This window comes from Bubalus kerabau, chromosome 6 (genome assembly GCF_029407905.1).
Source record: "Bubalus kerabau isolate K-KA32 ecotype Philippines breed swamp buffalo chromosome 6, PCC_UOA_SB_1v2, whole genome shotgun sequence".
Lineage (NCBI taxonomy): Eukaryota > Metazoa > Chordata > Mammalia > Artiodactyla > Bovidae > Bubalus > Bubalus kerabau.
In genome coordinates, this window is record NC_073629.1 from 38,740,805 (window position 1) to 38,812,893 (window position 72,089).

The following is a 72,089-nucleotide window of genomic DNA, read 5'->3' on the forward strand; positions in this document are numbered from 1 at the left end:
TCGGATAGATAGAGTGCCTGATGAACTATGGAATGAGGTTTGTGACACTGCACAGGAGACAGGGATCAAGACCATCCCCATAGAAAACAAATGCAAAAAAGCAAAATGGCTGTCTGGGGAGGCCTTACAAAGAGCTGTGAAAGAAGAGAAACAAAAAGCAAAGGAGAAAAGGAAAGATATAATCATCTGAATGCAGAGTTCCAAAGAATGGCAAGAAGAGATAAGAAAGCCTTCTTCAGTGATCAATGCAAAGAAATAGAGGAAAACAACAGAATGGGAATGACTAGAGATCTCTTCAAGAAAATTAGAGATACCAAGGGAACATTTCATGCAAAGATGGGCTCAATAAAGGACAGAAATGGTATGGACTAACAGAAGCAGAAGATATTAAGAAGAGATGTCAAGAATACACAGAAGAATTGTACAAAAAAGATCTTCACGACCCAGATAATCACGATGGTGTGATCACTCGCCTAGAGCCAGACATCCTGGGATGTGAAGTCAAGTGGGCCTTAGAAAGCATCACTACGAACAAAGCTAGTGGAGGTGATGGAATTTCCAGTTGAGCAAATGCACATCCTGAAAGATGATGCTGTGAAAGTGCTGCACTCAATATGCCAGCAAATTTGGAAAATTCAGCAGTGGCCACAGGACTGGAAAAGCTCAGTTTTCATTTCAATCTCAAAGAAAGGCAATGCCAAAGACTGCTCAAACGACCACACAATTGCACTCATCTCACATGCTAGTAAAGTAATGCTCAAAATTCTCCAAGCCAGGCTTCAGCAATACTTGAGCCGTGAACTTCCTTATGTTCAAGCTGGTTTTCGAAAAGGCAGAGGAACCAGAGATCAAGTTGCCAACATCCGCTGGATCCTGGAAAAAGCAAGAGAATTCCAGAAAAACATCTATTTCTGCTTTATTGACTATGCCAAAGCCTTTGACTGTGTGGATCACAATAAACTGTGGAAAATTCTGAAAGAGATGGGAATACCAGATCACTTGATCTGCCTCTTGAGAAATTTGTATGCAGGTCAGGAAGCAACAGTTAGAACTGGACATGGAACAACAGACTGGTTCCAAATAGGAGAAGGAGCACATCAAGGCTGTATATTGTCACCCTGCTTATTTAACTTCTATGCAGACTACATCATGAGAAACACTGGGCTGGAAGAAGCACAAGCTGGAATCAAGATTGCCAGGAGAAATATCAATAACCTCAGATATGCAGATGACACCACCCTTATGGCAGAAAGTGAAGAGGAACTAAAAAGCCTCTTGATGAAAGTGAAAGTGGAGAGTGAAAATGTTGGCCTAAAGCTCAACATTCATAAAACGAAGATCATGAAATCCGGTCCCATCACTTCATGGGAAATAGATTGGGAAACAGTGTCAGACTTTATTTTTGGGGGGCTCCAAAATCACTGCAGATGGTGACTGCAGCCATAAAATTAAAAGACGCTTACTCCTTGGAAGGAAAGTTATGACCAACCTAGATAGCATATTCAAAAGCAGAGATATTACTTTGCCAACAAAGGTTCGTCTAGTCAAGGTTATGGTTTTTCCTGTGGTCGTGTATGGGTGTGAGAGTCGGATTGTGAAGAAGGCTGAGTGTGGAAGAATTGATGCTTTTGAACTGTGGTGTTGGAGAAGACTCTTGAGAATCCCTTGGACTGCAAGGAGATAAAACCAGTCCATTCTGAAGATGGTCAGCCCTGGGATTTCTTCAGAAGGAATGATGCTAAAGCTGAAGCTTCAGTACTTTGGCCTCCTCATGGGAAGAGTTGACTCATTGGAAAAGACTGATGCTGGGAGGGATTGGGGGCAGGAGGAAAAGGGGACGACAGAGGATGAGATGGCTGGATGGCATCACTGACTCTATGGACATGAGTCTGGGTGAACTCCGGGAGTTGGTGATGGACAGGGAGGCCCGGCGTGCTGTGATTCATGGGGTCGCAAAGTGTCGGACACGACTAAGTGACTGAACTGAATGACATTAAAAATTTTTTAATTAATAGAGACCTGAATTCCAATGTAGAATTTATAATAAATATCAAATCAATATTTTTAAAACAAAAAATCAAATATATCCTCTTATAAACATCAAATTTTATCATTTAGACTATGATACAGATAGCATAAAAAATCATGAAAAATTCAGGAGTTATTTTCAGTTTTACATAATATTTGTTTTTGGTAGGCATTTGTTATAAAAGGAAGTTGTTACTGTCCTCAACGTTGCAGCCAATGTAACTGGAGATACAATTTTATCATGCTTTTATTCCTCTGGTAACACAGTTTTATCTCTACCACAACTACTTGCTTGTATTTCCCAAGTCAATTATTTGCTTGGCACATCATACATATACTTTCAAATCCCTCAGCATGCAATTCTACTAGGGTACCTGACACTGGTAATCCAGTACTGAAAGCTTTCTTCATCACTGGCTGAATGAGATGGATAAGGGGAGAGGAGTTGAAGTAAAACTAATCCTAAACTCATTCATCTTCCCACCTTACAAGATAGTTTTTTTCTCATGAGTGCTTTAATAAATGTGATTTTAATAGGGGTATTCTGTCCAAACAGAGATAAATAATATGCTATTGTTTTTAGTCTGGTTTAAATAAGTACAATAATTATCAAAATTATAAAGTGATTAGATAATAAAAACTTATTTACAAGCTACAAATCTATTTTTATAATATCTAACAGTAAGTCCACAATTAAGTGTTCAATGAAAGGAAAAAAAAATTAAGTGGAAATTTAGGAAGAAAGAAAAGAAAGTATGTCATATATTTAAGCTAATTTCATGAAATATTTTGTTAATTCCATATGAAAATAATCATTGCTAATTTCTTCATAATAATTGTTATGTACCAAATGTGTTTAAGAGGTACTGTAATTGTGATTAGTCGTCACTCTCACACAAATCTTTGCTTGTCTATTTGTAGTCAGGGTGGTAAAGATAGCAAAGCAATGTAAACTCTGGATATTTTTCATAGATGTCAAGTAAAATACATCTCTGCTAAGCTGCTAAGTCGCTTCAGTTGTGTCCGACTCTGTATGACCCCATAGACGGCAGCCCACCAGGCTTCCCCATCCTTGGGATTCTCCAGACAAGAACACTGGAGTGGGTTGCCATTTCCTTCTCCAATGCATGAAAGTGAAAAGTGAAAGTGAAGTCACTCAGTCGTGTCCGATTCCTAAGGACCCCATGGACTGCAGCCTACCAGCCTCCTCCATCCATGGGATTTGCCATGCAAGAGTACTGGAGTGGGTTGCCATTGCCTTCTCCACTAACATCCAAATTGTGTTTTTAAGTTTGAATAAATATTTTAAGTCATCCAAATATTATCCTTCTTACAGGAAATGTCATATGACTCAGACTAAATAATAACGTTACTACTGCATGCTTATTCACTGTTAGACACTAAAGAGTTAAGAAGACCTAATTAAAATACCTCTCAGTGTGGTATCTTCTGAAGTACTTTATTTAGGTCATAAACTTTGCACTTAACCCATAATTTAAAATCTATGTGTCATGCAATTGTGTTTGCCAAAACACCAAGCCAATTCATGGCAAGAAAATTTTAGATGGACACTAAGCTGTTTTTGGTTTTTGATTATATTTTTTGCTATTATAAACAATGTGATAAACATCCTTATGCATGTTTGCTATATCACATAACCAATAATTTCTATAAATATAAACCAAAGAGTGACATTCAATGTAAATTATATACATGTTCAACTTTATGAGGTCAAATTGTTTTCCTAAGTGTCTACACCAATTTATACTTCTATCAATGATGTAGTATACAAAATTCATGGGGATCTATAATTTCACCAACATTTAGCTTCACAAATGTATTCACTTTTTGTCAGCTGAAAAAGATTAAAATTATATCTCATTTTACAATATTGTTCTGGTTACTAGTGAGGATAAACATTTATATATTTAATCAACAAATTTTTCTACTTCATGAAATGACTGTTCTCAAGTTTTGCTCATTTTACTGTTGTATTTTGAAATTTTTATTGATACAATTTTTTAAATATTTTTGATGTAAATTCATTGTCAATTTATGGTGATTTTGAAGCACACTGTTTCTTGACTCAAATACTTCAACTTTTAATTATTTTTTTTTTAATTCAATAATAAGAAAACTGAAAATGTGTCCAATACAGGGGAGTAGGAAAACCTTGAGTTTACCTTTTTCTGTGGGCACACCACAATTACAGCTATTTCCAGAGTGCATATCTATGATAATGACCTAAAAACTAGCTGAAAAGATTCTCCACAGCTAAAGATATAAAGAAGGAACCACAATACTATGAGTAAAAGGGGCAGAGATGTGGTATAGTCAAGACCGTATCTTCAAGCTGGCAACTCACAAACAAAGGATAATCACAATTGCAGTGGTTCTTCCCAAGGAGTGAGAGATCCAAGCCCCACATTTGGCTTCTAACCCCAGGGTCCTGAACTAGGAAGCTGAGCCTTCAGAACATCTTGCCCTGAAGGCCAGCGGGGCTTTCATATGAGAGAGCTAGAGTGCTGTGCTAAACAGCAACTCCACTCTTAAAGGGCATATGCAAAATCTCCCATCCTCTGATCCTAGCACAGAGGTAGTAATTTGAAAGGAGTCTGGGTCAGAAACACCTGCTGATCTTGGAGAGTCCCCTGGAGAAGCAGGAGGCAATCAGTGCTCCTCCTGGGGACACAGACATTTATGGCAGCAATTTTGGTAGGCTCATTCTACTACAAGGACACTTGTCTAGAAAGCACCATTTTGGAGTCCTCCCTCTAGCTTATTAGTGTCAGTAACTTAACCCATCCACTAGCAGGCTAGCAGGAGCCCCAAGATGACCAAAACTGCAGCCAGCTGTTTGAGGATCAGTTCTTGCCCACCAGAGTACAGGCAGTCACTACTTGAGGTAGGGCCTGGCAACCAACGGGGCCGGGGGCAACCAGCATACAACTGTGCCCATTGTAGTCAGCCCTGTCACAACAGAAGGGTCCATGCAGCCTACATGGGGGCACACTAGAGCATATATCTATGGTGAACAGACGAGAGTGTGTTGCTGGGTCCCATTGTGCATCTCCTACATAAAACCACTCCTCCAAAATTGGGAAATGTAACTTATTACCTTATACATAAAAATGAACAGAGACTGAGGTAAAAGAAGAATATGTTCCACATTAAGAGATAAGACAATACCCTAGAAGAAAAAACAATTTGAAATGGAGATAAGCAATCCACCTGATAAACAGTTCAAGGAAATGATTTTAAAAGATGCTCAATGAACCCAGGAGAAGAATATATGAACATAACAAGATGTTTAATAAAGAAGCATAAAATATAGAAGATTGCTTTTTGGGGAGTCAAATTGCTTGTTATGTCCAACTCTTTGCAACCCCATGAACTGCAGCCCTCCAGGCACCTCTGTCCATTGGATACTCCAGGCAAGAATACTGGGATGGGTTGCCATTCCCTTCTCCAAGGGATCTCCCTGACCCAGGGATTGAATCAAGGTCTCCTGCACTGCAGATGGATTCTTCACCACTAGCTCAACAAAGATCCAAACAGAGCTAATACTTTAACTGAAATTTTAAAATATGCTAGAAGGAATCAACAGTAGATTAGAAGACAAAGATGAACAGATCAGTGATATGGAAGACAAAGTAGTGGAAATTATCTAAACTGAACTGGAGAAAAAAAAAAACTTAAAAAAAAACCATGGTCTTAAAGACCTCTGGACAACATCAAACATACTAACATTAGCATTACAGGAGTCCTGAAGGAAAAAGAGAGAGAGAGAACACTTATTTGAAGTGTTCTAAAAAAATTCCTAACCTTGGGAAGTGCCTCCAAGCCCAGGAGGCACTTAGAGAACCAAACAAGACGAAACCAAAGATCTCTACATCAAACACATAATAATTAAAATTGCAAAAATTAAAGATATAGACTCTTAAAGCAGTGGGAGAAAAGCAACTAGTAACATATATGGAAATTCCCAAAAGACTATCAGCCAACTTTTCAGCATAAACTCCATGAAAGTGATAAAAGGGAAAAACCCACAAATAAAAATACACAACCCAGAAAGGCTATAGAGTATTATGAATTCAGAATTCAATTCAGAATTCATTGAAAATGGAAGGAGAAATGCTTTTATAGACAAGTAAAAGCTAAGAGTTCAGCACCATTAAACCAGCTTTACAAGAAATGTTATAGTGGCTTCTCTAAGCAGAAAAAAAAATACTACAACTAGATAAACAAAATTATTAAAGAAAAAAGTCTCACTGTTAAAGACAAAATACAGTAGAACAGCTATTTATAAAGCCAATAGTAATATAAATATTTACAAAGACAAAAGTAGTAATACCATCTTTATTTACAATAAGTAGTAAATGGATACACAGAAATTGTAAAATATGATGCCAAAAACATTACATATATGGGCAAAGTAAAATTTAAGATTATCTATCTATCTATATATCATGGTAACAACAAACCAAAAATATATGGTAGATACAAAGGAAAGAGTAAAGAATCCAAACACCACTAAGAATAACTATGAAAACACAATGGAAGACAGTGGGGAAAAAAAAAAAAAACAGAAAACTATAAAACCAGTCACAAAACATTTAACAAAAGTACAGTACCTATCAATAATTACTTTAAGTGTAAATGGTTGAAATTCTCCAATCAGAAGACAAAGTGGTTGATTGGATTAAAAAAACAAGACACATAAATATGCTTTCTACAAGACATTCACTTTGGATCTAAAGATACACATATTGAAACTAGGGAATGGGAAACATTATACAAGATGGAAATGAAAGAAAAATAGGGTAGTAATAGTTAAAAGACAAAATAGACTATAGAACGATAGCAAAAGACAAAGCAAGACATGGCATAATGATAAAGGGATCAATCCAACAGGAAGATACAGCAATTGTAAAAATATACAAACCCCAAAAAGTATACCTATATACTAAGCAAATATTAACAAACATTGAGAAATTGACAGTAACACAATAATAGCTAAGAATTTTAATACCCCACTTATGTCAAGGAACAGATCATCCAGACAGAAAGTGAATACAACCTACTTTCAATGACACATTACATCAGGAAAAATTAATAGATGTATATAAAACATTCCATCCAAACACAGCAGAATATGCAGTCTTTTCAAGTGTACATGGATACCTCTATGACAGATGAATGCTGGCCACAAAACAAGTCTCACTAAATTTAAACTTATCAACAATGTGACATTAGAATTCAACTATAAGGGGGGAAAATGCAAAAAACACAAACATGCAGAGGCTGATAAACAACTGATAAGGTACTGAAGAAATCGAAGACAGAATTAAAATCAAAAGAAAACATGGAGGCAAGTGAAAAAGACATCAAAAGGGTCCAAAATCTATGAGACAAAAAGTGAAAGCAGTTCCAAGAGAGATGTTTATAGCAATAAAAGTCTACATCAGGAAACAAAAAAAAATGTAAATAGTCTAACCTTAAACTTAAAGGAACTAGAAAAAGAAGAAGAAACTCAAAATTAGTACATGGAAAAACAAAAGATCAGAGAAGAAGTAAATAAATTTACCTAGAAGAAATAGATAAGTTCCATGAAATGTACAGTTTCCTAAGATTTAATCAGGACAAACAGAAAATATAAACAGGTCAAAAAACAGTTTGAAATTTGAATCAATAATGAAAACTTCCCAACAAAGAAAACTCCAGGACTAGAAAGCCTACATAAGGGATGAGAAACAGCATAGATTTTACATTAATTAAAGGATAATAAGTAAATGTTACAAACAACTTTAAAGAATATGTTCTATCATTTAGATAAGATGGGGAAACTCCTTGAAAGATCCAAACTACCTATGGACTTACTAAGAAAAAAACATATAGCATGAGTAGCCTCATATCTACTATAGAAATTGAAATTTTAACAAAATCCTTCATACTGAAAACTTCACACCTAGATGTTGCCACCAGTTGATACTGCCAAGTATTTGAGGGGTAAATAGTATGAAATCCATGCAAATTTTTCCAGAGATGACAAGGAAGGAATACTCGGTAGTTATCCCAAAATGTCAGAATTACCCAGATACCAAACAAGAAAAGTGGACTACAAACCAATATCTTCATAACACTTGTGCAAAATTTCTAAAGATGTTCTTAACATCTTGAATGAACCAATGTATAAAAGGGAAATATATTTGGAACTGGGATTTCTCAGAGAATTGGTATGTTTGTTTAACATTTAAAATCAAGAAATAAAAATTGACCAAAGAAAAATACAATTGACCATGTTGAAAATTTACCAAGAAAAACCATATGCTCCTCACAAAATAGGTAGAAAAGACATTTTTCAAAATCCAACATTCATTCCTGATAAAAGATCTCAGCGCACTAGAATTTGAAGTGATCTTCTTTTACATGACCAAAAAAAAAAAAAAATCTGTGAGTTAAGATCAGACAAAACGATAAATGACTGAATGTTTTTCTGCTAAAATCACAATACAAAAAGGGTGCCTGCTCTCACCACATCTATTCATCAATGTACTGAATTTTAGCCAGTGCAGTAAAGCAAGAAAAAGAAAACAAGCATCTGATTTGAAAGAAAAGCATTAAAATGTGTCAAGATACCTATATCATTATCTGTGTAGACAATCCAATGGAAAGTACAAAAAATCTACTAGAACAAGTAATTATATTTGGTGATGTTGTATAATATAAAGTTAGTTTATTAAAGTAATTTTCATTCTATTTACTACCAACAAACATTTGGTCATTGGAATTAAAAAAAAAAATAATACCACCAAAATAACCTCAAAATATAAAATACTTACAGATCAACCTGAAATACTTAATGATCAATTGATTAGAACTGAAAAGATAAGTATGTAAAATACAACAACCATTCCTGATCAAAGATTTATACAAACTAGAAAGGAACTTCCTAAACAAGATAAAAAGCCATATGAGAAATCCACAGCTGCCACTTTAATTTATTTATATAATTTATTTAATTTATTTAAATAATTAAATTTATTTAATGGTAAAAAACAGAATGATACTACCCTAGTAGCAAATAAGGATATCAACTCTCATGATGTCCATTGATCTTGTTATATGTGTATACACATATGCACATAAATTATGTTACCCACATTGCCGGGATCCAGCTCCAGTAGGATCCAAGTGTACCCTCAGGATGAACGGCGTCAGCGAATGAATGACACAGGGAGGCCAAGCTTCTGTGAGTGAGGCCCGTAACTTTATTTTCAAAAGGAGCTTTTATACCCTGACTTGTACACAGAGGGAAATATAAGATGCAAGGTCATACAGAGTCAGCCCAAACACTCCAGCAGTTTTGTCCTTATCAAAACCAGGATTTTTTTCTGTATGCCTTTCCATAAACAAGGGTCTTATGCTATGTACATTATCTTCTGGCCTGGAGGCCTATTGACATTTTATGACCCTTTTTTGATAAAGGTTGATCAACCAGAAAACTTGTTTTTCCTTGAAGTGTTTTTTCTTTTTATTTCTAATCTGTGTCAGCCTCAGAAAGTACTAAACAGAGTTACATTCTCACGGAGCAAAGGTGCAGTGGGTCACAACAAAGAAAGAACTTATTAGCTCAAAGGTCTGATGTGGTTAATACCAAGGCTACTACTTGTTTTTCTTACATTCCAACTACATTAACTAACGCACTCCCAGGTGCACAATGGATAAGAGATAGGGGAACTTGGCAGCAAGCATTGGCCCAATAATGAAGCCCTTTACCAGTACTTTTCTAATAAATTTTCACCCCTTAGAGAGTTCTATGCCCATTAGGACTTTTAGATTGTTTAGGCTTCCCATGCCTTTCATGGTTGGGAAGTTGTTAACAATCATGTGCATTAGTTGTAAGAGTAAGGAAAAACCTGTCAAGCAAGCTAGAATGCCAACAGAGGGGTTAGAATAGAAATATTCCTTTGATGCCCAGGAGACTTATCAACTTAGAGCCTTAAGTTGATTTTCTCCAGAGAAAGGTGGTTGGGGATAGCCCCCTGCTAATATCAGAAGAGTGGTTGAAAGGCATAGTATAGTAAACAGTAGACAAATTTTGGTTTTGGGGTAGATGTTCAAGCAGGTCCAGGGAATCCCTCGAGTCCTGATCTGCTTTTGCCTGTCAGGTCTTTCCCGCATGACCTTTGTCATGGGTGGGATCTCCCATGGTGGCTCCCGGCACCACATCATATGTAACATGAACATAATGTATATATTATATATGCCTATATTATAGAAAATGTTTCTCTGGTGGCTCAGATGATAAAGGATCTGCCTGCAATGCAGAAGACCCAGGTTTAATCCCTGGGCTGGGAAGATCCCCTGGACAAGAAATGGCAATCCACTCCAGTATTCTTGCCTAGAGAATCCATGGACAGAGGAACTAGCAGGCTCCATGGGGTCACAAAAAGTCAGACACAATTGAGTAACTAACACTTTATGACACAAAATTTATAACTGATCTTTGATCAATAAGTATAATCTAAGAAATATAAGAATTTATTTTCCACTAATAAAGTAATAATAACTATAGATAGTAAGTAGATACATGGACTTAGAAAAAAGTAACCATGCTACAAAATATTCTTTCTGTATACAGTGTTTGGGGCTTCCTGGGTGGCTCAGTGGTAAAGAATTGACTGTCAAGTGGGAGAGACAGGTTCCATCCCTAGGTCAGGAAGATGCCCTGGAGGAGGAAATAGGAAGTTACTCCAGTATTCTTCCCTGGAAAATCCCATGTAACAGAGGAGCCAGGCATGCTACAATCCCTGGGGTTTCAAAGGGTTGGACATGACTGAGCTCACACAGATACAATGTTTAATTATTATGATACTTGGAGTCAAAATACTGAGGCAAATTGATAGCAAAAATAAAAGAAACACATAAAAATATGTCTTTCTTTATAAATATATTAAATTATTTTGCATAAATAGCAGAATGATTCAAAGGATAAATTGTATAAAAAATTTCCTTTAATGATCAACCTATCTCATTTAATGGATTATTTATACAAAATCTAATTTATAAGGAATTAAGCACAGTATAGAGAAATGCACAGAAAATAAAGATGATGGTATGTGTGCAATATTGTGACCAGTTTTTCAGCATTCAGATATTTAATTTCCTGATTTACAAGATTACCTGGCAATTTATTACATGAGTTTTATTTTCTACATATAATTTTGGGTTTTGTTTATAGGTATTACATGGCACAAATAATGACAAAATTGCATAATTGAGTACACAACTTCAAGTTATAAAAATTCGAGAAAATATTCAGTATGCTTAAATATATGTAATTTATTGGTATATTACAAGAAACAAACTCTATTCTTTGATAACAAAAATTGAACATTTTAGTTCAGTTCTGTTGCTCAGTTGTATCTGACTCCTTGCAAACCCATGGACTGCAGCATGCCAGGCTTCCCTGTCCATCAACAACTCCTGGAGCTTACTCAAACTAACGTCCATCAAGTCAGTGATGCCATCCAACCATCTCATCCTCTGTCGTCCCCTTCTCCTGCCTTCAATCTTTCCCAGCACCAGGGTCTTTTCTAATGAGTCAGTTCTTTGCATCAGTTGGGCAAAGTATTGGAGTTTCAGCTTTGGCATTAGTCCTTCCAATGAATATTTGGGACTAATTTCCTTTAAGATTGACTGGTTGGATCTCCTTGCAGTCCAAGGGACTCTCAAGAGTCTTTTCCAACACCACAATTCAAAAGCATCAATTCTTCTGTGCTCAGCTATCTTTACAGTCCAACTTTCACATCCATACATGACGACTTTGGTTAGTAAATATTTTTAAATTACTGTAGGAATTTCTCACAAAGTTTCAGTAGCCTAAAAATTAATCTGCTTGGATATTTGACTGAGTAAGTAAAGGTAAATTCATCTGATGACATTACTTAAATTAGCTATTAAAATTTTTGTTGAAGTAAATTGTAAATATTTATTGTTTTGATAATCCTGATATTTATGTTTAAGCATGTTGTTTCTGTAAAAAAAAAAACCCAACCAGTACTAGGATTATTTGGCAGAAAGACTAGGCCAATCTGAAGAACTAATGTAATGTTGTTGGGAAAATGACAGATAAAGAAACAGATTGGAGCTGTCAGCATGGTGGTAATAATGCAACTGCAAACTCAAATGGAAAAGGTCAGGTAAGACTAGCAAATAAGGGCACAGAATAAATCTTATTCAGATTTAGATACATTAAAGTGTCACTTAGAACAGCTGGAAACATGCTTTGATGTAAGGCTACAAATACTACAAAAAGACAAGTGATAAAAAACTTACTTGGTCATTGGTGGAAAAACCGAAGCACTTTTTTTTTAAAACTAGAATTTTGCTTCGGATCATCTGTAGCTTTGCTCTTCACAGTTTTAAATAGTCAAGGACCTTCAAAGAATGAGAAGTATAATAGATTATAAAGCCAGGAATAAAATTACTTAGTAATACCTAAAGCTATAGGTATTGCTATAATTATGTTGGTGGTAGAGCAATGCTTTTTGTTGTTTTGTGTGTGTGTGTGTGTGTGTGTGTGTGTGTGTGTGTGTGTTTCTAAGTGATCCATGTGAAACCTAAAAAGTAATTGCCAGGAGTAGAAGTAAAAAGCCAGAAAGAATCAGTGTTCACGTTAGTAAATATAACATTTAAAACCTTTGAAGGTATTCTCCAGATTATGCCTTTTCTTTTTGTCAAAGTGATAACTTTTAAATAAGTACTGTTATTCTCTGTATTAATGGTTAGATTAATAGTTGTCTTTTTGGTTAGATAAGGAAGAAAAGAATATGAAAACAAAGATGAAAAAAGCCATTTTACTTTATCATGATGTAATAACTTTCTTAATTTTTAAAATTGAAAAAAGTAATGTATTAATTCAAATTATTAAGACATTGGTTTGTTGGTTTGTATTGCCTTTTTCAGTTACTCCAAAAATGTTATAATCACCCACAAGAAAGATGCTAGGAAAACCTTTGATAGTAAATGTTAGTAATAAAGGTAGAATAGATACTACTTTTTGAAAAATTAAAGTGCTTCTAGAGAAAATATAATAAATTTAGGAAAAATAATTGAAAAAGACTTTGTAATGCAAAAGATAACTAAGAATGTAAAGACAAAATCTGCAAATTAAAATGCAATTTCCTTAAATATTTTCCTATTAATTTTTAACCAATCAAAGTTTAAGAGTTGCTTCAGTTGTGTAAGAACCATCTTATTCCTATTAAGGATTTCCTATAAAGGCTCAGTTAAGATGCTACATTCAATATGTCAGCAAATATGGAAAATGTAGCAATAGTCACAGGACTGGAAAAGGTCAGTTTTCATTCCAACTCCCAAAGAAAGGTAATGCCAAAGAATGTTCAAACTACCACATAATAGAGCTCATTTCACATGCCAGCAAGATAATGCTCAAAATCCTTCAAGCTAGGCTTCAGCAGCACATGAACCAAGAATATCCAAGTGTACAACACGGATTTAAAAAAGACAGAGGAATCAGAGATCAAATTGCCAACATCCTCTGGATGAAAAAAAAATCAAGGGAATTCCAGAAAAAAACAAACAAACATTTGCTTCATTGACTACTCGAAAGCCTTTGTGTGAATCACAACAAACTGTGGAAAATTATTGAAGAGATGGAAATACTGGACCACCTCACCTGTCTTTTAAGACACCTGTACGCAGATCAAGAAGCAACAGTTAGAATCTTACATGGAACAGCAGACTGGTTCAAAATTGGGAAAGGAGTACATCAAGGCTGTATACTGTCACCCTGCTTGTTTAACTTATATGCAGAGTACATCATGTGAAACGCAAGGATGGATGAATCATAAGCTGGAATCAAGATTGCCTGGAGAAATATCAATGACATCAGATATGCAGATGATATCAGTCTAATGACAGAAAGCAAAGAGGAACTAAAGAGCCTTTTGATGAAGATGAAAAAGGAGAGTGAAGAAGCTGGCTTAAAACTCAAGATCCGAAGGAGAACAAGATGACAGAGTAGGTGGACATGGAGTGCATCGCTTTCCAGGGATACATCAGAAATACACGTTCAGACACAGAAGTGCATGCAGAACACCAACTGAGAGCAGACAGGGGGACCTGACCAGTGGAAAAGAATATATAGACTGATAAAAAAAACTCTGTAGGACAAAGGAACTAAGATGAAAAGCAGGAGTATTAGTAGGACTGGACCTACCCTCGGTGGATGGGGGAACTGAAGCAGGGGTCTGATCCCCACAGCAGGGCAATTGTCTGTGTAAGAGGAGAAACATTTAAGGCTGAGAGTGAAACAGCTGACCTGTGGCAGCCTAAATGGAATGACAGATAGTCCTTGCTGCAGCCACACATATGCCAGGCAGGAACATGGGCCTCCTGGAAGGGGCGGCAGCTGGGAGCTGGAGTTTAGGGATTGTGGAGCAATCGCAGTGCCAGGGCTGATGTTGACTGTGGAGAGACGGATTGAGGGGATGCGAGGAAGGACATCATGGTGGGAAAGGCCTGTGGAGGAAAGCTAAGCAGCCATGGAAGCAAGGTGATACTACTGAGTCTTGCATAGGGGGTGGAGCCATCACCACAGCCTCTCTCTCTCCACACACCAGCATCGGCAGCTGAACAACAGAAAGAGTGGCCCATCAAAGGCCTGATGCACTGAACTGCAGAGTAGGACCCCAGGGTCCTACTTACTCTGTAGACTCTTGGATTTTATTTCCTTTTTTTCCCCCTCTGTTGTAGTTGTCAATTTATTGGCACTAAGAAATCCAATTAAGCTTTAAAGCATTTTTTTTTCCTCAGTCACATTTTTTATTGTTGTCATAAATTTCTGCCTCTACTTTGAGCTTTTGGAGTTCTGTGGAGTTTTCCTCTGGGTTTTTTTTTTTTTTTTTTTTTTTCCCCTTTCTCTTTTTTTTCAAATTTTAATTTTTAAAACCTATTATTATTTTTTCTACATTCATTCGTCTGTTTTTCCTACTGTTCTTTCCACCTTGCAGTTAATCTTTAACATATATAAATCTCCTTTATCTATCTCTATTTAACTTTGCATATCTATTCTTTCTTTCTCTCCTTTCCTCTCAACATAATTGCTACTTTTCTTTTCATTGCTTTATTCCTCAATTGGCACCTTGCTTTAGTTTTTTTTTCCAGTTTGTCCTGTAGTTAGTTTTATTCTGGTAGATATAATTTTTGGTTTCCTTTGTTTGCCGGGTCAATCAATTGTACTTAACTTTTGTTGGACTGTTTTGGTGTCGCTTATGGGTGTATATCACATGAGTATACTCAGTCACACATTCTATTGCTGTTATAAACCTCAGCCTCTACATTGGGGTTTTGCAGTTCTGTAGAGTTTTCCTTTTTTTCTCCTTTTTTCTTTCCTCTTCCATTTTTTTTACTCTTTTTTTAAATTTTTTAATTTTGTAAACCTATTATATTTTCTACATTTATTCCTTCATTTATCTTTCCTACTGCTCTTTTTCCCTTGAAGTTAATCTTTAATGTATAAATGATTTTCATCTACCTCTACTTAAGTTTGCATATGTATTCTTTCTTTCTTTCTTTCCTTTTCTCTCAACATATTTGTTAGTTTTGTTTTCATTGCTTTATTCCCCACTTGGCACCTTGCTTTAATTTTTTTCTTCCAGTTTCAGTTTAAGTTAGTTTTGTTCTTAACTGGTAAATATAATTTTTTATTTCCATTGTTCGCCAGATCAATCTACTGTACTTAATTTTTGGTGGACTGTTTTCACTTTGCTCATGGGTGTATATGTGTATATTCCATTATTTTACTTATTATTTGCCTGATTTTGTAACTGCCATTGGTGTGGGGTTCATCTTTGGTTTCTCATTTTTGGATATTTGTTTTACTCTCACTTAATGCCATAACAAATCACTTATGGAAACTTTGTTCCTGATCAGAGATCTAGCCCTGAACCTTTGGAGTGGAAGCACTGACTCCAAGACCCTAGACCACCAGAGAACTAACCCCAGCAAATCTGGAAAACTCAGCAGTGGCCACAGGACTGGAAAAGGTCAGTTTTCATTCCAATCCCAAAGAAAGGCAATGCCAAAGAATGCTCAAACCACCACATAATTGCACTCATCTCACATGCTAGTAAAGTAATCCTCAAAATTCTCCAAGCCAGGCTACAGCAATACATGAACCGTGAACTTCCAGATGTTCAAGCTGATTTTACAAAAGGCAGAGGAGCCAGAGATCAAATTGCCAACATCCACTGGATCATCGAAAAAGCAAGACAGTTCCAGAAAAACATCTATTTCTGCTTTATTGACTATGCCAAAGTCTTTGACTGTGGGATAACAATAAACTGTGGAAAATTGTGAAAGAGATGAGAATACCAGACCACCTGACCTGCCTCTTCAGAAACCTGTATGCAGGTCAGGAAGCAACAGTTAGAACTGGACATGGAACAACAGACTGGGTCCAAATAGGAAAATGAGTATGTCAGGGCTGTATATTGTCACCTTGCTTATTTAACTTCTATGCAGAGTACATCATGAAAAACGCTGGGCTGGAAGAACCACAAGCTGGAATCCAGATTGTCGGGAGAAACCTGAATAACCTCAGATATGCAGATGACACCACCCTTATGGCAGAAAGTGAAGAGGGATGAAAGAGCTTCTTGTTGAAAATGAAAGAGGACAGTGAAAAATTTGGCTTAAAGCTCAACATTCAGAAAACGAAGATCATGGCATCCAGTCCCATCACTTCATGACAAATAGATGGGGAAACAGTGGAAACAGTGTCAGACTTTATTTTGGGGGGCTCCAAAATCACTGCAGATGGTGACTGCAGCCATGAAATTAAAAGATACTTTCTCCTTGGAAGGAAAGTTATGACCAACCTAGATAGCATATTCAAAAGCAGAGACATTACTTTGCCAACAAAGGTCCGTCTAGTCAAGGCTATGGTTTTTCCTGTGGTCATGTATGGATGTGAGAGTTGGACTGTGAGGAAAGCTGAATGCCAAAGAATTGATGCTTTTGAATTGTGGTGTTGGAAAAGACTCTTGAGAGTCCTTTGGACTACAAGGAGATCCAACTAGTCCATTCTAAAGGAGATCAGTCCTGGGTGTTCATTGGAAGGACTGATGCGAAAGCTGAAGCTTCAGTACTTTGGCCACCTCATGCGAAGAGTTGACTCATTGGAAAAGACCCTGATGCTGAGAGGGATTGGGTGCAGGAGGAGAAGGGGACAACAGAGGATGATATGGCTGGATGGCATCACTGACTCGATGGACATGAGTTGCAGAGAGTTGGACATGACTGAATGACTGAACTGAACTGAACTGAACTCTAGGGAATATCAAATAGTGAGAACTAAGTCAAAGGAAACCACTTGAATAAAAGACCCCACAACACCCAACCACCAGGAGTACCCTGTGCAGGATGCCTCACCTAAATACAAACAAAACAAAAATACAAAGCCAATCATCAGCAGACAGGTGTACTACCTCACTCAGCCTTGCCCATAAGAGGAAAAACAAACAAAAACTCCGCACAAATCTCAACCCATATGACGCTCACATAAACCATTGGATCAACTTTTCAGTTCAGTTCAGTTCAGTCACTCAGTCGTGTCCGACTCTTTGCGACCCCATGAATTGTAGCACTCCAGGCCTTCCTGCCCATCACCAACTCCTGGAGTTCACTGAGACTCACGTCCATGGAGTCAGTGAGGCCATCCAGCCATCTCATCCTCTGTCGTCCCCTTCTCCCCCTGCCCCCAATCCCTCCCAGCATCAGAGTCTTTTCCAATGAGTCAACTCTTCGCATGACCAAAGTACTGGAGTTTCAGCTTCAGCATCATTCCCTCCAAAGAAACCCCACGGCTGATTTCTTTCAGAATGGACTGGTTGGATCTCCTTGCAGTCCAAGGGACTCTCAAGAGTCTTCTCCAACACCACAGTTAAAAACAATCAATTCTTCAGCATTCAGCCTTCTTCACAGTCCAACTCTCACATCCATACATGACCACAGGAAAAACATAGCCTTGACTAGACGGACCTTTGTTGACAAAGTAATGTCTCTGCTTTTGAATATGTTATCTAGGTTGGTCATAATTTTCCTTCCAAGGAGTAAGCGTCTTTTAATATCATGGCTGCAGCCACCATCTGCAGTGATTTTGGAGCCCCCTCCCCCCCCACAAAAAAAAAGTCTGACACTGTTTCCAATGTTTCCCCATCTATTTGTCATGAAGTGATAGGACTGGATGCCATGATTTTAGTTTTCTGAATGTTGAGCTTTAAGCCAAATTTTTCACTTTCCACTTTCACTTTCATCAAGATGATTTTTAGTTCCTCTTCACTTTCTGCCATAAGGGTGGTGTCATCTGCACATCTGACGTTAGTGATATTTCTCCCAGCAATCTTGATTCCAGCTTGTGTTTCTTCCAGTCCAGCGTTTCTCATGATGTACTCTGCATATAAGTTAAATAAGTAGGGTGATAATATACAGCCTTGACATACTCCTTTTCCTATTTGGAACCAGTCTGTTGATCCATGTCCAGTTCTAACTGTTGCTTCCTGACCTGCATACAGGTTTCTCAAGAGGCAGGTCAGGTGGTCTGGTATTCCCATCTCTTGAAGAATTTTCCACAGTTTATTGTGATCCACACAGTCAAAGGCTTTTTCATAGTCAATAAAGCAGAAATAGATGTTTTTCTGGAACTCTCTTGCTTTTTCCATAATCCAGCAGATGTTTGCAATTTGATCTCTGGTTCCTCTACCTTTTCTAAAACCAACCTTAGGAGGGCAGAAACCAAAAGGAAAAAAGAATTCAACATTCTTCAAGGAAAGAATTCAACTTTCCTTGAAGCCCGGGAAAACGAGACATCAAAAAAAATAACTTTAAAAAACTGAAAAGGCAGAAACACTGCACAAATGAAGGAACAACTAGAAAGCCAGAAGTCCAAAGAAATGAAGAGGAAATAGGAAAATTACCTGAAAAAGAATACAGAATAATGATAGAAAAATGATCCAAAACCTTGAAAACAAAATGGAGAAAATGCAAGAATCAATTAGTAAAATGCCAGAAGAATTAAAGAATAAGCATACGGAGACAAACAACACAATTACTGAAATTAAAAACACTCTGGAAGGAATCAATACCACAATATCTGAAGCAGAAGAATGAATCAGTGAGCTGGAAGATAAAATGTTGGTAATAACTTCTGAAGGGAAAAATAAAGTAAAAAGAATGATCCTGTACATAGAAAACCCTAAAGACTCCACCAGAAAATTACTAGAACTAATCAATGACTATACTAAAGTTGCAGGATATAAAATCAACACACAGAAATCCCTTGCATTCCTATACACTAATAATGAGAAAACAGAAAGAGAAATTAAGAAAACAATTCCATTCACCATTGCAATGGAAAGAATAAAATACTTAGGAATATATCTACCTAAAGAAACTAAAGACCTATATATAGAAAACTATAAAACACTGGTGAAAGAAATCAAAGAGGACACTAATAGATGGAGAAATATACCATGTTCATGGATTGGAAGAATCAATATAGTGAAAATGAGTATACTACCCAAAGCAATTTATAGATTCAATGCAATCCCTATCAAGCTACCAACGGTATTCTTCACAGAGCTAGAACAAATAATTTCACAATTTGATTGGAAATACAAAAAAAAAAAAACTCGAATAGCCAAAGCTATCTTGAGAAAGAAGAATGGAACTGGAGGAATCAACCTACCTGACTTCAGGCTCTACTACAAAGCCACAGTTATCAAGACAGTATGGTACTGGCACAAAGACAGAAATATAGATTAATGGAACAAACTAGAAAGCCCAGAGATAAATCCATGCACATATGGACACCTTATCTTTGAAAAAGGAGGCAAGAATATACAATGGATTAAAGATAATCTCTTTAACAAGTGGTGCTGGGAAATCTGGTCAACCACTTGTAAAAGAATGAAACTAGAACACTTTCTAACACCATACACAAAAATAAACTCAAAATGGATTAAAGATCTCAACGTAAGACCAGAAACTATAAAACTCCTAGAGGAAAACATAGGCAAAACACTCTCTGACATACATCACAGCAGGATCCTCTATGACCCACCTCCCAGAATATTGGAAATAAAAGCAAAAATAAACAAATGGGACCTAATTAACCTTAAAAGCTTCTGCACATCAAAGGAAACTATTAGCAAGGTGAAAAGACAGCCTTCAGAATGGGAGAAGATAATAGCAAATGAAGCAACTGACAAACAACTAATCTCAAAAATATACAAGCAACTCCTACAGCTCAACTCCAGAAAAATAAATGACCCAATCAAAAAATGGGCCAAAGACCTAAATAGACATTTCTCCAAAGAAGACATACAGATGGCTAACAAACACATGAAAAGATGCTCAACATCACTCATTATCAGAGAAATGCAAATCAAAACCACTATGAGATACCATTTCACGCCAGTCAGAATGGCTGGGATCCAAAAGTCTACAAGCAATAAATGCTGGAGAGGGTGCAGAGAAAAAGGAACCCTCTTACACTGTTGGTGGGAATGCAAACTAGTACAGCCACTATGGAGAACAGTGTGGAGATTCCTTAAAAAGCTGGAAATAGAACTGCCTTATGATCCAGCAATCCCACTGCTGGGCATACACACTGAGGAAACCAGAAGGGAAAGAGACACGTGTACCCCAGTGTTCATCACAGCACTGTTTATAATAGCCAGGACATGGAAGCAACCTAGATGTCCATCAGCAGATGAATGGATAAGAAAGCTGTGGTACATATACACAATGGAGTACTACTCAGCCATTAAAAAGAATACATTTGAATCAGTTCTAATGAGGTGGATGAAACTGGAGCCTATTATACAGAGTGAAGTAAGCCAGAAAGAAAAACACCAATACAGTATACTAACGCATATATATGGAATTTAGAAAGATGGTAACAATAACCCTGTGTATGAGACAGCAAAAGAGATACTGATGTATATAACAGTCTTTTGGACTCTGTTGGAGAGGGAGAGGGTGGGAAGATTTGGGAGAATGGCATTGAAACATGTGTAATATCATGTATGAAACGAGTTGCCAGTCCAGGTTCAATGCATGATACTGGATGCTTGGGGCTGGTGCACTGGGATGACCCAGAGGGATGGTGTGGGGAGGGAGGAGGGAGGACGGTTCAGGATGGGGAGCACATGTATACCTGTGGCAGATTCGTTTTGATATTTGGCAAAACTAATACAGTGTTTCAGGTTTAAAAATAAAATAAAATTTAAAAAAAAAAGAAAAAAAAAGAAAAGAGCTGAGGACAGTCTCAGAGACCTCTGGGACCATATCAAATGCATTAGCATTCAAATTATAGGGGTTTAAAAAGAAGAGAAAAAGAAATGGTATGAGAAACTTTTTGAAGAGAGTATAGTTTAAAATTTCCCCAACATGGAAAATGAAATAGCCTGTCAAGTCCAAGAGGCACAAGGAGTCAGATACAGGATAAACCCAAGGAGAAAACATACACATACTAATCAAACTAACAAAGACTAAACACAAAGAAAGAATATTAAAAGCATCAAGGGAGAAACAACAAATAACATACAAGGGAAACTCCATATGCTTAACAGCTGATCTTTCAGCAGAAACTCTGCAGGACAGAAGGGAATGGCAGGATATATTTAAAATACTGAAAGGGAAAATTCTACAACCAAGATTACTGTATCCAGCAAAGATCTCATTCAAAATTGATGGAGAAATAAAAAGCTTTTTAGACAAGCAAAAGTTAAGTGAATTCAGGACCACCAAACCAGCTTTACAACAAACGTTAAATGCACTTATATAGTCAAGAAATAAAACAGAAGAAAAAAAAATCTACAAAATCAACCATGAACTATTAGAAAATGGCAATAGGAACACATATATCAATAATTGCTTTAAGTATAAATGGGTTAAATGCTCCAGCCAAAAGACACAGACTAGCTGAATGGATACAAAAACAAGACCCATATGTATGCTGTCTACAAGAAACTCACTTCAGACCTAAAGACACATGTAGACTGAAAGTGAGAGGATGGAAAAATATATTCCATGCAAAAAGAAGCAAAATAAAGCTGGAGTAGTAATCCTCATACCAGACAAAATAGACCTTAAAATAAAAAAGATTACAAGAGATAAGGAAAGACACTACATAATGACCAAGGGATCAATCCAAGAGGAAAACATGAAAATTGTAAATATCTATGCACCCAACATAGTAGCACCTCAATACATAAGACAAACACTAACAGACATAAAAGGAGAAATTGACAGTAACACAATAATAATAGGAGACTTTAACAACCCACTCACACCAATGGACAGATCATCAAAAGAGAAAATTAATAAGGAAACACAAGTCTTAAATGACGCATTAGATGAAATGGACCTCATGGATATCTTCAGGACATTCCATCCAAATGCAGAAGAATACACCTTCTTCTCAAATGCACATGGGAATTTATCCAGGACTGACCACATCTTGTGTCACAAATCAAACCTCAGTAAATTTCAGTTCAGTCCAGTCACTCAGTTGTGTCGGATTCTTTGTGACCCCATGAACTACAGCACTCCAGGACTCCCTATCCATCACCAACCGCTAGAGATTATTCAAACTCATGCCCATTGAATTAGTGTTATCATCCAACCATCTCATCCTCTGCCGTCCCCTTCTCCTTCAACCTTCAATCTTTCCCAACATCAGAGTCTTTTCAAATGAGTCAGCTCTTTGCATCAGGTGGCCAAAGTATTGGAGCTTCAGCTTCAACATCAGCCCTTCCAATGAATATACAGGACTGATTTTCTTCAGGTGGACTGGTTGGATCTCCTTGCAGTCCAAGTGACTCTCAAGAGTCTTCTCCAACACCAGAGTTCAAGAGCATCAATTCTTAGCTGCTCACCTTTCTTTATAGTCCAACTCTCACATCATGTAATGAATACTGGAAAAACCATACCCTTGACTAGATGGACATTTGTTGGCAAAGTAATGTCTCTGCATTTTAATATGCTGTCTAGGTTGGTCATAACTTTTCTTCCAAGGAGTAAGCATCATTTAATTTCATGGCTTCAATCACCATCTGCAGTGATTTGGAGCCACTCCCCCCCAAAAAAAAATAAATTCCGCCACTGTTTCCCCATCTATTTGCCATGAAGGGATGGGACCAGATGCCACGATCTTAGTGTTCAGAATGTTGAGCTTTAAGCCAACATTTTCACTCTCCTCTTTCACTTTCATCAAGAAGCTTTTTAGTTCTTCTTCACTTTCTGCCATAAAGGTGGTGTCATCTGCATATCTGAGGTTATTGATATTTCTCCTGGCAATCTTGACTCCATCTTGTGCTCCCTCCAGCCCAGCATTTCTCATGATGTACTCTGCATATAAGTTAAATAAGCAGGGTGACAATATACAGCCTTGATGTTCTTCTTTTCTTATTTGGAACCAGTTTGTTGTTCCATGTACAGTTCTAACTGTTGCTTCCTGACCTGCATACAGATTTCTCAAGAGGCAGGTCAGGTGGTCTGGTATTCCTATCTCTTTAAGAATTTTTCACAGTTTGTTGTGGTCCACGCAGTCAAAGGCTTTGGCATAGTCAATAAAGCAGAAATAGATGTTTTTCTGGAATTCTCTTGCTTTTTCCATGATCCAGCAGATGTTGGCAATTTGATTTCTGGTTCCTCTGCCTTTTCTAAAACCAGCTTGAAAATCTGAAAGTTCATGGTTCAGGTATTGTTGATGCCTGACTTAGAGAATTTTGAGCACTACTTTACTAGTTTGTGAGAGGGGTGCAATTGTGCAGTAGTTTGAGTAAGCCTAGAGCAAATATTATTCTGAATGGTGAAAAACTGAACGCATTGCCCCTAAGATCAGAAACAAAACAAGGATGTCCATTTTCACCACTATTATTCAATACATTCTGGAAGGTCTAGCTACAGCAATCAGAGAAGATAAAGAAATAAAAGAATCCAGACCAGAAAAGATGTAAATCTCACACTGTTTGCCGATGACATGATACTCTACACAGAAAATCCTAAAGATAGTTTCAGAAAATTACTAGAGCTGATCACTGAATTTAGCAAAGTTGCAGGATACAAAATCAATACATAGAAATTACATGCATTTCTATATATGAACAATGAAAATCATAAAAAGAGCTTAAGCAATCAATCCCATTCACCATTGCAACAAAAAGAATTAAATATCTAGGAATGAACTTACCTAAGGAGAAAAAAGAACTGTACAGAGCTTATTCCTTGGAAGGAAAGTTATGACCAACCTAGATAGCATATTCAAAAGCAGAGACATTACTTTGCCAACAGCGGTTCGTCTAGTTAAGGCTATGGTTTTTCCTGTGGTCATGTATGGATGTGAGAGTTGGACTGTGAAGAAGGATGAGTGCCGAAGAATTGATGCTTTTGAACTGTGGTGTTGGAGAAGACTCTTGAGAGTCCCTTGGACTGCAAGGAGATCCAACCAGTCCATTCTGAAGGAGATCAGCCTGGGATTTCTTTGGAGGGAATGATGCTAAAGCTGAAACGCCAGTACTTTGGCCACCTCATGCGAAGAGTTGACTCATTGGAAAAGACTCTGATGCTGGGAGGGATTGGGGGCAGGAGGAGAAGGGGGACGACAGAGGATGAGATGGCTGGATGGCATCACTGACTTGATGGACATGAGTCTGAGTGAACTCCGGGAGTTCCTGATAGACAAGGAGGCCTGGTGCACTGCGATTCATGGGGTCGCAAAGAGTCAGACACGACTGAGCGACTGAACTGACTGAATGAAAGAAATCAAAGATGACATAAACAGATGGACAGATATTCCATGTTCCATGGTAGGAAAAATCAATATTGTGAAAATGACTATACTACCAAATGCAATCTACAGGTTTAATACACTCCCTATCAAATTACCAATGGGATTTTTCACAGAACTAGAACAAAATATTTCACAATTAATATGGAAACACAAAAATCCCAAATAGCCAAAGCAGTCTTGAGAAAGAAGAATGGAGCTGCAGGAATCAACCTTCCTTACTTCAGATTATACTACAAAGCTACAGTCATAAAGACAGTATGGTACTGGCACAAAAACAGAAATATAGACCAATGTCAGTCATGTCGGACTCTGTGCAACCCCATAGACGGCAGCCCACCAGGCTCCCCCATCCCTGGGATTTTCCAGACAAGAGTACTGGAGTGGGTTGTCATTGCCTTCTCCAATGGAATAAGATAGAAAGCCCAAAAATCAACCCATGAACTGTGGACACCTTATTTTTCACAAAGGAGGCAAAAATATACAATGGGAAAAAAACAGCCTCTTCAATAAATGGTTCTGGGAAAACTGGATAGCTACATGTAAAAGAATGAAATTAGAACACTTTCTAAGACCATACACAAAGATAAACTTGAAATGGACTAAAGAACTAAATGTAAGACCAGAAATTATAAAACTCTTAGAGGAAAACATAGGCAGAACACTCGATGACATAAAGCAAGATCCTCTATGACCCACCTCCTAAAGTAACGGAAATAAAAACAAAACTAAAGAAGTGGGACCTGTTTAAACTTAAAAGCTTTTGCACAGCAGAGGAAACTATAAGCAAGGTGAAAAGACAACCCTCAGAATGGCAGAAAATAATAGCAAATGAAACAACTGACAAAGGATTAATTTCTAAAATATACAAGCAGCTCATACAAGTCAATACCAGAAAAACAAACAACCCAATAAAAAAAGTGGGGAAAAAAAAACCCAAAAAGACATTTCTCCAAAGAAGACTTACAAACAGCTAACAAACACATGAAAAGATACTCAACATCGCTCATTGTTAGAGAAATGCAAATCAAAACTACAATAAGATATCACCTCACGCTGGTATGAATGGCCCTTATCAAAAAGTCTACAAACAATCAATGCTGGAGGGGAGTAAAGGGAACACTCTTGCTCTGTTGGTAGGAATGCAAATTGATACAGCCACTATGGAAGATGGTATGGCGATTTCTTGAAAAACTAGGAAATAACACCACCATATGACCCAGAAATCCCTCCTGGGCATATACCCTGAAGAAATCAAAATTGAAGACGACAAATGTATCCCATTGTTCATTGCAGCACTATTTATAATAGCTAGAACATGGAAGCAACCTAGATGGCCATCGGCAGATGAATGGATAAAGAAGTTGTGATACACACACACACACACACACACACACACACACTGGAATATTATTCAACCATATAAAAGAACACATTTGAGTCAGTTCTAATGAGGTGGATGAACCTAGAACCTATTATACAGGTTGAAGTGAATCAGAAAGAGAAAGATAAATTCTGTATTCTAATACATATATACAGAATCTATAAAAATGATACTGAAGAATTTATTTACAGGGCAACCATGGAGAAACAGACATAGAGAATAGACTTATGGACATGCGCAGAGGGGAGGAGAGGGTGAGATGTATGGAAAGAGTAACATGGAAACTTGCAATACCATATGTAAAATAGATAGCCAACAGGAATTTGCTATATGGCTCAGAAAACTCAAACAGGGGCTCTGTATCAACCTAGAGGAGTGGAGAGGGGAGGGAGATGATAAGGAGTTTCAAAAGGGAGGGAATAATATATGTATACCTATGGTTGATTCGTGTTTGTTGAGGTTTGACAGAAAACGGCAAAATTCTGTAAAACAATTATCCTTCAATAAAAAATAAATTAATTTTAAAAAAACTGAAGGCTAAAAAAAAAAAAGACAAAGAAAAAAAAAAGAAAACCTCAACATCCAAAAAACTAAGATCAGGGCATCTGGTCCCCTCACTTGATGGCAAATGGGTGGGGAAACAGTGATAATTGTGCCAGACTTCATTATCTTGGGCTCCAAAATCAATGTGGACACTGAATGCAGCCACAGAAGAAAAGCTATGACAAACTTAGACACCGTATTAAAAATCAGAGACTTCACATGGCCAACAAATGTTAGTAAGCCAAAGCTATGGTTTTTCCAGTAGTCACATATAGATTTGAGATCTGGAACATAAAGTAGGCTCAGAGCTGAAGAACATTGATGCTTTCAAATTGTGGTGCTGGAAAAGATTCTTGAGAGCCCCTTGGACAGCAAAGAGATCAAATCTGTTAATCTTAAAGGAAATCAACCTTCATTCTTTGGAAGGACTGATGCTAAAGCCCAAATACTTTGGCCACCTGATGGGGAAAACTGACTCATTAGAAACGATGCTGGGAAAGATTGAGGGCAGGCAAAGAAGGAGCTGAAAGGGACTGAGATGGTTAGATGGCATCACTGAATCAGTGGACTTGAGTTTGGGCAAACTCTGGGAGATAGTGAAGGATAGGGAAGTCTAACATGCTGCAGTTCATGGGTTTGCAAAGGCTCAGACATGATTTAGTGACTGAACAAGAACAAGTTAAGGATCAAAATGATGTTCTCTCTTAGTAAGATGCCATTGGTTTATTGAGCTATTCTTCTGATCCATGTGGTTGTTGGCTGGGATAATAGAGCAACTGCAGTCTTAGACTCAACTGTGGGTTCAATTACTGGTGTTGACCAGAGGCTTGATTCCCTTCAAAAAACCTCGTGGTTGCTTGGAATGCTTTATGACATAATGGCTGGCTTCCAATAAGATGCATTTAAGGAGGAAGCATTCAAAGAGAAAAAACTGAAATTGGCCAAGACAAATAAGGAAATACATGTGGGAGAAAACTTCCCAAGAGCCTAAGACACAGAAAACCCTGTCAAGTTTTCTTAACCCTGTTAAATATTTTAAGCTTAACACTTAATTGGATGTGAAGTTTGATACATATGTTTAAAACTTGTGTTTCAGAATATATGTGGGTAGATATGATGTGTAGTGTTATATATTAAATTGAATGTAAATTTAATTTACATTAATATTGAGAACTTACAACTCTACGGATGGCCAAAGATTAAAACAATACACAGCACTATGAAAATTAAGCACTGTATGAAACACATCAAAAAATAACAGAAGGATCACATTTCCAGTTGTACCATTTATGTGGGATAATAGCCAGCATTCATGACTGAGCACATTAGAAATTTGACTTATTTAAGTAGTAAAAACGACTTACGCTATGCTATGCTAAGTCACTTCAGTTGTTTCTGATCTGTGCGACCTCATAGATGGCAGCCCACCAGGCTCCCCAGTCCCTGGGATTCTCCAGGCAAGAACACTGGAGTGGGCTGCCATTTCTTTCTCCAATGCATGAAAGTGAAAAGTGAAAGTGAAGTCGCTCAGTCGTGTCCGACTCTTAGCGTCCCCATGGATTGCAGCCTAACAGGCTCCTCCGTCCATGGGATTTTCCAAGCAAGAGTACTGGAGGGGGGTGCCATTGTCTTCTCCAAAAAACAACTTATAGTAGTACATAAATGCAGAGAAAGCTAAAGAAGTTTGCATGAACAATAGTGCAAGCAAAAGAAGAGGGGTAACATCAGAGGGCACAGCAAACATTATGCGCTAGGACATTGCTGTGGGGACACACCACCTCTGCCCACAGAGGCAGCAGTGCTGTCCACAGGCACTGTCTTTGGAAGTCATCTATCACACTTGCTGGCACTGCTGCCACTGCCTCCCTGAGGACACGGTACTGCTCCACTGCTGCTCTACCTGCTTTAAAAATGATTGCGTTGTGGTTTGTGTTTCTGGTTGTCACTGGCTCCCAATTCGAAGTCTGGTTTTCTGACTCCTGTCTATACAATGTGGTGGGCTCTTTAATTCAACCAGGACTTTTAGGATTGGTTGTTGCTGCTATTTAGACACTAAGTAGTGACTTAGTGGACTGTAGCCCGCTAGGCTCCTCTGTCCGTGGGATTCTCCAGACAAAAGAATACTGGCATGGGCTGCTATTCCCTCCTCCAGGGGATCTTCCCAGCCCAGGGATACAACCCAGTTCTCCCACATTGCAGTCGGATTCCTTACCACTGAGCCACCTAGGAAGAAAGGTGTGTTAGGGCTTCTTCCTTTCCCACTTCCACAGAGGATCCCTCTTTCTCGGGCTGGGGAGAAATGTATTTTGAAAAACTGAACTATTTCTCCTTTCCTGGAAATGCATTTCATTCATTTAAAATATTTTAAATTCTTCACTAATTCAATTATAATAAACAGCCTGGCCTGACAAACCTTCTGTTTTCGTAAATAAGGTTAAGAAGGATCAGTCTATTGGACAAGAAGTTTAGACAAATATCCCTTTGGTTTTACAACATTGAGGTTCTATCTCAAACTTACAATAGCAAGAAATGAAATGCAGTTGAGAAACAATTTTAAAATATCAATAAAAAATATAAATACAGCTTTTATTTTCCATAGAGTGGAAAATGTGATGAAGAACACATGGAATGTTCTTCAAATTCCTGTTATTAATAAACCGATTCTTAGTTATCTCTAAATATATACACTACAAATAATTTCTTTCAACTGCACAGTTCTTTTTTCAATTAACATATTTTTAAAATTACACAAAAGAGTGCTTTCTTTATGGTAACTATCTTTTAAAAAACAAGCACATTTACATGAAACATTAAAATACAATAAATTATTACTGTTTCAGATTAGCTTTAAAGGGATTCAGACTATGCTACCCAAAAATAAACTACTCTGGCTTAGGATTATTATGAGCTGAAGGCACTTGAGAAAGCAATTCCAATATGAGCTTTCTGTCCATCCCACCTCTACATGAAAGCAGAACATAAATTCTCCTGGTGAAAGTCTAGCCCCTAACACCACTTTCAGGCCTAAGAAGGGGATGACAATGTTATCATCAAAAGTTAGACATCTCAAAAGAGCATACACAAACAAAAGTTACCTACTAGCCCTGATCTACCATTGCTTTCTCTATGTATTTGTTTCCATGTTTGCCATCCCAGAAGCTCAAACTTCTTTCATCTTGTCACTTCTCTAGAAAATAATTTTTCTTTCTTGAAATGTTTATAATGCATTTCTTAATATGCTTAAACTGCTATATAAGACCCAAGTTCTAACCACTTCTTTGAGCATGTGTTTCTCCCATATGAATGCACACTGAACATGCTAATTAACTTGAATCTGTTTTTCTCTTGCTAATCCATCTTTTTTCAGTTTACCTTATAGGGCCCTAGTCAGGGAACCTAGGAAGGTAGAGGGCACAAATTTTTCATCCACTACAGCTTGACAGGAGATCAGTATAAAGTAATGGAAAGAATGTATTGTAAAATATTTTATAATAAATGGTACAGAGATGTACAACATGAATTTAATTGAGGAAACAGACAAAAACAGAATTTGTACAAAATAACTGGCTGGTGCTGTTTAGAAATGTCAAGTTCATAGACAAAAATAGACTGAGGAATATTCCAGAATAAGGGAAACTGAGACGACATGACAAATGCCTTTACACACAAAAAAAAGGCATTAGAGAGACATATCGAAAGATCTGCATCTGATCTACAGATTACTTAGTAGTTTTATATCAATGCTATCTTCCTGGTTTTGATCACTGTAATCCTATTAGACAAGATGCTGTTTGGAAAAGCTAGGTGAAGGACATATGGGAACTCTCAACTAATTTTGCAGCTTAGATCTGAAACTACTTCAAAATTAAAAGTTAAATAAAATTTAAAAAATAAAATTAAATGAATGAACATACAGCACAGATACTTAAATGACAGTTTGCAGTTGTATATCTCTATAGGCCATTTTTCTTATAACTAAGTTAAATAAATGAGGAACTGGACTTTACTCAGCAAAAATATTCTTCATGTTGACATAAACTTTATTCTGATGTCTCAAATTTTCACAGAATTTCAAACCAGTAGTGGGTTCAACTAATGGTTTTTTACACATAATTCAATGTACATTCAGCATGAAATACAGATAAAGATTTTTCATTTGCAGTTTCACTTTCAGTAAATTCCTTAACATTCATTATATTAAAAAAGAAAAATTAATCATGATACTTTCTAAAAGAAGGCAATTTTTTTTTTTTAATGACTAAATTCCAAACCCCGTGTGAACAGTGAGTGGACTGAAAAAACTGAGACTGAAGGTTAAGAATTTGTGACCTGACAGAAGAGTTTAAGAAGCCCAAACTAATGAAATTTTCTGAGTGTAAAACAATGGAACAAATAAGGGAGATATTTAGAATATGAAAATTCCAAGAACTGTGCTTTTCTTAGAATGGAAGAACAAAATATTTGCTTTCTACTCCTCATTCTAGGATAATTTGCTCTAACTCATTCTGGTATCAGTTGAATTCTGTGACTTTTTTTTTTTTTTTTCCTACTTTTGTTTTTGTTTACTAAAAATTTCAGGCTTTAAAAATAATTATCTAGTTCACAACCTAGTAAATGAAAATTTCATCTTTATAAGAGGATGTTGTCCCTTCTTGAAGGTTTTCCTCTCTCTCCTTTACTCCGGGTTCATGGGAAGCTTTGGGCAACAGTGTTATGTAAGGGAAGGGTCAATGTGCACTTAGGTCCTGGTCCTTCTCTGTTGATGAACATCATTGACTTCTCTTGTTACCTTCTTTGTTAGGGAAGACCTCCAATCATTTGTTAAAAACCTATAGTCTGGTGTAGATCATGTTTGACATAAATCCTTTTGTGTTGAAGATATTACTGGGAAAGTAAGTTACACATACTCTGAGCTGTCAGGGTTATGTTGTCATTCCTTTGATGGACCCACTTCTTTGTCTCATGCTGATATAGTCTCTGAGAAGTAGACAGACTCACTCTCATGGAACTGCTGTGCCCTTGGGGTTGAGAAATTGATGGTAACCTGTATTACATAATTTGAAGACTCAAACAAACTGAGGGACAAGTGGAGACTACAGCCTGCCTTCTTCCATTTAACCTCACCCTCCACCAGCTCTTTCCTGATAGCTTTCCACTTCCCCTTCATGCATAGATGTGTACATGGAAGGGACCTCTCACTGAATTCCACCTAGGAAGGCAAAGTTAGATGTTCTTTCCTGTTCGATGGATACAAAATTATTTAGTGGAAAAACCTCATTTCCCACACAACACTCTATCTAAATGAGATTTCTTTTATATTGAAAGAATTCCTACTCTGCATTTTATTCTCTTGTGTACAAAAAAAGAAAAAAACTATAATAAAATGGCATGGTTCAATTAAGTGAAACTAATTTGTCACTTTGAATAGTATTTAAGTATTGAAGTAAAATGCCAGCATTGGCTCCCCTGTCTATATTTGAAAAGAATTGTAGTTTTATCTGAAGATGGCTTCCTCTTTCCACTTTTCATCATTCTCTCCATTGATATTCTGACTGGATTACCTTATCCTCTCTTCTCACACAATAATATGAGATGATTGAGGGACAACTTTTTCTTTTAAGCTAAATATCCTACAACGGCTTGCTACAGTTGACATTTAAGCGTGAAAAAGTACTAGTATCGTGGAGATGGGGCAGGACTGTCAATGGTTAATCACCCATTAGTAGCTTTATCTGGCAGGTATTTGTTTTCACAGAAACTGAGTTTTATTTATTCTTGGCTCAGTGAGCCTGAGATGCTTAGAGACACTTTAGAGAACTTAGCTCCCTGCTGTTCAAATGGTAGGGCTCAGTAAATGAGTTCCTTAGGTAGATGTAGCACATGCTGCTTTAGATTGCATGATTATACTTTAAACTTTACCAGAAAAAGGTATTAAAAAAAAAGTCACAGGACTAGGCTTTCAGACAAAAATGAGCACAAGTAACTCACAGAAGACCTAATAATTTGTGGAGCTTTATCACAAAGAGATTTAGGATCCTTTACTCTTTCACTTTTTTTTCTTCAGAGTATAGTTGGTTTACATGTTAAAACCCTTTCACTTTTTAATATTTAATATATCTTGTTCAGTTGCTTCAGTCATGTCCAATTCTTTGCAATCCTATGGTCTGTAGCCTGCCAGGCTCCTCCATGAGTTCTCCAGGCAAGAATAGTGGAGTGGGTTGCCATGCCCTTCTCCAGGGCATCTTCCTGACCCAGGGAATCAAATCCATGTCCCCTATGTCTCCTGCATTGCAGGTGGATTCTTTAATGTTGAGCCACTGGGAAAGTCACTTAGTGTTTAGTATCACCACATTTGGGTATTTTAGGACATACTAATTTACTCAGAATTAAACAGGATCAATTAGATATCATGAGACTATTTAAACTTGATGTTTGATGGTATACAAATATGACCTGAGAATAACTGAATCAATAAGCACGCTTTCAGTTCAGTTCAGTTCAGTCGCTCAGTTGTGTCCGACTCTTTGTGACCCCATGAATCACAGCATGCCTGGCCTCCCTGTCCATCACCAACTCCCAGAGTTCACTCAAACTCATGTCCATCAGTGATGCCATCCAGCCATCTCTTCCTCTGTAGTCCCCTTCTCCTCCTGTCCCCAGTCCCTCCCAACATCAGGGTCTTTTCCAGTGAATCAACTCTTCACATGAGGTGGCCAAAATATTGGAGTTTCACCCTCAGCATCAGTCCTTCCAATGAACACTCAGGACCTATCTCCTTTAGGATGGACCAGTTGGACCTCCTTGCAGTCCAAGGGACTCTCAAGAGTTTTCTCCAACACCACTGTTCAAAAGCATCAATTCTTCGGTGCTCAGCTTTCCTCACAGTCCAACTCTCACATCCATACATGACCACTGGAAAAACCATAGCCTTGACTAGACAGACCTTTGTTGGCAAAGTAATGTCTCTGGTTTTTAATATGCTATCTAGGTTGGTCATAACTTTCCTTCCAAGGAGTAAGCGTCTTTTAATTTCATGGCTGCAATCACCATCTGCAGTGATTTTGGAGCCCAAAAAAAATAAAGTCTGACACTGTTTCCCCATCTATTTCCCATGAAGTGATGGGATCAGATGCCATGATCTTAGTTTTCTGAATGCTGAGCTTTAAGCCAAGTTTTTCACTCTCCTCTTTTAGCACTGCTTCAATTAAAAAAGAAAAAAATTAAATACATAACTATAATTAACAGAAATATAAGCATTTATGATTTTATGGCTGTGAGTGTGGAATTACATCAAAGAATCCAACTGAAAACATTTCCTTAACAAAAATCAGAAAAGTACCTGAAATATATATATATATATATATATATATATGTATGTATGTATTTAAATATAGGCCATCTTGCCTCACTGACAGAGGAGGCAGAATACTATCTTTACTTGGAGAAATAAATAAAAGCAGGTGAATCACTTTATATTTAAAAAAATTAAACCAGTATTGTTATGGTGTAACTAATATGTAAGAAACAACATGCATTCAAAGTGTTTGATGTTATGTCATATGTATACCAACGAAACTATCATTACAATATAAAGTTGCTAAACATGAACATCACTCCCCTCTTTTCTTATGCCCTAGGTAATCATTTCCTCCTTAATGTCTCCATCTCTCCTGCTACTTCCCCAGGAAACCATTGATCTTCCTATCACTGTATCACAGTTTGCATTTCTTAGAATTTTATATAAATAGAACCACACATTCTGTACTTTTTTGTCTGGATCCCATCATTTAGTATAATTATATTTCACATACTCAGCAGAAGTGTTTGAGTCTATCCTCTCCAACAATTATTATAGTCAATCTTTTCAACTGTAGCTATTCAAGTAGGTGTGCATCTCATTGTGGTTTTAATTTGTATTTTCTTAATGACTAGTACTACTGAGCCTTTTTTATATGCTTCTTTGTCCCTGGTGGCTCAGATGGTAAAACGTCTGTCTACAATGCAGGATACCTGGGTTTGATCCCTGGGTCTGGAAGATTCCCTGGAGAAGGAAATGGCAACCCGCACCAGTACTCTTGCCTAGAAAATCCCATGGATGGAGGAGCCTGGTATCCATGGGGTCGCAAAGAGTCGGACATGACTGAGAAACTTAACTTTCACTTTGTCACTGAACATATATCCTCTTTTATAAAATATCTTTAGGTACTGAGGATACAAGTCCTTTATCAGACAAATGATTAGTGCTTTTCAAATCTTTGGTTTATCTTTCATTCTTCTAACAGTATCTATTGAAGAACAGGAGGTTTTAATTTTGATGAAGTCTAATTTATTTGCTTAATCCAATCTGAGGTCACAAAAGATGCTTCTGTGTCTCCAAAAGTTTTAGAATTTTAGATTTTACATTAACTTCAATGTTTCATTTTGAGTTTAAAAAATTCATATGCTTGGAGGCAGAGAACAAAATTTACTTTATTTCACACTTTGCAAAAGTGTATCTGTTGAAACAATCTCTGTCTTTTACTTGAACTGAGATGATTTGTATTTAATGTAATTAGTGATATGATTAGGTATAAATCTATTATCTTACTCTTTATTTTCTGATTATCCTAGCTCTTCTTTATTTTTCCTTACACAGTTTCCTTTTGGGGCAGAATAACTGAATAAATTGTATAATTCTAATCTCTGGTTTAGCAGCTTTTTTTTTGTTATTTTAGAGATTACATTATGATTTATACATCTTTGTCTTACAATTTACCTTCAAAGAACATTATGACACTTAACCTATAGTTCAGTAATTTTATACTCGTATACTTGCACAACTCCCCAACCAAATGTTGTGCTGTAGCATACATTTCACATAATATGTTGTTATTGTCTGCACTTAACTAGTTCATTATCATTTACAAATATTTAAATTTTGAGAAAATTTTAGAATTTACCAGTAAAGTCATCATTTCTGACTCTAAGAACAGATTCATACTCCTATCAAGCATCATTTTGCATGTTCCTGCAGGTTGTTGTGTTTTATTTTTTTTTTACCATCTTAAACTATAAGTATGCTCATGATATATTGTTACAACTTTTGAAAGTCTGAAAAAGTCATTATTCTGCCTTCATTTTTAATGATTTTTTCCCAGTATAAAATTTCATGTTGACTTTTTTTTTTCCTAACAGTTTAAAGAGACTGTTCTCCTCTCCTTTTGCTTGCCTAGCTTCCAGTGATAAATGTGCTGTCACTTCCATCAATGTTTTTTTGTGGTTCTGTCTTTGGATGCTTTTAATATCTTTATCACAGATTTTGGGCAGTTTCATTATAATGTGCCTTGCTGTACTTTACTTAAAATTTATCTACTGTTTGAAGTTTGGCTTTCTTGAGTCTATATGTTTATGTTTTTATCATATTTATAATATTTCCAGCTATATCACTTTTAGAATGTGCTCCTTACCCTGTAATTATTAGACACTATAAGATGTTACGGAGAAGGCAACAGCACCCCACTCCAATACTCTTGCCTGGAAAATCCCATGGATGGAGGAGCCCGGTAGGCTGCAGTCCATGGGGTCGCTAAGAGTCGGACACAACTGAGAGACTTCTTTCACTTTCATGCATTGGAGAAGGAAATGGCAACCCACTCCAGTATTCTTGCCTGGATAATCCCCGGGACAGGGGAGCCTGGTGGGCTGCCATCTATGGGGTCACACAGAGTCAGACACGACTGAAGTGACTTAGCAGCAGCAGCAGCATAAGATGTTAAGAAACTGCCACCCTTGCCATGGTGAATGGGCTTGTGTAACTCAATGAAACTATGAGCCATGCCATGCAGGGCCACCAAGACAGGTAAAGTGAAAAATTCTGACAAAATGTAATCCATTGGAGGAGGAAATAGCAACCTACTCCAGTATTTTTCCTGGAAAGCCCCATGTACAGTACAAAAAGGTAAAAAAAAAATATGACACCAGAAGATGAGCCTCTCTGGTCAGAAGATGTCCAATATGCTACTGGGAAGAGCAGAGGGCAATTACAAATAGCTCCATAAAGAATGAAGCAGCTGCGCCAAAGTGGAAACGATGCTCCATTGTGGATGTGTCTCATGCTGAAAGTAAAATCTGATGCTGTAAAGAACAATATTGCATAGGAAGCTGGAAATGTTAAGTCCAAGGACATGGTCAAGCAGCAGGTGGCAAGAGTAAACATCAACACCAGTAAACCTAAATGGAAGGGAATGGGTAAATTTAATTTAGATGACTATTATATCTCCTACTGTGGGCAAGAATCCCTTAGAAGAAATCGAGTAGTCCTCATAGTCAACAAAACAGTCCAAAATGCAGTACTTGGGAGCAATCTCAAAAATGACAGAATGATCTCAGTTTATTTCCAAGGCAAACCATTCAACATCACTGTAATCCAAGTCTATGGACAAACTACTGATACTGAAGAAGTTGAAATTGACTGATGTGGGGTAGAACACCAAAAGAAGATATACTTTTCATCATAAGAGATTGAAATGCAAAAGTAGGAAGTCAAGAGATACTTGGAATAACAGGCAAGTTTGGCCTTGGAATACAAAACAAAGCAGGGCATAGACTAACAAGAATTTTGTCAAGAGAACACACTGGTCATAGCAAAAATCCTTTTCCAGCAAACCAAGAGGCAACTCTACATATGGACATCATCAGATGATCAACACCAAAATCAATCTGATTATTTTCTTAGCAGCCAAAGATTATATGGACACTTCTATTATATGGAAGCTCTAAACAGTCAGCAAAATCAAGACCTGAAGATAATTATGGCTCAGATCAAAACTCTTTATAGCAAAATTCATACCTAAATTGCATAAATTAAGGAAAATCACTAGGCCTTTTAGGTATGACGTAAATAAAACCCCTTATAATTATACAGGGGAAGTGACAAATAGATTCAAGGGATTAGATCTGGTATACAGAATGCCTGAAGAACCATGGACAAAAGTTCATAACACTGTACAGGAGGCAGTGCTGAAAACTGTCTCAAAGCAAAAAATGTTCAAGAAGGCAAACTGGTTAACTGAGGAAACTTTACAAATAGCTGAGAAAAGAAGAGAAGAGAAAGGCCAAGGAGAAAGGGATATACACTGAAAGCAGAGTTTCAGGAAATAGCAAGGAGAGATAAGAAAGCCTTAAGTGAACAGAGGAAAACAATAAAATAGGAAAGTCTAGAGACCTATTCAAGGAAACTGGAGCTATCAACGTAACATTTCATGCAAAGATGGGCACAATTCAGGACAGAAATGATAAGGACCTAACAGAAACAGAAGATATTAAGAACAGGTGGCAAGAATACAGAGAAGAATTGTACATAAAAGGTCTTATGTATCCACCTGGATAACCACGATGGTGTGGTCACACACCTAGAACCAGACATCTTGACACTGTGAAATCAAGTGGGCCTTAGGAAGGATTACTATAAACAAAGCTAGTGGAGGTGACAATTCCAGCTGAGCTATTTAAATTCCTAAAATACGGTGCTGTTAAAGTGCTGCATTCAGTATGTCAGCCAATTTGGAAAACTCAGCAATGGCCACAGGACTTGAAAAGGTCAGTTTTCATTCCAATCCCAAAGAACAGCAATGCCAAAGAACGTTCAAACTACTGTACAATTGAGCTCATTTCATAAGCTAGAAGGTTATGCACAAAATCCTTCAAGCTAGGCTTCAGCAGTACATGAACCAAGAATTTTCAGATGCATAAACTAGGTTTCGAATAGACAGAGGAACCAGACATCAAACTGCCAACACTCATTGGATCATGGAGAAAGCAAAAGAATTCCAGAGAAACATCTATTTCTACTTAATTGACTATGCTAAAGTCTTTGACTGTGGATCACAAGAGACTGTCAAAAATCCTGAAAGAGATGGGAATACCAAACCACCTTATCTGTTTCCTGAGAAACCTGTATGCAGGCCAACATGCAACAGTCAGAATCAGACATGGAACAACTGACAAACTCAAAATTGGGAAAGGAGTATGTCAAGGCTATATATTGTCACCTTGCTCAATCAATATATATGCTGAGTATATGATGAGAAGTGCTGGGCTGGATGAATCACAAGCTGGAATCAAGATTTCCAGGAGAAATATCAATAACCACAGAAATGCAGATGATACCACCCTAATGGCAGAAAGTGAAGAGGGTGAAAGAGTAATGTGAAAAAATTGACATGAAACTCAGCATTCAAAACAACTAAGATCATGGCATCTGGTCCCATTGCTTCATGGCAAATAGACAGGGGAAAAGTGGAAATATTTTCTTTTCTTGAGCTCCAAAATCACTGTGGATGGTGACTGAAGCCATGAAATTAAAAGATGCTTGCTCCTTAGAAGGAAAGCTATGACAAATCTAGAGAGTGAATTAAAAAGCAAAGAGATCATTTTGCCAACAAATGTCTGTAAAATCAAAGCTATGGTTTTTCCAGTAGACATGTACAAATGTGAGAGTTGGACCATAAAGAAGGCTGAGTGCCGAAGAATTGATGCTTTAGAATTGTGGTGCTGGAGAAGTCCCTGAGAGCCCCTTGGACTTAAGGAGAGCAAAACTGTCAGTTCTAAAGGAAATCAACCCTGAATATTTATTGGAAGGACTGATGCTGAAGCCCCAAAACTTTGGCCACCTGATGCAAAGAGATGACTTATTGGAAAAGATTCTGATGCTAGGAAAGATTGAAGGCCAAATTAAAAGAGGCAGCAGAGGATGAGATGTTTAGATAGTATCACCAACTCAATAGACATGAATCTGAGAAAACCCAACCCCAGGAGAGAGAGAATACAGAGAAGCCTGGCATGCTGCAGTCTTTGGAGTTGCAAAGAGTCAGACAAAATGTAGTGACTGAACAAAAACAAGAAACCATATCATTAAGAATTCCACAGGCCTGGAAAGAAGTATTAGATGGAACAGTTGAATATTATATCTCAACTGAATAGAAGAAGACTATGTGTATTGAATGTACTGCTAAAGAATAAAATGAAATAAGTTAAAGAAATAAACTAGCTCTGATTATGCTAAAGTTCAAACTCTCTATTTATAATAGAGGGGCATTCAAAATACATATACCAAACAATAAGTGACTTAATACACTAAAAACTAATTCTAGTGATTCATTGGAAACAGTCTGTAGAACAGAAATAATGAATATCAGCTTGGGCAGAAGGATAAAAATGAATAAAAACTTAATGCATACTTATATTTTTCTTATCACACACCTGATCCAATCCATCAGGAAATTCTTTTGATCCTTCCTTAAATATAACTAGATTTCAACCATTTGAAATACATAGTTTCACAAATGATCTCCTTATTTCTGCTCAGCAGCTAGACACACCATTTTTTCAACATGAAGCTATTTTAAAGTTCTACATCCTTATATTCCACACACAATTCATTTAGAGTTAAAGTCAACATTTTTACATTGGCCTATAAGACAAACATACAAAGCAGGCTGTGGATCTGGTTCTCCATTCTCTCTTTGACCTCATATTTCTCAGCTCCCCAGCACACCTCCCTCCGACACCTCATCTAAAATATGTATTCTTAATATCACTTACATACATCCTTGCCCAAATTTCTTCTTTTCAAGAGACCTATGCTGCTATCCTATTTAAAAATGTCCAAATAACTCTCTATTGTTTCTACAGAATATGTAAATATGAAACTTTCTAACATACTGTAACATTTTTCTTCACCAGGAGGGGAATTATCTTTTCTGCTTTGTTCACTAATATCTTCTTTAGCAGGCACTCAGTAAGTGAATAAATAAAGAATATAGTCTCCTAAAATACCTAGTTGTCAAGCTTTCCATCTTATAATGCTTTCAAAAATGTTTTTACTGTCATCAGAAAAAAAATTAAAATGTGACTAAAGAAAAATGAATAAAAAGAGATAAATTTTGTTATACAGTTATAAAGAACTCTGAAAATTTGATTTAATCTAAGAATTAGTATTAGAAAACAAAAACAATGTACAGAAAGTTCATAATTGAATTTAACAAAAGTTGATACATATGATGCACTCAATATTCAACATAAAGTATATAAAAGGTGTAAAAAATAAAGATATGAGTATAAATGGTAAACCTAAAATCTGAAAATAAAACTTAAATATTAGCACAAAGAGACTAAGTGTACTAATAGCTTAAAAGTATATACAAATAAAGAATACTAAAACAGTTAAATTATTAAAATTAAGAATTTAAACAATAATAAGTCAAAATAAATACAAATTATTTGCATTTAACAGCATAGATTTTGTAGTCAGATAGATTGTGTTAAATACAAGGATTTTAATCTCCCAAGCAACAGACCTAATTTTTTGAGCCCTGCATTTTCACAAGCAAAGTGGGAGATACACATTTTTAATTCAGAGATTATTAGAATTAAGAGAATGTATCTTAACAATGCAGCACAGAAAATGGCACATAGTAAGTTGCCAATGAATGGTATATTTATAATGGCAATGAGGAGTGGATTTTATAACGATGCCAATACTCACATTTTGACATACAGAAATAATGCAAGTATGTTAACATGTTAAACTATATGAACAGTTTATGTAAGTTTATACAACAAGCATTTATAATATGGGCTTCCCTGGTGGCTTAGTAGTTAAGAATCCGTCTGCCAACGCAGGGGGCACAGGTTCAAACTCCAGGTTAGGAAGATACCCTGGAGAAGGAATTGGTGACCCACTGTAGTATTCTTGCCTGGGAAATCCTGTGGACAGAGGTTCCAGACAGGCTACAGTACATGGGGTCCCAAAAGAATGGGACATGATTTAGTGACTAAACGACATCATATATACACATAATTTAAAGCTTGAAAATAAAATTTTATTATTAGCAACCAGACCCTAGGGGGAGAAGGCAATGGCACCCCACTCCAGTACTCTTGCCTGCAAAATCCCATGGACGGAGGAGCCTGGTGGGCTGCAGTCCATGGGGTCGCTAAGAGTCGGACACGACTGAGCAACTTCATTTTCACTTTTCACTTTCATGCATTGGAGAAGGAAACGGCAACCCACTCCACTGTTCTTGCCTGGAGAATCCCAGGGACAGGGGAGCCTGGTGGGCTGCCGTCTATGGGGTCGCACAGAGTCAGACATGACTGAAGCGACTTAGCAGCAGCAGCAGCAGCACACCCTAGGACCACTAATATCTTTAAAATATATTAAAATGAAGAACAGTGAAATGGTATTTGCATCTTATTCCCTGCACTAAAGTAACATCATCAACTGTCAAGAGATGATCTAATGTCCATACTCAACTTCAGCACTTTTTCCACCCGATAATAGAAAACATTCTTCATGCCTCCAAGCAGTATATTCCCATTGACACATATGTGCTTATTTTGAGTTCACTGCCCTGTCCTGTTGCTTAAGCACTCCTTCATTTCTCACCTTTAAATATCTACATATGATGGGCCATTTGATTATTTCCTGGGAGGACTATCACTGCCTCCAGCAATCCTCTTGTAGAATTCTTGGCCTTGTCTCCAAGTTAGAAGTGCCTGCTGCTGCTGCTGCATTGCTGCAGTCGTGTCCGACTCTGTGCGACTCCACAGACGGCAGCCCACCAGGCTCCTCCACCGGTGGGATTCTCCAGGCAAGAACCCTGGAGTGGGTTGCCATTTCCTTCTCCAATGCATGAAAGTGAAAAGTGAAAGTGAAGTCGCTCAGTCGTGTCCAACTCCTAGGAACCCCATGGACTGCAGCCTACCAGGCTCCTCTGTCCTAGGGAGCTTTAAATAACCAAACAAAAGAAACAAGCCACAGATTACCAGCCTGCATCCGGTCCCACCACTTGATGGGAAATAGATGGGGAAACAGTGGAAACAGTGGCAGACTTTATTTTTCTGGGCTCCAAAATCACTACAGATGGTGACTGCAGCCATGAAATTAAAGGACACTTACTCCTTGGAAGAAAACTTATGACCAACCTAGATAGCATATTCAAAAGCAGAGACATTACTTAGCCAACAGCGGTTCGTCTAGTCAAGGCTATGGTTTTTCCAGTGGTCATGTATGGATGTGAGAGTTGGACGGTGAAGAAGGCTGAGCTCCGAAGAATTGATGCTTTTGAACTGTGGTGTTGGAGAAGACTCTTGAGAGTCCCTTGGACTGCAAGGAGATCCAACCAGTCCATTCTGAAGGAGATCAGCCCTGGGATTTCTTTGGAAGGAATGATGCTAAAGCTGAAACTCCAGTACTTTGGCCACCTCATGCGATGAGTTGACTCATTGGAAAAGACTCTGATGCTGGGAGGGATTGGAGGCAGGAGGAGAAGGGGACGACAGAGGATGAGATGGCTGGATGGCATCACTGACTCGATGGATGTGAGTCTCAGTGAACTCCAGGAGTTGGTGATGGACAGGGAGGCCTGGCATGCTGCGATTCATGAGGTCGCAAAGGGTTGGACACGACTGAGCGACTGATCTGATCTGACCATAGGTCACCTGCATCAGAATCTCTATGAATGGAGCCCAGGCTTATGTTTTATAATTTCTCAGATGATTTTCAAAATGCTTTGATAACTACTGCTTTGTGTGATGTATGAACACTGTTGATGGTCTTTTTATTTTTAACATTTGACTTTAGGTTAACTATTATTGTTTCCCTCTTAAGATATCTTTGTCAAAATTTGTACTTCGTTTCTATATTCTTAGAGTATGATGGAAAATATTGCACAGCTCAATTCAACCCTCAAAAGGCACAGCAGAGAAAATCTAATCCATTATCTATGGTGTCTCTTTCTTCCTCAAACAGAGTGAGCCATCACAAAATAGCTTCAAAATACAAGGCTTGTATTGATCATTTCATTCCCATGCCTATAGTCCTCTGACCTTTGTTGCAAAATTTCAAGTCATAATTTTATTCAAACTCAAAATATAAATATATGAAAGATAAAAATCAGAGGTCTATGTGGAGAAACTCTGAAAAATTATTGGGAGAGAGGATAAGTTTCCTCTCTATGGATATTTATGTGAGTTATAGGAAATAAAGCAAAATGGCTATTTGCTAAAACATTCGTTTCCTATTCAGTTCAGTTCGGTCACTCAGTTGTGTCTGACTCTTTGCAACCCCATGAACCTCAGCATGCCAGGCCTCCCTGTCCATCACCAACTCCCAGAGTCTACTCAAATCCATGTCCATCCAGTCAGTGATGCCATCCAACCATATCATCCTCTGTTGTCCCCTTCTCCTCCTGCCCTCAATCTTTCCCAGCATCAGGGTCTTTTCAAATGAGTTAGCTCTTCACATCAGGTGGCCAAAGTATTGGAGTTTTAGCTTCAACATCAGTCCTTGCAATGAACACCCAGGACTGATATCCTTTAGAATGGACTCGTTGGATCTCCTTACAGTGCAAGGGACTCTCAAGAGTCTTCTCCAACACCACAGTTCAAAAGCATCAATTCTTTGGCGCTCAGCTTTTGTTATACTCCAACTCTCACATCCATACATGACCACTGGAAAAACCATAGCCTTGACTAGACGGACCTTTGTTGGTGAAGTAATGTCTCTGCTTTTTAATGTGCTGTCTAGGCTGGTCATTATTAATTGGTTGTTCCTATTAAGACAGATATTTATGTCCACATATACGTATATGCAAATATTTAAATATGACAAATAAATACCAATGCATAATATGGACACTGTCCATAAATATGGACAAGACTGAGCAACTGAATTTAACTTAATCACAGCTCTAGAGAATCAGGAATTGTAATTTAATTGGATGATTTCAACATTTTAAAGAGCTTAGCTATTTTTTCAAGCATAATTTCTCAATAAATAGAGCCAAATGATTTTTAAATTGGAGAAGGAAATGGCAACCCACTCCAGTGTTCTTGCCTGGAGAATCCCAGGGATGGGGGAGCCTGGTAGGCTGCCATCTATGGGGTCGCACAGAGTCGGACATGACTGAAGCAATTTAGCAGCAGCAGCAGAAGAGTCAGGATTCACTTTCTGTAGGATTCATCTTCTGAATCATATTATCCTAATTTCAACTCACAGCCCTTCCTAAAGATTACTTCCTAAAGGTAATATACACCTGTAGCTTCATAGAACAAAGATTCAGAGCCCAAGCTTTCATGAGGTGATATTTAGTCTTGTCTTGGGATTTCTTAACAAGAATACTTAGGCACTATCATAGATTAGATGAGAAAATGAGAAACAATAGGACCAAACTGTCAGTATTTAATGCTCACTTCCTTGCTTTTTAGCTCTTTAAAAGCTGCTGCTGCTGCTAAGTCGCTTCAGTCGTGTCCGACTCTGTGCGACCCCTGAGACGGCAGCCCACCAGGCTCCCCCGTCCCTGGGATTCTCCAGGCAAGAACAGTGGAGTGGGTTGCCGTTTCCTTCTCCAACGCATGAAAGTGAAAAGTGAAAGTGAAGTCGCTCAGTCGTGTCCGACTCTTAGCGACCCCATGCACTGCAGCCTACCAGGCTCCTCCATCCATAGGATTTTCCAGGCAAGAGTACTGGAGTGGGGTGCCATTGCCTTCTCCCTTTAAAAGCTACTTCTGTTATTTGAATGTGCACCAAGACAATGTCATTTTAAATAGTTACACTGAACAAGTATTTCAAGATATACCTTTTATTGCATGAGCAACTCACATAAGTGCTTGCTTAAGTCATTGGGAGGATTTAGATGCTGAAATAGACCACTTCAATATTTTTTTAACAGAGAGTAGGGAAACAAATTCCCGTAATTACAGCCTTGTTAGCCAGGATACTGAACGCCGAAATCATCTTTCCCAGGATGATTTATAATAAAAGTAGAAGCAATTATCAAGAAAAGGTCAGTAACACTGAGAATCTCTTAACAGTACTGATAGAAAAACCAACTTGATTTAATTCTCATAACTGTTGGAAAGGTGGCTGGTGAGCATAGGTTTAGAGGAGATATGCTATAGATTTCTTCAAAAGATTAAGGTATTACTGATATTGCTTTAACTAGGGTTCACAGCCAGGTAATAAAAATACTACTTTAAAATACTTCAAGTTTATAGTTAAAAGGAAGACAAAAACTAAAATGTCACAACATAACCCATTCCATGTAGTCTATGTTCTTTATTTCCAAGAGTAAGTCTTCAGAAAAAATTATTTTGAAGTAAATAGGTCCTGCTTCAGGACCAAAACATTTAGATATAATGTGTTCTGAGTATGTGTGCAACTTATTCAAATGAGTGCTGTTATCTTTCACAACTTTGTTCTGCAAACACTGCATTCAATTATACATTTAAATATTTTTGCTGTATTATATGTGAGGATTTTAGGACAAGATTGTGAGTAGCTTATGAAACTTATTAATTAAGGGACTACAGCTCAAAGGTTGACCTCTCTGATGATAGCTTTATAGAGAACACTTGATCTATGAATCTAATCTAATCTACATTGGCTATTATAAATATTGGGTCACAGACCAAAATAGCATGAATTCAATTTCTGGATAAACTCATTAATTGCAAATAATTTGTTAATGGGTTGGGAAAAGCAGAATGATTTTTTTTCCTAGCAGACATTCACTGAAATTTTATCTTTCACTCAATAGGAATATCCATTGCCCTCATTTAAGAGCTAGTTATTTAAGCATCATAAATGCATGTGTGTTAGTGACTCAGTAGTGTCTGACTCTTTGTGACCCCATGGACTATAGGTTGCTAGGCTCCTCTGTCCTTGGAATTCTTCAGGCAAGAATAATGGACTGGGTAGCCATTCCCTTCTCCAGGGGATCTTCCCAACCCAGGGATCGAATCCTGGTCTCCTGTACTGCAGGCAGATTCTTTACCGTCAGAGCCACCAGGAAAGCCCAATAAATCACAAGGTAGTGTTAATGCAATGGCATAAATACTTCTGAAATTAATCTGATTTTTGCCATTCTTACTACCATTATCTTTACCAACTTAGTTACACCTGGGCAACAATTGGTTTCTACTTAATTTCACCATAATTTTTTTCTATCATTAAAATAGAGTTTTTCTGTCATTAAGCTAGCTCACTTCCAAACTATTCTCCACAAGGTAATCAAGGTAGACATCCAAAAATGCAAATTATCAACATGGCCCGTCTATGTAGGGGCTTCCCAGATGGTGCTAGTGGTAAAAAATCTGCCTTCCAACGCAGGAGATACAAGAGAGGTCAGTTCTATTTCTGGGTTGGGAAGATGCCCTGAAGCAGGAAATGACAATTCACTCCAGTATTCTTGCCTGGCAAATCACATGAACAGAGGAGCCTGGTGGGCTACAGTACATGGTGTCACAAGAGAGTCAGAAATAACTGAGCGACAGAGCACTCCCCTTTATATGGTTCGCTCAGTCCCTATTTCCCTTAAAATGAAGTTATTAACCCATAAACATGAAAAACAAGGGTGCACACAATTGATCTAGCTTGTTGTATTCTCTAGCCTGAGCTCTTGTCCTTGTCCTTTCTCAGAGTACACATTAACCACAGTAAATATCTTTTAGGGTTTTTTAAATAGAGTATAACTTCCTTTCAAGGACATTCCTTTCTCTCTGCTAGTACCAAAGTGCCCATTGGTAGCCAGCAAGTTTCTTTAGTAAATGTGAGTTAAATATCATACCCTAAAGGTATTCTTCCTTGATTATTATGTTTTTTTTTGTTTTATTTCCCAAGTTTCCTACATTTTATCCCCCATAAGTTTACACTTTATTGTTATTATTTTATTGACCATTTATTTTCTATGAATTACACCCTTTGAAGGCCAAAATGCTACTACCTTCTCTCCAATATACTCCAACAGCTACCACAATTATTGAAATCTAATACACATTTCCTAACAAAAAAGAGCTAAGCCGCCACAGGTGAGGACCAAGATCTATGCAGAAAATCTGCCCAGCTCTAAAACTTACCTTCAGGAATGGTTTTTTCTGCTTATCATCCTCTGAGATTTGAAGGCAGCCTGGACAGATACGCCAGGTCAGGAGAGTCGAGGTTACCCATGCTAGTCATCAATTTTCTGTTTCTGCAGAAGCCCCTGCCTCTGCCTCCGCACCCACAGGCTCCTCCTCCAGGCCAGGTGTAGCAGCTTTCCTCAGTGCACCCTGAGGACTCCTTGAATCAGGTTCAACTGGGATGTTTGCTAAACTCAATCCCTGACCTTACTCTCAATCTTCTAAATCAGACTCTCTGAAGAGGACTCTGGAATCTGAATTTTACATGCTGCTGCTGCTAAGTCACTTCAGTCGTGTCCGACTCTGTGCGACCCCTGAGACGGCAGCCCACCAGGCTCCCCCGTCCCTGGGATTCTCCAGGCAAGAATACTGGAGTGGGTTGCCATTTCCTTCTCCAATGCATGAAAGTGAAAAGTGAAAGTGAAGTCGCTCAGTCGTGTCTGACTCTGAGCGACCCCATAGACTGCAGCCTACCAGGCTCTTCCGTCCATGGGATTTTCCAGGCAAGAGTACTGGAGTGGGGAGCCATTGCCTTCTCCTGAATTTTACATAGATACCTCAAGTGATCATTAAGCACTCCATATTGGGAGGTGGGGGGGGGATGGTGAGTGGGGGTGGTGGTGAGTGGTGGGGAGTGAGCAGAAGATGCTTATCATATAGGAGAATGAAATAGCTTCCACTTAATTTGAAAGAAAATGGTATCCTCAAAACAGATTTTACAGCCTTTGGAGAAATGCTTTAAGGGTAAAATATTTAGGATTACAGGGAAAAGAATGAAGCAGCTAGGAGTGGAGGTGAAAAAAGATGAGAATACGGGAACACATATATACCTGCGGCGGATTCATTTTGATATTTGGCAAAACTAATACAATTATGTAAAGTTTAAAAATAAAATAAAATTAAAAAAAGAAAAAGATAAAAGATGAGAATAAAAGAAAGTGGAAGGATAAGTCAGAAGAAAAGAAACACTGAAGCATATAAGCAGCAGTAGAGTGTTAGGAATATTTTACTTTCCCACTTTCACGAATAGAGTATATATATTTTAAATCTTACCTCCTCAGAATTACATTTATTTAGGTTTTACCTGTTCCCTGGCTAGCTTACTTGGATTTATACACTTATAATTTATAAAATGTGAATGAGCTAATAATTCTTGGCCTCACATTTGCATTTTACTAATCATCCATATTAATCCCAAGTAATACATAGTATATAAATTTTTCTGAAGATCTACAAACCAATCATATTGGAAGAGCATTTTTTTTTCATAGTCTTTCTTAATTTACACCACAGGCAACAGTCTTTTGTTCCTGCAGATAAGATTGACCTTGCACAGAGGGAACATAAACAAAAGACTATTCAGGGAGGCACTTTTTTCCAAACATCATAGCTTCTAAAGATCAGTAAGTAAGAAGTGACTACTAATTCCCTCAGGTCATTTCATTAAGACAGCTCCATATTTTAACACAGCATAATCTAAATAAGACAAAGTTTTATTCTTTCCTGTCTTCAACGGAAAGGGTAAGAGTAAATGAGCAGTAAAATTTTTAAAGAGAGATAGAACGCTATGCTTTAAGTTTGAATAATATGGAGCATATTTAATCAATTTCCAGACCATCAAATAAGATTAAAGTGGTATTAGGGGATATGGGGGAGGGGAGGGGAATATTCTCTCCACAGTCCTGACCTCCTGAGAGGGAGAATTGGGCTGACTTGATAGCTCAGTTGGTAAAGAATCTGCCTGCAATGCAGGAGACCTTGGTTGGATTCCTGGTCGAGATGCTTTGGAGAAGGGATAGAATACCCACTCCAGTATTCTTGGGCTTCCCTTGTGGCTCAGCTGGTAATCTGCCCACAATGTGGGAGGACTGGGTTGGAAAACCAGAAGATCCCCTGGAGAAGGGAAAGGTTACACTCCAGTATTCTGGCCTGGAGAATTCCATGGATTGTATAGTCCATGGGGTTGGACACGACTGAGTGACTTTCATTTTCCTATCACTTTTCGTGCTTTGAGCCAGATGATGAATACCTAAGGCAAAAACTTCTTCATGATTTTTTTTTCTTCCTTCCTTTATGCCAGTCTCAATAATTATTTCCAGTTCATGCTCTCCTCAGGACATTCACAGCTGCTGGAAGTACTGCAATAGGAAGTCTTTACTATTCTTGAAAAATAACTCCTCAACTATGGAGAATATTGGCCAGTTGTTGAGCATATTGATGCAATCAGAGTGACAAAAGAAACTCTGAAAGAAAGATACGAAATTCGGAATTTACATGATTTTTCCTTTAAAAATTCATAGGAAATGTGAAGATGTCTGCACATAATCTCTAACATCTTTACAGATTCACAAGTACAGAGATAAAAATCTTGAAATCTATAAATTTTTCAGTTTTGTATTCCTGTATGTGTGTGTGTGTGTGTGTGTGCGTGCGGTTGCTCTGTGGTTACTCTGGTGTTTATAAAACACAGGCTAAAATGTTGACCTGAATTTTCTAGCAAAATACCCATGCTTATTTGAACCAAGTTGCTTCAGTCATGTCTGATTCCTTGTTACCCTATGGACTGCAGCCAGCCAGGCTCCTCTGTCCTTGGGATTCTCCAGGCAAGAATACTGAAATGGGTTGCCATTCCTTTCTCCACAAAATACCCATAACTTTTAGTTAATTCATTTTTTAAAAAATTTTATTAAGATTATGTTAGGTAGTTAGAATAGGAAACAGGAGTCCAGAATGGCGATGGCTAAAAGACAAGGAAGGGAAAAGCCCTGGAAAATAGAACAAAGGAAGGTCTAAGGACTGGAGTGAGGACCTCAGGGAGAACAAACAGCACTCCTGGCTGCCCAATTTACATAGGGCAGGCCCAGAGGGAGGAAAAAAACATAAAAAGAGGAGCCAAAGGGCTTGGGGGTGGGGGGGGGTCTCTCTCCCATGCGCACTCATTCTCTCTCTCTCTCTCTTCTCTTCACATCTTTTGGGTCAGCATGCCTTCACACCTCAAGGATGTATTTTCCTTTATTTTCTAAATAAAACTGATCTGAGAACTCTAACACGGACTGTCCGAGAGCTGTGATGCACTGAGGACTTTAACGTCCATCGCTTCAAATCTTTGTTATGAGGAGATAGAACCAAGGAGATTACACTCTCTTGACAATTATTATACACATCTATCATCTATCTTTATTTTTTTTACAAACACACACACAAAGCCTATAAGCATTTTGTTTTGTTTTGTTTTGTTTTGTTTTCTATAAGCATTTTGAAATCCTAGTCCCAAATGTACCTTTTGTCTTTTGTTAACATACTGATGTTTAAACTTTCAGCTTTTTTTTTTTTTTTTTTGAACTGGTGAATGTAATTTAGCTCTATTCAGCAACTGGTTTTTAAACATTTCATAATTTTATAATTTTAACTGTTCTTCAAAAAGCTCTTCAAAGTCTTTTCCATAATTATGTCACAATTTATTCAATCAATTACTTTATAATAGAAATTTTTATTGTTTTCAGTTTTTACAAATCTTTCTGTGTAATGCATATATTTATACATATATCAATCATTTCTTAGAATAATTTATTGAAGACTGACATATTACACTAAATTGCCCTTCAAAACATAACTTCAGTTTGAACTTTCAGCAGTACTGTGTATTTCCTTCTAGACAATGAAAATTAACCAGAAATATACATATAAAACACACATGCACAAATGTTGCCACAATGTTGAAATCTGCCTTTCTGTAAAATTACTACTTTTATTTGTATATATCTGGATACTAGTGATATAAACTGTTTTATTAAGTGTCTATCATGAAAAATTTATTATGTAAAATAATTAAGCATAAAAAATCTTCACCATTACCTACTCTGTGGCTTTACAGATATTCACTTGCAACACATTGCCTTTGAGTTTTAGGTAATCTTTTACTAAACATATTTTTTTCTACTTTATGTAAACAGATATATGGATCTTTCACTCCTTTGGCTTGACCTTTAGAATGCTCTTTTCTCTTGGAAGTCACATTGATATTAAATAAGTAATCAGTTCACCCTTGTTTTCTGCTAATTTTATTGATTATGATTCATGCAAAGCAAGAGTTGTGATTAAATACAAAAAGTTAGAATTGCCATTCTTTCAGAGTACCTACAGGTAAACAATGATCACCATAGCAGTAACATAATTCCTTCCATCTATGGTATAGATTGGAGAAGACAATGGCAACCCACTCCAGTACTGTTGCCTGGAAAATCCCATGGATGGAGGAGCCTGGTAGGCAGTTCATGGGGTCACTACAAGTCAGACACGACTGAGCGACTTCACTTTCACTTTTCACTTTCATGCATTGGAGAAGGAAATGGCAACCCACTCCAGTGTTCTTGCCTGGAGAATCCCAGGGACAGGGGAGCCTGGTGGGCTGCCGTCTCAGGGGTCGCACAGAGTCAGACACGACTGAAGCGACTTAGCAGCAGTAGCATGGTATAGATTCATGTATTTACAAAGTAGCTAGATACTTGTCAGAAATGGGAGCACAGGGTAACTGAAGAGGTCAGATTTCAGAGAAGGTCAGTATAACCCTAAAAATAAATGCCATAAAAAATGAGCCTAAAGCTGTTAGACATAGCAGAAAAATTAAGGATGCAAATAACTGGTAGTTCTAAATTACAGTATGAGTGAACCATATTAACCTATCTTCTCTCATCTTACTTTGGTAAAGTTATGCATCCAGGAAAAATCAGGATTTACAAATGGACTTAGTAGTGTGTTAGGAATGCAAGCACTTATTTAGTATAGATATTGTTCTATTTTCAATGTCAAAAATGTAGCTAAGCTATTAGATAAGGTGGAGTTCTAAACCACCTTTAACTAGTCTTGGTGATGGTTCTGGCTTTGTCAAATCAGAGCTTGGCATTACTTTTTGGTACAATCACTAGGGTGAGTAACCTCAAGATTGTGGAATTACTTGCTTTCAGATCAACTGAATATTTTTGGCATGTGTAAGAGATATTTTGAAGTTATTTTTAGAAATATTTTGAGATATAGATTATGAAAGGAGCTATAGTTCCAAACTGAGTAGACTGAGACTGAAACTGAAATCAGAGCAGATGAATTCAGTACTATTCAGGTAACATATATTAAATAATAGTCAGATTTTTAAAACTGTATTGTAAGCTATTAATAGATATAGAACCAGGAAAAGTGATTCATTAAGGTGGCTCAGATGGTAAAGAGTCTATCTGCAATGCAGGAAACCCAGGTCTAATCCCTGGGCTAGGAATATCCCAGGGAAAGAAGAATGGCTACCCACTCCAGTATCTGGCAGGCTACAGTCCATAGGGTCACAAAGAGTCAGAAAGACTAACCGAGTAACACTTTCACTTTTTCAACAGTAAAGATAGAGAATATCCAAGAAGACAAAAGACTTCCCTGGAGGCTCAGATGGTAAAACGTCTGCCTATACTGAGGGAGACCCGGTTTCAATCCCTGGACGGGGTAGAGCTCCTGGAGAAGGAAATGACACCCACTCCAGTATTTCTGATTGGAAAATCCCATGGCTGGAGGAGCCTGGTAGGTTACAGTCCTTGGGGTTGTAAAGAGTCGGACACGACTGAGCAACTTCACTTCACTTCAAGAAGACAAACGTATTTTTGAGTGGTTGGGAATACAAGTAAAAAGAAGACAACTTTTTTCATTGTATTTGAAGTTTTGAGCAAGATGAAGTGCCCTTTTCCAATATATTGTGGACATGAGAGACAGTTAAAATATGTTGAATGTAAATGCATGTTTCTTATATATTTTAAAAAGAGGATGTATCTAGATATTAAATGAGATGAAAGAGAATCAAGGAGAGCATTATCTATCACTAAATACAGTTATTCAGATGTGGTATAACTTTTATTATATTATCTGTGATTTGGTTCACCTCTAATTATTTTCCTCCATCATCTCCTTTGTCCCCATGCCCTGGCATTATACTCTGTAAAAAGTCCAATCCTAAATCTATAAACTGTCTACATTTTTTTTTTCTGATGCATAAACACAGTATGGTGACAATTATTGTAGAAAATGACATAAAATTTAGAGAAGTGAAGTTCTAAGCAGATGCTTATATTAGTCAAGATTCTTCAGAAAAACAGAACCAAAAGTGAGTGCGTTTGCGTGTGTATGGAGTAGATAGATAGGTAAGTAGATAGATAGGTATAATGAATTGGCTTATCTGATTATGAAGGCTGAAAAATCCCCAAATCCACAACTGACAAGCTGGAAAACCGGGATATCTGACAGTGTAAGTGCAGTCTGAGTCAGAAGGCCTAAGAAGAGAAAAGCTGATGGTGTAATATCAGCCCAAAGGCCAGCAAGCTCAAGACCCAGCAAGAACTGATGTTTCAAGTCAAGCCTAAAGGCAAAAAAAAAAAAAAATCCAATTCAAAGGCCAGAGGAGTTTCCCGACCCACATTGGCAGTGACAACCTGATTCACAATCTACCAATTTAAACATTAATCCCATCCAGAAGCACCCTTACAAGCCCACCCAGATTGTTTGACCAATTGTGTGGGCAGCCTTGGCCCAGTCAAACTGACACAGAAAATTAGCTATCACAAATCTACATTTTGTAAACTGGTATCCATATACATTGACTTAAACCGTATTTAGTCTGAAGATGATGACTATAACAAAGCCATAATTCCACATAACATGATATAACTAGCTAGTATACAACTTTTTAAACACTTCCACAGAAGAGGAGGTAAAGCTCTTGAGTTATGTTTATTCTTCTAAGTCATCTGTATCTTAAAGACTATGATGTAAAATTAACACCTAAACACTTTGGTATTAAGTTGTGTGTGCTCAGTCACTTCAGTCATGTCTGATTCTTTGTGATCCCATGGACAGTGGCCCACCAGGCTCCTCTGTCCATGGGATTCTCCAGACAATAGTACTGGAGTGGGTTGCCATATCCTTCTCCAGGGAGATGGTATAAAGTCAATACATCTTATATTACTTGATAAATGAATAAGAGAGAGAAGAAAAATATATTACACACACATATGCACACATATTCATAACAAAAAAAAGCAAGAAATATTCATGACAACTACAATCATTTCTTAACTGGTCACATGGTCACAGCTGGTATTCATAATTACCTTCTGGCATTACCTACCTATTTTTTATTTCCTTTGCCTTCAACATGCATCTCAGCTGGTCAATGTCCTTTATCTGTTGGGGTGATACAAACCTCCATTTCTGAAGGATCTGGACCACTTAGAAGTCTTACCTGGATTGGACTTCTATTGACCTTAATCACAGAGCACAATAATACTGAGACACCTTAACGGATCTCCTAAATTCCAGACATACTCTTTCTTACCTCCATTTTGGAATAATAGTACAATTGTCCCTTATCTGGATCAATCACCCTAGCCAGCACCATAACTCATTTTTTTTTTCACTTTTGATTCAGAGGCATTTGAGACGAGAGTGGTCAGGTCACACTCAACTTTCAATTCAGTAGAATCATTATTGTCCTCTGGTAGAAGCGTTACTCCTCTGGAACTAAGACCTCTAGGCCAGCAAAGTGTAAAGTCATAGGTTCAGGAAGCAAAAATTTTTCTAGTGGGTCAATAGGAGTAACAGTGAATGTTGCTACTTTCATTTCTACCCCTTGATTCTTAGACCTATGAATAATGGTATAGAAGAAACAGAACCATAAAATTGAATGATAATTCAATAGAGAACTTTGTCCCAGCCCTGGAAGGTATTTCCACCTAACTGCTGCTGGGTGGGAACCCAGGTCACTGTGTCTTCAAGAGACAATTTTATCAAGCCAGCTGCTTATGGTAAGACCAGTAAATTCCATGAGCCTGAGCCCTTTGCCACACTTCATTTGATATAAAATGAGTTTTTTTTTAATCAGAAATAACTTCCTATGGAATACCATGTTAATGGATATATTCTGTGAGTCCACAGATGGTAGTTTGGGCAGAGGCACTGTGTGTATGGAAGGTAAATCTGTATACAGAGTAAATGTCAATTCCAGTAAGAGCAAAACCCTGCCCCCTCCAAAGTACAAGTGATTCAGTGCAATAAATCTTCCACCAGGTAGCTGGCTCACCAGTCTAAAGAATGATGCCATATTGGAGATTCAGTATTGATCTCTGCTACTGGCAGATTGGCACTCAACAATGCTATACTCACTTGGTGAGTGGAAATCCATGTTGGTGAGCCCATGAAAAACCTCCACCCCTGCCACCTTGGCACTTTGTTCATGAGTTCATTGAGTGATGACAGGGATGGATAGGGAAAGAGACTGACTGATCATCCCATCCACTTTATTATAATTGTCCTCTTGAATTCACCCTTTGGTGAACACTCACATGGGACACAATTATGTCCAATTTCTTACTCATTCATAGAGGTCTACTAACATTTCTCTTTCCCAAATTTCCTTCTCAAAAATTTTGCAATCATGTCCCTTCCAAGTCCCTAACCATCCAGCCAAATCATTAGCTACAGTCAATGAAACAGTATACAATTTTACATCTGGCTATTGCTCCTCTCAAATGAAGTGAACAACCAGTGACATATTTCCAACTTAAAAATGGCAAAAAAAATCTGTCTTTCTAAACAAAGCTTTGAGTAAGTAAATCATTGCAATTTTACATAAAGGCTTATTATACAAGAACTGAAATAGTTTTATACATATTGATATTAAAATATTTTTATGTTTTTCATATAGAGAATGTGATTTGTCTATACTTCTTATACTTATTTTTCATATGATTCAAAAATTTTAGTAATTATGCAATTAAAATCAGAAATAAAAATCATCCTATCAACCTGTTATTTCCCCTTCACTTCTCTTCTCTCTCCCTCCCTCTTCAAGTCACACCTGAACTTCTTAAATATATTTTACATATCACTGCCTCTACTACATCTTCCAGTCACTCTCAGCCCTACAACAATCTGACCTCTACCCACAAAAATCTCTGAAATTTTACTCTACACAGACACCAATAACTTCTTGCCATTAACCATCCAAAGGAGAATTTGTAATTCACTTTTCTCTTACTAGCAGTCTATACTTTGTAAAATCCTCTTCTTTAAACTCTATATTCCCTCTCTAGGAAAGCATACTTGCTTATTTTCTTCCTATGTTCTCTCCATTTTGTTTCAGGTCACCTACTAAACTCTGCTTTTTCTTCTTACTGGAGTTCTCTCAAATTCTGATTTCCATTTCATTCTTACTCTCTATACTTTTGTTGAGTGCTTTACAGTCATTGTTGCATTAATTTCTAACTATGTATGATTCTTCCATTTCTCTAATCCTTGGCCTTCCTATTGAATTTTGGATCCTGAATAGCTCTCTATGTTTTAAAGATATATTTGGTCCAAGGACACCTTAAATTCATTGTTTTTCCAGACTGATGGCAATAGCTTCTGTCTGCCACTTTACATTTTGTCCAAAGCAGTAGTTTCTTTCAAGTTCCTAGCCCAGCAAATGTACACACCACTCATTCAGCTATCTTTGAGAGAAACATGGCAATAATCCTTAACACTTCTTTGTTCCTTTAGTCCCTTAAAAACAACAAACAACAATAAAAGCTTCTATTATCTTCTCAGGTCATAGTCCTGTCTCAATTAAATCATTGATCCCTTTAACTCCAATTTTCAACATTCCATTTTTTTAGCCACCCTACTTTTTGAAAGATTTTATTTAGATTCAATTATTTAATTCCATCTATCACATTATGTTGGAGAGGTCTGACAGAATGTGGTCCACTGGAGAAGGGAATGGCAAATCACTTTAGTAGTCTTGCCTTGAGAACCCTATGAACAGTATGAAAAGGCAAAAAGATAGGACACTGAAAGATGGACTCCCCAAGTCGGTAGGTACCCAATATACTACCAGAGATCAGTGGAGAAATAACTCCATAAATGATGAAGGAATGGAGCCAAAGCAAAAACAACACCCTGTTGTGGATGAGACTGGTGATAGAAGCAAGATCTGATGCTGTAAAGAGTAATATTGCATAGGAACCTGAAATGTTAGGTCCATGAATCAAGGCAAATTGGAAGTGGTCAAACAGAAGATGGCAAGAGTGACCGTCGACATTTTAGGAATCAGCAAATTAAAATGGACTAGAATGAGTGAATTTAACTCAGGTGACCATTATATCTACCACTGTGGGCAGGAATCCCTTAGAAAAAATGGAGTAGCCATCATGGTCAACAAAAGTCTGAAATGAAGTACTTGGATGCAACTCAAAAATGACGGAATGATCTCTGTTCACTTCCAAGGCAAACGATTCAATATCATGGTAATCCAAGTTTATGTTCTGACCAGTAACCCTGAAGAAGTGGAAGTTGAACGGTTCTATGACAATATACAAGACCTTCTAGAACTAGCACCCAAAAAAAGATGTCCTTTTAATTATAGGACTGGAATAAAAAAGTAGGAAGTCAAGAAACACCTGGAGTAACAGGCAAACTTGGCCTTGGAGTACAGAATGAAGCAGGGCAAAGGCTCATAGAGTTTTGCCAAGAGAACGCACTGGTCATAGCAAACACCCTCTTCCAACAACACAAGAGAAGACTCTACACATGGACATCACCAGATGGACAATACCAAAATCAGATTGATTATATTCTTTGCAAACAAAGACAGAGAAAATATATATAGTTAGCAAAAACAAGACCGAGAGCTGACTGTGGCTCATATCATGAACTCCTTATTGCCAAATTCAGACTTAAATTGAAAAAAGTGGAGAAAACCACTAGACCATTCAGGTATGACCTAAATCAAATCCCTTATGATTATGCAGAAAAAGTGAGAAATAGATTTAAGGGACTAGATCTGACAGACAGAGTGCCTGATGAACTATGGATGGAGGTTCATGACATTGTACAGGAGACAGGAATCAAGACCATCCCCAAGAAAAAGAAATGCAAAAAAGCTAAATGGCTCTTTGAGGAGGCCTTTCAAATAGTTGTGAAAAGAAGAGAAGTGAAAAGCAAAGGAAAAAAGGAAAGATATAAGCATCTGAATGGTGTGATGGTGTGATCACTCACACTCACCTACAGCCAGACATCCTGGAATGTGAAGTCAAGTGAGCCTTAAGAAGCATGACTACGAAAAAAAGCCAGTGGAGGTGATGGAATTCCAGTTGAGCTATTTCAAATCCTAAAATATGATGCTGTGAAAGTGCTTCACTTAATATATCAGCAAATTTGGAAAACTCAGCAGTGGCCACAGGACTGGTAAAAGTCAGTTTCCATTCCAATCCCAAAGAAAGGCAATGCCAACGAATGTTCAAACTATCACAAAATTGTACTTATCTCACACGCTACTAAAGAAATGCTCAAAATTCTCCAAGCCAGGCTTCAGCAATATGTGAACTGTGAACTTGCAGATATTCAAGCTGGTTTTAGAAAAGGCAGAGAAACCAGAGATCAAATTGCCAACATTCGTTGGATGATCGAGAGAGCAAGAGAGTTCCAGAAAAACATCTATTTCTGCTTTATTGACTATGCCAAAGCCTTTGACTGTGTGGATCACAATAAACTGTGGAAAATTCTGAAAGAGATGGGAATACCAGACCACCTGACCTGCCTCTTGAGAAAACTGTATGCAGATCAGCAAGCAACAGTTGGAACTGAACATGGAATGACAGACTGGTTGCAAACAGGAAAAGGAGTATGTCAAGGCTGTATATTGTCACCCTGCTTATTTAACGTATATGCAGAGTACATCATGAGAAATGCTGGGCTGGAAGAAGCACAAGCTGGAATCAAGATTGTTGGGATAAATATCAATAACCTCAGATATGTATATGACATTACCCTTACGGCAGAAAGTGAAGAAGAACTAAAAAACCTCTTGATGAAAGTGAAAGAGAGGAGTGAAAAAGTTGGCTTAAAGCTCAACTTTCAGAAAAAACTAAGATAATGGCATCCGGTCCCATCACTTCACGACAAATAGATGGGGAAACAGTTGAAAAGGTGGCTGACTTTATTTTTCTGGCTCAAAAATCACTGCAGGTGGTGTTTGCAGCCATGAAATTAAAAGATGCTTACTCCTAGGAAGAAAAGTTATGATGAAACTAGACAGCATATTAAAAAGCAGAGACATTACTTTGCCAACAAAGGTCCAACTAGTCAATGCTATGGTTTTTCCAGCAGTCATGTATGGATGTGTGAGTTGGAATATAAAGAAAGCTGAGAGCCAAAGAATTGAAGCTTTGAACTGTGGTGTTGGAGAAGACTCTTGAGAGTCCCTTGGACTGCAAGGAGATCCAACCAGTCCATCCTAAAGGAGGTCAGTCCTGGGTATTCATTGGAAGGACTGATGTTGAAGCTGAAACTCCAATACTTTGGGCACCTGATGCAAAGAGCAGACTCATTGGAAAAGCCCCCAGTGCTGGGAAAGATTGAGGGCAGGAGGAAAAGGGGACAACAGAGGATGAGATGGTTGGATGCCATCACCGACTCAATGGATATGGGTTTGTGTAAACTCAGGGAGTTGGTGATGGACAGGGAGGCTGGCATGCTGCGGTTCTGTGGGTTGCAAAAGTCAGACACGACTATGCGACTGAACTGAACTGACTGATCACATCAAACTTTTGGTCAAGAAAATGGAAATTAGACATCATTTTAGGTATTTCAAGTATAAAATAGTTTAATATTGGGAGTTGGATGTTCAACAAAAATTTTGCAATGACAAAAGTAGAAAGATCTGGGAAATTTTTTTCCTAACTACTAGGATTTTTGTTACCTTTTCTAGAATCAAGGAAGTTGCAGGAGCCACAGGAAACCACACAGGATAGTAATTCTTCTATCTAATTATCCGTATTCATTTTTTTTTTCCGTATTCATTTTTTACTGAACATACTGCTAGTAGTTTTCATAGTAAGCTCATTTCCCACTTCGTTTTCACATTTTTTTCCTCTCTGCATGAAAACCATCTTATATAATATCAGCTTACATGAAATTTTGTTTTAAATAATTTTTCTGAACCTTCACTAATGGGTTCTCCTACTTTGGGCATTTCTAAGAGTCTACAGTTATCTTTTTAATAGCACTTTCAGTCATATATTGTAATTAGTCTTTTTCCCTGAGGTTTGCTCCAAGGGATCACTTGTCCCTTGACAACAGGATTATTTATTTGCACCATTTCCTGTCCAGTATCTTGTTCATATAAAGCATTCAATTATTATTTGAAACAATGAATAAATAAGTTAATTCTGATAACGTCTCTTTAGTCTTAATACTAAGGTAATTTTATTTTCAGAATTTTAAAGTTAAAATAAAATTTTAACTAAAATATAGATAATCAGTTGGCACATATTTGTTTCTATAGAAACTCTCTTAAATATATGACATTTTATGTCTTCATTGTACAACTATTTTAAAAACAGCAGGTTTATTTCTGTTAAACTTTGCCTACAAAGCTCCTCTTTATACCACAAGATTGCCAAGTTCTTTTAGAATAAGATCAAATTCACTGTTTTTTTAATGTAATAAGTGTCTCTTCACAACCTTGATGTCATCTAAAAATTCAATAAGAATGTGTTTTAATCCATCATCCTAGATGCTAACGCCATTACAGTACGAAATAGAACAGGATGGTCAAGCCAATGTCCAGCATGACCTTGCTGCACTCCCTTCAAATCTTACCTATAACTTTAAATAATACATGAATCATGAATCAACATTTGGATGTACAAGACCTGATACGAAGAACTGACTCCTTGGAAAAAACCCTGATGATGGGAATGATTGAAGGTGGGAGAAGAAGGGACGACAGAGAATGAGATTTTTGGATGACATCACCGAGTCAATGGACATGAGTTTTAGTAAACTCTGGGAGTTGGTGATGGACAGGGAGGCCTGGAGTGCCGCAGTGCATTGGGTCGTAAAGAGTCGGACACGACTGAGTGACTGAACTGACTGACTGATCTGCATTTACCTCTACTCTTTCTATCAGGAGCGCTGTAATTCTTAAGCTTTCATATTCAGGTCCCTTGTACATGGATATTTATCAAAACAACATGTATCACAGAATCCCTTTGGGGGGAATCTTCAATAGAATTTGCATTCCAAACAGGCAGGACGTTTGAAATTGTGATCATCCCTGGTGGTCTGTTAATTTCTGCCTCTCTTAATTTAACAAGTTGAAATATGGATACAATTGGAAGGTGTTTCCTGCTCTTCTCCTTTATGATTCTGCCTTAGAAGACCATGTCTACTGGTATCTCTAAACTATGAAGTCTACTAGGATCAATTATGTGTATGAGTTAGACTTCAGCAAACTTGTGCTATTGCTACAATTATATATAAAATATATAAATCTTAAACAACTCTATGTTCTATTTATACATAACAATGATTTAATATACCTATTGTTTGTACTCTGTTTAATTTTAACATCCAATTTCCTTTTCCCCCCTCACATTTGACTCATTTTATGTTATCTTCTGTATGTATTTTCACAATTTTATAATGTTCTAATTACTTTTAAATATTTTTAAAGTTTCATTTTTATTAATGTTTTATTTCACTGATTTTCATTTATCTTTCCTAATTTTATCATCTTTATTTTTCACTTTTAAAATATGATCTCATTTTTTTAATCTTTTTTTTTTTTTTACTTTTATGTTTTCTCCTATTTTTTGAACTGTGGTGTTGGAGAAGACTCTTGAGAGTCCCTTGGACTGCAAGGAGATCCAACCAGTCCATTCTGAAGGAGATCAGCCCTGAGATTTCTTTGGAAGGAATGATGCTAAAGCTGAAACTCCAGTACTTTGGCCACCTCATGCGAAGAGTTGACTCACTGGAAAAGATTCTGACGCTGGGAGGGATTGGGGGCAGGAGGAGAAGGGGACGACAGAGGATGAGATGGCTGGATGGTATCACTGACTCAGTGGATGTGAGTCTGAGTGAACTCCAGGTGTTAGTGGTGGACAGGGAGGCCTGGCGTGCTGCGATTCATGGGGTTGCAAAGAGTCGGACATGACTGAGCGACTGAACTCAACTAAACTGAACTGATTGTTTAAATAGTTACTCTCAATTTCTATTTTCTTTTTTTTTCTTTTTTTTTTGGAAAATATTCTTTAGTTGCAAATATAAAATTGTGCACAAGTACAAATTACAAGTGTAGCCCTGAGTAATAAATACAAAGTCTTATGTTGTACACACTCTTTGGGGCCAATTTGTATTCTATTCAGAGCTTACAAAGTAGATTGACTCTTTAGTTATAACAGACTGTGAGACAAATATTTTTACTGACACTTTTTTTTTCAAATTAGACAAGAAAGCACATTGAACAAATTATTATTTTATAATGGAGATATGAAGTCAAAATTCCCCCCAAAATATGTAATTTAGGGAAAACAAATTTCTTATCTGATGCCATCTGTGCAATGCTTTTATTTTATTTATTTTTTTTATTTTTAAACTTTACTTTTAGGCATATTTCTGAGACAAAAAAACTTTTTTCCTCTAATATAGTCTGGCAATAATGGAGAAATTATTCCACCCCATCAGTTAAGGAAATCATTGTGCTAATTCATTTTTTTTATTTTATTTTTAAACTTTACAATATTGTATTAGTTTTTCCAAACATCAAAATCCCAGAATATTGGAAATAAAAGCAAAAATAAACAAATGGGACCTAATTATACTTAAAAGCTTCTGCACATCAAAGGAAACTATTAGCAAGGTGAAAAGGCAGCCTTCAGAATGGGAGAAAATAATAGCAAATGAAGCAACTGACAAACAACTAATCAAAAATATACAAGCAACTCCTACAGCTCAATTCCAGAAAAATAAATGACCCAATCAAAAAATGGGCCAAAGAACTAAATAGACATTTCTCCAAAGAAGACATACAGATGGCTAACAAACACATGAAAAGATGCTCAACATCACTCATTATCAGAGAAATGCAAATCAAAACCACTATGAGGTACCATATCACACCAGTCAGAATGGCTGCAATTCAAAAGTCTACAAGTAATAAATGCTGGAGAGGGTGTGGAGAAAAGGGAACCCTCTTACACTGTTGGTGGGAATGCAAACTAGTACAGCCACTATGGAGAACAGTGTGGAGATTCCTTAAAAAACTGGAAATAGAACTGCCTTATGATCCAGCAATCCCACTGCTGGGCATACACACTGAGGAAACCAGAAGGGAAAGAGACACGTGTACCCCAATGTTCATCGCAGCACTGTTTATAATAGCCAGGACATGGAAGCAACCTAGATGCCCATCAGCAGATGAATGCATAAGAAAGCTGTGGTACATATACACAATGGAGTATTATTCAGCTATTAAAAAGAATACATTTGAATCAGTTCTAATGAGGTGGATGAAACTGGAGCCTATTATACAGAGTGAAGTAAGCCAGAAAGAAAAACACCAATACAGTATACTAACGCATATATATGGAATTTAGAAAGATGGTAACAATAACCCTGTGTATGAGACAGCAAAAGAGACACTGATGTATAGATCAGTCTTATGGACTCTGTGGGAGAGGGAGAGGGTTGGGAGATTTGGGAGAATGGCATTGAAACATGTATAATATCATGTATGAAACAAGTCGCCAGTCCAGGTTCGATGCATGATACTGGATGCTTGGGGCTGGTGCACTGGGACGACCCAGAGGGAGGGTATGGGGAGGGAGGAGTGAGGAGGGTTCAGGATGGGGAGCACGGGTATACCTGTGGTGGATTCATTTCGATGTTTGGCAAAATTTTTATTTTCTTAAAACCTTTAAGTATACATATTTAGGCATTTTATAAATAATCACTATTTTTAAAACTTTTCTTTTGTCCAGATGTTTGTTCCTGCATTTTCCAAACTTTGGGAAATCATCTTCTTACTTAATATTAAAATAAAATCTGAATATTTTTATGTGAGCTGGGACTAATACCTGAATTTCATACTACAGACCAGAAAGTCTCATAGCTCCCCAAGTATTTCTGAACATGCCACAGAAGTATATATTTAAATATATATTACAATCTATACATCCATCTATATTTTTTATGAAGCTTTTTAGTTTGATGTAGTCCTACTTGTTCATTTTTGCTTTTGTTGCCTTTGATTTTTGTGTCAAATCCAAAGAAAACCTATTTCAAGGAGCTTACCATCTATGTTTTCTTCTAGAAATTTTATGGTTTCCTGCATTACAAAATTTACCTTACAGCCTAGGTCACTGTGCATAGGATTTCTAATAGTTACTTTTTTTTCCTGGCCTCATTAATGCCAGAGTAGAGGTTAGGGCAGGGAACAGACAGAAACAGTTTTGTTCAATTATCTGTTTATAAAGACATTAAATTAAATGAGGAAATTAAGGAAATCGATATTGAATTCAGTTGCTTCTTGGGTATGTTCTGTGAATCTATGTCTTTAATAATCAGTCTTCAGTTGCTTTTAAAAATACAGTGTGATGACCAGGCAAATAAAGATATTTTTCAAGATTATCTCTATTTAATAAAAGTAGGATAAGATGTTCATGTCTGGTGGGAATGTTGCCTCTGATTTTATAAACAGCAATGGTAAATATTGTTCAATAAATTTGAAGAATGTAAAAGATTCTTCTCTGTAACCATTTGGGTATAAGAGACTTCTCTGAAGAATACCAACTTCCTTCTATCAAATATGTTTCCAGACTTGCTGAGATGTAATATTCATTTAAGAATGCAGATTTGTAGACTAGAACTGAGAGCTATTTGATGTGGATGAATTATCAGCTGAAACAAAATTTGGACCATTATTAACATAATTATGTATCCTTTGCTTTCTTACTCTGTATTGTAGGGGGAATCTGTATCTTTAAGATGACTATTAAGTTGTGCACATTCTTTGAAAGTGTTCCAAGTTCAGCTAAGATTATCATCATGAGGGAACTTTTTCTTTAAAGATATCAAATCTAAAAGCAATACTAATATTCATTCAATTAAATAAATGATAGCCATTTAAATTATTTTAAAATAGTGAGGCTATTCATTCAAATTGAAGCAAGGTAAAAGCCCCTCAACCATCACATTTTTTTCATGCAGTTTTAGGGGATTTAGGGGATAGTAGACAGAATTAGAGCTGCTTTCAAAGATTTAATATTAAACACAGTTTGATTTCTCCTAGAGAGATAAATTTGGAGAAGGCAATGGCACCCCACTCCAGTACTTTTGCCTAGAAAATCCCATGGACGGAGGGGCCTGGTAGGCTGCAGTCCATGGGGTCTCTAGAGTCGGACATGACTGAGCGACTTCACTTTCACTTTTCACTTTCATGCATTGGAGAAGGAAATGGCAACCCACTCCAGTGTTCTTGCCTGGAGAATCCCAGGGATGGGAAACCTGGTAGGCTGCTGTCTATGGGGTCGCACAGAGTCGGACACGACTGAAGCGACACAGCAGCAGCAGCAGCAGAGAGATAAATTATGAGCTCATCACAAATTGGATTAGAGCATGAGTATGTAAGACCACCTGAAAGGGAGAGAATGTGACCAGCTCAAGGAGACAGTGGTGTCATCAGTAGTGGCTATTGCTCTGGGAGATGCAGGGCTGTGACTCACTTCCACAGCCCCAAGTTGAAAGGAGCAAGTTAGGCTCCATCAGGAACTGTAGCTCTCTAAACAGAAAAGTTCCCCTGCAGCCAAAACAGGCAACAATGCCAAGCCTCAGGCTTGCTTCATACCTGTAGATCTTTTTAACATTTCATCAGTTTAAGCTCCAGATTACCCAGGGAAACTACTTGATTTGCTCTGGCATTTCCTCAATTCCTGACAGGTTTAGATTTTAGTATCTAGGCATAATAGAAATAATCACCTTCAAATGCCCAGTCATAAATAGTTGTTTTGAAATCTTAAAAAGTTTTTTTTCATTTTTTCTCTCATGATGCTATTTAACTATATCATCAATATATCTTATTTCACACCTTTCTTTTCACATTTACAACAACAGATATACACCTTCATAATCTTTTATCTAAAGAACTGTTGTTCTTCCAAGCTCTATTTCTTAACTTTATTAACCTCAATTCAGTATGTCACCAGATATAGGTTCTTAAAATGCAAATCTGCTCATGATGTCAGAGCAAATGCAGTATTGTCATGATACCTATTTAAAATAGGCAAAATTTCAAATTATTGTTTTACATATAAGGCTATCTATTACTTGACCCGAATTTAACTCTGGGGCTGCTGAAGTGGTTCAGTGATAGCAGGAGATACAGGTTCCATTACTAAGTCAGAAGATCCCCTGGAGAAGGAAATGGCATCCTACTCCAGTATTCTTGTCTGGAAAATCCCAAGAACAGAAGAGCTTGGCAGGCTATAGTCCATGGGGTCGCAAAGAGTTGCACACTACTCAGTGACAGAGGAAGCAAGCAATTAAACTTTATTAATTCTGACAATAGACTCACAAATACCTCAAATTTCTGTAAATCTTTCTTTTAGGCCTAATCCTTCCTAGTTTCAGTTTTGCATTTGTGCTAGTTCTTTTTCCCAACTGGAATGTATTTCTCATTGTCTCCTAATAAAATCTTATCATCTATTAGGACTCAGTTTTAAGAGCAATATTCCTGGAAATTTCTCCTAAATTTTTCAGACAGATTATTATTTTACTTGCCTGTTAAATCACATAACTTTATATTAATATATATATACACATATGTACGTATGTATCTTTAACTCTTATCATATGCTATTAAAATTTTTTACATGAACATTTTTACCACCTAATATTTTACCTCATGAGCTAGAACCATATTTGTATCTTCTGAATTTGAAGCATACAAGAAATCATGCTAATTATTATGTATTATTATAAATACACTGAATAAATGTATTCAACAGACTGAATTAAACCATTGAAATGAGTCATCAATCACTGCAGATTTAAGGGTCTGTAAGTGGGGAAATCCTGGTTATGGGAGACATTCTAATATACGTATATGTTGTAACTGAGCATTACATCTAGTGCATGTTTACCTCTCTGTCTCCATTTAATAAAATATAATGGTCTTGATGGCAAAGACTGTCTTATTTATCATTGAGTTCTTAGTGCTTATAAAAGAGGTATTAGGTACTGGTATTCATTCATTCATTCACCAAGAAACTATGTATTGAATACTTGCTATGTACAAAGCATAACCCCTCAGTGTGGGAGTACAGCAGTGGGATAGAGCAGATGAAGATCCTGTCTGGTGAAGCTCAGTATTATGTACAATAAAATATGAAGATAAGTAGTGCCGGGATGATGGAAGCAGGGTTGTTATTTTAGAGATGAGGTAAGAAAAAGCCTCTCTAATAACGTAATAAGCAAAAAAGAGTTGAAGAATCAAGACAAGTAGATAATCTAAGGAGATACATATCAGTGAGAGAGAGAGAGGCCTCTGAGGAGCCTTGAGGTGGGAAAGGGCTAGGGAGGCTCAAGGAATGTCTGAAGGCCCGTGTGGCTGGTGTGGCTGATGGAAGAGAAGAGAAGGGCTGAGTTCAGAGCTGATGTAGGAGCCAGATCATTTATGTCTTTTGGATTCACTTCTGTTCCCTCTCCATTTATTCCAAAGCAATCCCAGTGATGTTATTAAAATGCAAATTGGAATATGTCAAGATCTTATTTCAAAAAAAAATTTTTTGGCTTCTCATTACTTAGAGAAAACAGAAAGATCCTTAATATTCCCATAAAATCCTGCATAAATTATCCCCAGTTTGCCTCCAAAGCAAGGCTGCTGCCCTTGCTTTCAGCTCTCTCCTCCCAAACACTTTTCTGTCTCATAAATGTCATTTTTCACCCCACCTCAGGAAAGCTGCCTGAATTACATTCTCAGTCTGGAACCCTTTCTCCTTTCACAGTTTCTTTCACTGGCTGTTTCCTCTGTATCCCTCAGATGTCATCTTAAATATTACCACTTTGGACAAGCTTTCCCTAATTACTCAGTTTATGACCACCTACTACCCAACAGCTCTCTATTTAATTATGTGTTAAATGTCGATTTTTCTCACTAGTTCATAAACACTGTAGAAGCAGGAATATTATCTGATATAGGATATTATCCCAGTATCTACCATGACACAGATATATATAATGAATGCTTGGTTATGCTTTTGGTTGGATAAATAGATGGATGGATGAATGAATGATGTGCTTTTGTTAGGTTAAAAAAAAAATTAGGGACTTTCCTGGTGATCCAATGGCTAAGACTTTGCACTCCCAATGCAGGCAAACAAAATTTAATCCCTGGTTGGGGAACTAGATCCCACATGCCAAAACTAAAATTACCACATGCCACAGTGAAGATCGAAGATCCCATGTGCTGCAACTAACACCTGGTAGAGCCACATAAACAAATAAATAAAATTAAAAATTAACAAACAAAAAGCAAATGCCAGTTGTACTGTTATACAGTGCTAGCAGGATTTTTCTAGTAAATTAATTCTCAAATCTTGATCCTTGGAATAAACTGTGATTTCTCTCACACTACTTTTGTGATTCTGTGGAAAGGGAAGATAACACAGGTGCTCTGAAGGGCACAGGCTGTAATTATACAAATAATAAATATTATTATTATTAAAGACTTGTTTTATTTTTCTAAAACTGTCATTAATCAGCTGATGATTTTTTATAACTTAAAAACATAGTTATTATACTCATATACCAGTGTTTATGACAAGAAAGTTGTACACAAAAATCTATCCTATTTCATTTCCTCAGTTTATGACTTATAGGGAAAAAATCTAAGACTTTTAAAACTCAGAAGAATGAATACAGCAGGTAGTGGCATGAGCAATTATTAATATTTTCAAATATTGTTTTGAAAATAATATGTCAAGTGCTTAAACCACACAAGTACAAAATAAATATCTGTAAAATGAAGGAACATTTTAAATCATTTAATTAATTCTATTATCCGTTCTTTGAATTCAGTTTCCTCGATGAAAATGTGATTATGTAGGCATGTACTTCTTTTATCTAAGACAAAAATACTTGTGTTGTTGTTAAAGTAAAAGCTGCTTGATTCAAAATAGAAAAATCAATTATATTTTTCATGGATATACTAAAATGTTTAAAACAACTGATTAGGTTTTTATTTGTGAAACTCAGAAATCCACTGCACTCCATTTGTAAGAATTCTGGTACTAAGGTCTATTTTCTCCTAGTATTTTGCAGACAATTTATCCATAGTGACCCCAGTACACAGTGATTTACAGACTCACTAGTTTTATAAATTCACAATAATTTCACACAGATTCACAGAATAACAATATTATCAGTCACCCCTTCCTTGGAGAAATATTTCGAAAAAAGCAAGTCAATAACTTTAATGGATGTTTCTACCACCATTGAGAAAACTGTTATTGATTTCAGATGATACATACTCTAGTCCGTATCTAATCCATCATTACTAGCTACAGTCTACAGATTTATAGTAATAAATAATCTGAAATTATCTCAATGGGAGACAAGATATGCCCATATCTGTATAAATTCTGAGGGCAAGCAAGTGTCAATAATTCCTTTCTTCTAAAATAATATATTCTGCATTTTATTAGAAAGGCATATTATGATGAACTTTTCCCATAGCTTTGTTGAAGTCAACTGGAAGCCTACTTTTGTTCTCTTGGAAAAGTTGTACATCTGAGTGAAAAGGTGGGGGTGGCTACTCATATACAAACTGAGCAGTATATCTATTTACAATAAAAAGAGATTGAGAAGTCACTTTTCACTGTACGAATTCTTGATTTTTTAAAATAAGAACAGCTTCTATTAAAATAGAAATAGTTCTTATTTATGCATAAAGCAGATATGTTTCCAAAAAGAGCTAAATCACTTTTTTATTTCCTTATTTCATATAAAAATTTTCACCTGCTACTTTCTTTCCCTTGTGCTTCCCAGTCTTGTCTCTAGTTAGAACAATTTCAACAAAGGAAAGAACTGTTTAAATTTGGCAATAAGAAAGGTTTTTGAAAGTTGAAATACTTTTTTTTTTATTATCAGTCCTTTGAATGTTTCTTGATTCTATATCTCTCTACATTTCTGAACTACAAAAGTGACTTTATTCATATATCATTTTTCCATTTGTTCTAGGAAATGTTTCAAGATTGTCAGGGATTTTTACTTGAATTCTCTTTCATTTGTGTGTTCTTTGCTTCTGGGTGATAGGGATTGAAGGTTTCTTATTTATTTTATAAGTAAATCTACATGAAACATAAATCACTCAGTGCATTTGGTTTGTATTAAGCCTGTGAGTTGTTCAAAATCTTAATTTTACTTTCCCCTGAATGTCCACAAACAACTATTTCTAAACAAAAGGGCACTGTTTCTCCAAAATAAAGAAATTTCTATTTATATTTCCATATCTGCTATCATTTATTGTGGCTTTCCAAAGGCCTAAAACTCTTTGAGATACACTGACATTTTGCAACGCATCTCAGGAAAAAGGTCACTCTGATAAAATGAAGATCTTGCTCCTTTTAAGATATATGCTCTCAAATTTTAGGGACAAGATCAGTGTCTAGATGTGCCTTATTGGGATTAAAATATCACTGTATCAATTATCATCAGAGCCTGAAGATGCTTCGTGGTAGAAAATAAGTAAACAAATAATGTGGATGGATGCTTTAGAAACAATCTCTACTGCTGCTGCTGCTGCTAAGTCGCTTCAGTCATGTCCGACTCTGTGCGACCCCATAGACGGCAGTCCACCAGGCTCCCCCGTCCCTGGGATTCTCCAGGCAAGAACACTGGTGTGGGTTGTTGCCATTTCCTTCTCCATTGCATGAAAGTGAAAAGTGAAAGTGAAGTCGCTCAGTCGCGTCGGACTCGTAGCGACCCCATGGACTGCAGCCTACCAGGCTCCTCCATCCATGGGATTTTCTAGGCAAGAGTACTGGAGTGGGGTGCCATCGCCTTCTCAGAGGGACAATCTCTAGGCAGGAGTAAAAATGGTGATCGCTGCCATTATATGTCAGATGTAGGAGAAAATGTCAGGAATGCTTGTGTTTTCCAATATTTTAAAGCTTCAACTTAAGCTTGTACGTGCATTGTTTTAAACAGATGCACCACAAACAAAAGAGATAGAAGTGGCACTGCTCTTAAAAGTGTCTTCTCCCATTCATTTGACTCTTTGTCTTCCCACCTGGGATTCCCTGGTGGCTCAGAGGTTAAAGCGTCTGCCCGAAATGAAGGAGACCCGGCTTCAATCCCTGGGTTGGGAAGATTCCTGGGAGAAGGAAATGGCAACCCACTCCAGTACTCTTGCCTGGAGAATCCCATGGAGGGAGGAGGCCCGGTATTGTTACAGTCCAT

The 72,089-nt window shown here is 37.2% G+C and overlaps 1 long non-coding RNA gene across 1 annotated transcript; it reads right to left on the reverse strand.

Annotated features, from left to right (window-relative positions):
- Positions 1–9,276: 9,276 nt before the first annotated feature.
- Positions 9,277–47,945, reverse strand: LOC129655041 (uncharacterized). The gene is made up of 3 exons (XR_008715721.1): positions 47,739–47,945; positions 12,370–12,471; positions 9,277–10,759 (listed from the first exon to the last, which is right to left on the reverse strand). It is a non-coding gene; the product is annotated as an uncharacterized LOC129655041 (long non-coding RNA).
- Positions 47,946–72,089: the final 24,144 nt, after the last annotated feature.